At 35.4% G+C, this 54,917-nt stretch overlaps 5 protein-coding genes across 5 annotated transcripts in view; 3 read left to right on the top strand and 2 right to left on the bottom strand.

The window, feature by feature from the left end:
* Positions 1-1,543: 1,543 nt before the first annotated feature.
* On the top strand, positions 1,544-19,353 carry LOC139504236 (uncharacterized; the record flags this gene model as incomplete). The annotated part of the gene is made up of 4 exons (XM_071294303.1): positions 1,544-1,634; positions 2,723-5,451; positions 5,692-14,582; positions 15,087-19,353. Coding segments are annotated over exons 1-4 (15,978 nt in total), but the record flags the coding sequence as incomplete, so codon positions are not given.
* A 1-nt stretch (position 19,354) lies between these two features.
* LOC139504235 (uncharacterized) lies at positions 19,355-21,194 on the bottom strand. The gene is made up of 3 exons (XM_071294302.1): positions 20,072-21,194; positions 19,452-19,975; positions 19,355-19,363 (listed from the first exon to the last, which is right to left on the bottom strand). Exons 1-3 carry the CDS (start codon positions 21,192-21,194, stop codon positions 19,355-19,357), a joined length of 1,656 nt encoding a protein of 551 aa, XP_071150403.1.
* A 217-nt stretch (positions 21,195-21,411) lies between these two features.
* LOC139504234 (mucin-2-like) lies at positions 21,412-23,199 on the top strand. The gene has a single exon (XM_071294301.1). It carries the CDS (start codon positions 21,412-21,414, stop codon positions 23,197-23,199), a length of 1,788 nt encoding a protein of 595 aa, XP_071150402.1.
* Positions 23,200-45,440: 22,241 nt separating this feature from the next.
* LOC139504233 (uncharacterized) lies at positions 45,441-46,109 on the bottom strand. The gene has a single exon (XM_071294300.1). It carries the CDS (start codon positions 46,107-46,109, stop codon positions 45,441-45,443), a length of 669 nt encoding a protein of 222 aa, XP_071150401.1.
* A 2,421-nt stretch (positions 46,110-48,530) lies between these two features.
* Positions 48,531-54,917, top strand: part of LOC139504232 (uncharacterized) — a 39,941-nt gene continuing 33,554 nt past the window's right edge. The window contains exons 1-3 of the mRNA XM_071294298.1: positions 48,531-48,578; positions 48,912-48,989; positions 49,775-49,836. Of these exons, the coding sequence (XP_071150399.1) occupies positions 48,531-48,578; positions 48,912-48,989; positions 49,775-49,836 (188 nt within the window). The remainder of the gene's footprint in view (positions 48,579-48,911; positions 48,990-49,774; positions 49,837-54,917) is intronic.

The following is a 54,917-nucleotide window of genomic DNA, read 5'->3' as shown; positions in this document are numbered from 1 at the left end:
GAATAAAATAGGCGGAGAATGTATACAAATGGATATAATTAGATAATAGTGTTAAGGAAATGAATATTCAAACATAAATAGGTACGTCATATCCTAGAAAAATATCTAACGAAACGAACTATATATATTGACAAGTTTTGCATGGATTATAAACAATATTTTTTTGAGAAATAAGTGCGACGTGAACCTGGGTCGCAATTCCGAACGTTTTGAAATAGGAAAAATCCGTAGCTCTATGGTCCGCAAATAGTCAAAAAATAACATAAGGACCTAAGAGCTACGGTTCCGCAGCTAGTCTAAACCATACTTAACCAAAGGTCTGAACAATACTCGACCAGTCTGAACCATACTAGACCAAATAATCTCTACTTTTGTAACTGTTCAAATAAATTTCTTTTTAACTGACATATATAATAACAGCCAACAAAATTTATAAATTGTTTAACCTTATATTAGAAATATATCTATTATTATATTTAGGATAAAAAAAAATAAGATATTATACATAATTTTTATCAAAAAGGGATAAAACTAAATAAATAAATAAAATTGATTTTCGGAGTAGTGGTGAAATATAAAGTATAGCATGTATAACCACTGCTTTGGGCAAACTCATTAATAAGAACACACCTGGGCAGAGGTTTTAAATTCTAAATAACATTTCTTCAAAATAGCAACATCCTGTTTAATTTAAAAAACAAGGCCTTTTGAATATACAAGATAAGTAATGCACGAATTTAAGAAAATAGGGCTTTCTGTTGACCTACAGGTAAAACACACATGTACTGAAGCAATTAGACCATATTAAAGTGCTCAATGAATGCCATGTCTTTAATTTGACAAAAATACTTAAATCAATTGAAATAACTTTTTACTGTTACTTTGGAACACATTTCCTTTTTAAAAAGGTTATCAAGGATCGCTATAGAAATTCTATTATCATGATTATATTAAATTCTTGGTTAAATAAAACAAAACAATTAAGGTCTCATTTCTTTAAATTTATTTAGTTGTTTTATATACTATTTTATATAAATATTAATAAAAAAAAACATTCACTGCATTATTAACTAAAGTCAACTGACAACATAAATCTATACTAGGCTTAAGTTAATGATGAAAATAGTCCAGTTAGCATAAAATACTTCAGAAATATTCCTAATATTTTGAATAATATTGAAAATAATAGTCACAATTCATTTTTTAGATTATTTGATCTGCTTGTTTTATTTGTATTTTAAAGTTGATGTACATTATTATGTAAGTGTTGATTAATTATGTGTTGAAGTTATATTATGATTGATTATTGTGAAATTTTAATTTCAATACTATATTGAATACATTTTTAATATCAAGTTGTTGTTCAAATTTCATTTTTATTAAAAATATTTCCTTAATTGATAAAATTCAGTTGATAGATACTAAGAATAAGTCTAGGTTGGTTAAGACTTGGTCGAGTATATTTCAGACTAGGTCGAGTATGGTTCAGACTAGGTCGAGTACGGTTCAGACTAGGTCGAGTAAGGTTCAGACTAGGTCGAGCATGGTTCCGACTCGTATGAAATGGTTAAGAACTGGTCAAGTACAAATTCAGACTGTTAAGTATGGTTCAGACTACAGTCGAGTATCATCAAGTAAATTTCAGACCAATTTAGACTGGTCGAGTAAAAATTAGTACAGTCTAGTACATATATAGGCCATTTCAGACTTTTACTGGTTTGTAGTGTTATACCGTTGGTTTTCCCGTTTGAATGGTTTTACACTAGTAATTTTTGGGCCCTTTATAGCTTGCTCTGCGGTGAGAGCCAAGGCTCTGTGTTGAAGGCCGTACCTTGGCCTATAATGGTTTACTTTTATAAATTGTTACTTGGATGGAGAGTTGTCTCATTGACACTCAAATCACATCTTCCTATATCTATTGACACATCTATGTCATATCTGCTATCATTCACTAAAATGTCATCATTTGAGCTTGATGGACCAGCAAAAGGTTGTAATTTAGGTTGAATTGGTCGGTCCGAAATCTCTCCTTGATCATGATTCGTTACTATCAGGGTTCCCTCTGCCTCTAAATCAACCCCTACCACCACCCCCACGTGTTCTAGAAGATTTTGGTGGCCTTACTGTGTTGTTTCCGAGAAATCTATGTATTAATCAGAAATAGAAGGAATTGAATTGTATTGATATGGAACACGATGTTGACGTTATTACTGATAACGTAGTAAGATCGCGATATGAACGTAGTATACTCGTGGTAAGAACGTACTATAATCGCAGTAAAAGCGTGGTTGCAATCGGATAACTCTTGGTCTGGTCGTAGTGAGAACGTGATCAGCGTAGAAAGATCTTGATAAGCGTAGTGAGGTCGCAGAATTAGAGCGATGAGGACGTGGTATAATCGTAGCGGGATCGTTGCGGAAGCTTAATGAGGACGTAGTAGCATCGTGAAAGCAACGAGGACTTACATTTTCATGCCGCTCATACCGCGACCTCACCACGATCTGAATTTATTTTAGATCGCGGTGAGCGTAGTACGATCGTGGTCTAGTGGGACTGGGGCTTAAGGGAAACTATGATGAGAATGCACAAACTTGCAATACTCAAAACCATATATTGAAACATTAAATTATAATCCATATAAAGATTGAAATAACACAATGTATAGACTTCAACATCATATTTCGATATCAATGTATGTGTAAGTATATGTGTCTATTTTCAGTTAACACAAATGACAATGTAAAGGAAAGTGCAAGACATAGTTCGACGGTATTTATATCAAACCCTAAAGCAGACAACATAAACAATATAAATATGACTAATTTCACGGAATCTAATCTTCAAAATGAAACTAACTATATGACCAAACATAGAACACTGAAAAACACCGGACCTTTAACTAGGGAAGCACGACCTCCATCTAAGCAAAACAAAGCGATTATTATGAGCGACCGTAACGTGAATGATCCAATGGATATTAAAACAAACACAAAGAATATTGATACAACTACTACGCCTTCTTCCACCTATACAACTGTATCAACTACAGCGCTTTCAATTATAACTAGCACTACGAATCATTTACACACGAGTAAGCCAATAAACAGCACAACTGATTCAACTATTTCACTTATCAATAAACCTGCTACATCTGAAGTCAATAACTCACCTACAAGTATTAAACAAACTGTTCCAAAAACTACTCAAAATCAAACTATTTATACAACTTCACCAACTACAAAGCCTAAAACAATAACTACAACTGTATCGTCTACTGCACCTACAGCAAAATCAACGACACAATCTACAACAATGACTAATACAGTATCAACAACAGCACCTTCATCAAAAACAGAGACACCGTCTAAGACAATAACAAAAACAGTACCAACTACTGAACCTACAGAAAAACCAACGATACCATCCACGACAATTTCTTATACAGTACCAACTACTGGACCTACAGTAAAACAAACGACACACTCTACAACAATCAGTAATGCAGTACCAACTATTGGACCTGCAGCCAAACAAACAACACAATCTACAACAATTACTAATGCAGAACCAACAGCAGCACCTTCAGCAAAAACAGATACGCCATCTACGACAATTACTAATACATTACCAACTACTGCACCTACAGCCAAACAAAAGACAACATCAACAACTATCACTAATACAGTACTAACTACTGCTCCTTCAGCAAAACCAAAGACACCATCTACGACAATAAGTAATACAGTACCAACTAATGCACATACAGCAAACCCAACAATACCATCTACGACAATTACTAATACAGTACCAACTACTGAACCTACAGTAAAACCAATAATACTATCTACGACAATTTCTAATACAATACCAAATTCTGGACTTACAGCCAAACCAACACAGACAATTGAAAATACAGTACCAACTACTGCACCTACAGCAAAACCAACGACACCATCTAGGACAATTACTAATACAGTACAATCTACTGTACCTACAGCTAAACCAACGATACCATCTACGTCAATTACTAATACAGTACCAACTACTGGACCTACAGGAAAACCAACAACACCATCTACAACAATCAGTAATACAGTACCAACTACTGGACCTTCAGCAAAACAAACGACACCATCTACGACAATAAGTAATAGAGTACCAACTACTGCACCTACAGCAAAACCAACGACACCATCTACGACAATTACAAATACAGTACCAACTACTGAGCCTACAGCAAAACCAACGACGATGACTACAAAACTACCAACCACTGAATCTACAACTATACCATCGACACCACCTACGACGATGACTACAACACTACCAACCACTGAATTCACAACTATACCATCGACACCACCTACGACGATGACTACAACACTACCGACCACTCAATCTACAACTATACCATCGACACCACCTACGACGGTGACTACAACGCTACCAACTGTTAAATCTACAACTATACCATCGACACCATTTATGACAATGACTACAAAGCTACCAACCACTGAATCTACAACTATACCATCGACACCACCTACGACGATGACTACAACACTACCAACCACTGAATTCACAACTATATTATCGACACCACCTACGACGATGACTACAACACTACCGACCACTCAATCTACAACTATACCATCGACACCACCTACGACGATGACTACAACACTACCAACAACTGAATCTACAACTATACCATCGGCACCACCTACGACGATGACTACAATGCTACCAACTACTGAATCTACAACTACACCATCGACACCACCTACGACGGTGACTACAACGCTACCAACTTTTAAATCTACAACTATACCATCGACACCGCTTATGACAATGACTACAAAGCTACCAACCACTGAATCTACAACTATACCATCGACACCACCTACGACGATGATTACAACACTACCAACCACTGAATTTACAACTATACCATCGGCACCACCTACGACGATGACTACAACGCTACCAACTACTGAATCTGCATATACACCATCAACACCACCTACGACGGTGACTACAACGCTACCAACTATTAAATCTACAACTATACCATCGACACCACTTACGACAATGACTAAAAAACTACCAACCACTGAATCTACAACTATACCATCGACACCACCTACGACGATGACTGCAACACTACCAACCACTGAATTTACAACTATACCATCGACACCACCTACGACGATGACTACAACACTACCGACCACTGAGTCTACAACTATACCCTCGACATCACCTACCACGATGACTACAACGCTACCAACCATTGAATCTACAGCAATACCATCGACACCACCTACGACGATGACAACAACACTACCAACCACTGAATTTACAACTATACCATCGAGACCGTCTACAACGATGACTACAACGCTACCAACCACTGAATCTACAACTATACCATCGACACCACCTACGACGGTGACTACAACGCTACCAACTACTAAATCTACAACTATACCATCGACACCACCTACGACGATGACTACAACACTACCAACCACTGAATTTACAACTATACCATCGACACTACTCACTACGAGGGTTACAGCAATACCAACCACTGAATCTACAACCATACCATCGACACCAACTACGACAATGACTACAAAACTACCAACCACTAAATCTACAACTATACCATCGACACCACCTACGAAGATGACTACAACGCTACCAACCACTGAATCTACAACTATACCATCGACACCACCTACGACGATGACTAAAACACTACCAACTACTGAATCTACAACTATACCATCGACACTACTCACTACGAGGGTTACAGCGCTACCAACCACTGAATCTACAACTATACCATCGACACCACCTACGACGATGACTACAACACTACCAACCACTGAATCTACAACTATACCATCGACACTACTAATTACGAGGGTTAAAGCGCTACCAACCACTGAATCTACAACTATACCATCGACACTACTAATTACGAGGCTTAAAGCGCTACCAACCACTGAATCTACAACTATACCATCGACACCAACTACGACGATGACTACAAAACTACCAACCACTAAATTTACAACTATACCATCGACACCACCTTCGACGACGACTACAACGCTACCAACTACTGAATCTACAACTACACCATCGACACCACATACGACGGTGACTACAACGCTACCAACTATTAAATCTACAACTATACCATCGACACCACTTACGACAATGACTACAAAACTACCAAGCACTGAATCTACAAGTATACCATCGACACCACTTACGACGATGACTGCAACACTACCAACAACTGAATTTACAACTATACCATCGACACCACCTACGACGATGACTACAACGCTATCAACTACTGAATCTACAACTACACCATCGACACCACCTACGACGGTGACTACAACGCTACCAACTATTAAATCTACAACTATACCATCAACACCACCTACGACTATGACTACAAAACTACCAACCACTGAATCTACAACTATACAATCGACACCACCTACGACGGTGACTACAACGCTACCAACTTTTAAATCTACAACTATACCATCAACACCACCTACGACTATGACTACAAAACTACCAACCACTGAATCTACAACTATACAATCGACACCACCTACGACGATGACAACAACGCTACCAACTACTAAATCTACAACTATACCATTGACACCATCTACGACGATGACTACAACACTACCAACCACTGAATCTACAACTATACCATCGACACCAACTACGACGATGACTACAACACTACCAACCACTGAATTTATAACTATACCATCGACACCACCTACGACGATGATTACAACACTACCAACCACTGAATCTACCACTATACCATCGACATCACCTACGACAATAACTACAACGCTACCAACCACTGAATCTACAACTATACCATCGACACCACCTTCGACGTTGACTACAACGCTACCAACTACTGAATCTACAACTATACCATTGACACCATCTACCACGATGACTACAACGCTACCAACCACTGAATTTACAACTATACCATCGACAACACCTACGACGATGACTACAACGCTACCAACTACTAAACCTACAACTATACCATCAACACCACCTACGACAATGACTAAAACACTACCAACCACTGAATATACATCTATACCATCGACACCACTCACTAAGATGATTACAATGCTACCAACCACTGCATCTACAACTATACCATCGACACCACCTGCAACGATGACTACAACGCTACCAACCACTGAATCTACAACTACACCATCGACACCACCGACGACGATTATCACAACGCTACCAACCACTGAATCTACAACTATACCATCGACACCACCTACGACGTTGACTACAACGCTACCAACTATTAAATCTACAACTATACCATCGACACCACCTACGACGTTGACTACAACATTACCAACCACTGAATCTACAACTATACCATCGACACCACCTATGACGATGACTACAACACTACCAACCACTGAATTTACAACTATACCATCGACACCACCTACAACAATGACTTCAACACTACCAACCACTGAATATACAACTATACCGTCGACACCACCTACGACGTTGACTACAACGCTACCAACCACTGAATCTACAACTATACCAACGACACCACTCACTACGATGGTTACAACGCTACCAACCACTGAATCTACAACAACACCATCGACACCACCTACGACGGTGACTACAACGCTACCAACTATTAAATCTACAACTAAACCATTAACACCACCTAGGACAATGACTACAAAACTACCAACCACTGAATCTACAACTATACCATCGACACCACCGACGACGATGACTACAACGCTACCAACCACTGAAACTACTACTATACCATCGACACCACCTACTACGATGACTACAACACTACCAACCACCGAATTTACAACTATACCATCGACACCACCTACGACGATGACTACAACGCTACTAACCACTGAATCTACAACTATACCATCGACACCACCTACGACGATGACTACAACGCTACCAACTACTAAACCTACAACTATACCATCGACACCACCTACGACGATGACTAAAACACTACCAACCACTGAACTTACATCTATACCATCGACACCACTCACTAAGATGATTACAATGCTACCAACCACTGCATCTACAACTATACCATCGACACCACCTGCAACGATGACTACAACGCTACCAACCACTGAATCTACAACTATACCATCGACACCACCGACGACGATTATCACAACGCTACCAACCACTGAATCTACAATTATACCATCGACACCACCTACGACGATGACTACAACGCTACCAACTACTGAATTTACAACTACACCATCGACACCACCTACGACGGTGACTACAACACTACCAACCACTGAATTTACAACTATACCATCGACACCACCTACAACAATGACTACAACACTACCAACCACTGAATCTACAACTATACCATCGACACCACCTACGACGATGACTACAACACTACCAACCACTGAATTTACAACTATACCATCGACACCACCTACAACAATGACTACAACACTACCAACCACTGAATCTACCACTATACCAACGACACCACTCACTACGATGGTTACAACGCTGCCAACCACTGAATCTACAACTACACCATCGACACCACCTACGACGGTGACTACAACGCTATCAACTATTAAATCTACAACTAAACCATCAACACCACCTACGACAATGACTACAAAACTACCAACCACTGAATCTACAACTATACCATCGACACCACCTACGACGTTGACTACAACACAACCAACCACTGAATCTACCACTATACCATCGACTTCACCTACGACGATGACTACAAAGCTACCAACCACTGAATCTACAACTATACCATCGACACCTCCGACGACGATGACTACAACGCTACCAAGTACTGAATCTACAACTATACCATCGACACTACTCACTACGAGGGTTAAGGCGCTACCAACCACTGAATTTACAACTATACCATCGACACTACCTACGACGATGACTACAACGCTACCAACCACTGAATATACAACTATACCATCGACACCACCTACGACGATGACTACAACGCTACCAACTACTAAACCTACAACTATACCATCGACACCACCTACGACGATAACTAAAACACTACCAACCACTGAAGCTACATTTATACCATCGACACCACTCACTACGATGATTACAACGCTACCAACCACTGAATCTACAACTATACCATCGACAGCACCTGCAACGATGACTACAACGTTACCAACCACTGAATCTACAACTATACCATCGACACCACCTACGACGATGACTACAACACAACCAACCACTGAATCTACCACTATACCATCGACTTCACCTACGACGATGACTACAACGCTACCAACCACTGAATCTACAACTATACCATCGACACCACCGACGACGATGACTACAACGCTACCAACCACTGAAACTACTACTATCCCATCGACACCACCTACGAAGATGACTACAACGCTACCAACCACTGAATATACAACTATACCATCGACACCACCTACGATGATGACTACAACACAACCAACCACTGAATATACCACTATACCATCGACATCACCTACGACGATGACTACAACGCTACCAACCACTGAATCTACATCTATACCATCGTCACCACCGACGACGATGACTACAACGCTACCAACCACTGAAACTACTACTATACCATCGACACCACCTACGACGATGACTACAACACTACAAACCACTGAATCGACAACTATACCATCGACACCACCTACGACGATGACTACAACACTACCAACCTCTGATTCTACAACTTCACCATCGACACCACCTACGACGATGACTACAACGCTACCAACCACTGAAACTACTACTATACCATCGACTTCACCTACGACGATGATTACAACACAACCAACCACTGAATATACCACTATACCATCGACACCACCTACGACGATGACTACAACACTACCAACCACTGAATCTACCACTATACCATCGACTTCACCTACGACGATGATTACAACACAACCAACCACTGAATATACCAATATACCATCGACACCACCTACGACGATGACTACAACACTACCAACCACTGAATTTACAACTATACCATCGACACCACCTACAATAATGACTACAACACTACCAACCACTGAATCTACCACTATACCAACGACACCACTCACTACGATGGTTACAACGCTGCCAACCACTGAATCTACAACTACACCATCGACACCACCTACGACGGTGACTACAACGCTATCAACTATTAAATCTACAACTAAACCATCAACACCACCAACGACAATGACTACAAAACTACCAACCACTGAATCTACAACTATACCATCGACACCACCTACGAAGTTGACTACAACACAACCAACCACTGAATCTACCTCTATATCATCGACTTCACCTACGACGATGACTACAAAGCTACCAACCACTGAATCTACAACTATACCATCGACACCTCCGACGACGATGACTACAACGCTACCAACTACTGAATCTACAACTATACCATCGACACTACTCACTACGAGGGTTAAGGCGCTACCAACCACTGAATTTACAACTATACCATCGACACCACCTACGACGATGACTACAACGCTACCAACCACTGAATATACAACTATACCATCGACACCACCTACGACAATGACTACAACGCTACCAACTACTAAACCTACAACGATACCATCGACACCACCTACGACGATGACTAAAACACTACCAACCACTGAAGCTACATTTATACCATCGACACCACTCAATACGATGATTACAACGCTACCAACCACTGAATCTACAACTATACCATCGACATCACCTGCAACGATGACTACAACGTTACCAACCACTGAATCTACCACTATACCATCGACACCACCTACGACGATGACTACAACACAACCAACCACTGGATCTACCACTATACCATCGACTTCACCTACGACGATGACTACAACGCTACCAACCACTGAATCTACAACTATACCATCGACACCACCGACGACGATGACTACAACGCAACCAACCACTGAAACTACTACTATCCCATCGACACCACCTACGAAGATGACTACAACGCTACCAACCACTGAATATACAACTATACCATCGACACCACCGACGATGATGACTACAACGCTACCAACCACTGAAACTACTACTATACCATCGACACCACCTACGACGATGACTACAACACTACAAACCACTGAATCTACAACTATACCATCGACACCACCTACGACGATGACTACAACACTACCAACCTCTGAATCTACAGCTACACCATCGACACCACCTACGACGATGACTACAACGCTACCAACCACTGAAACTACTACTATACCATCGACACCACCTACGACGATGACTAAAAAACTACCAACCACTGAATTTGCAACTATACCATCGACACCACCTACAACGATGACAACAACGCTACCAACTACTAAACCTACAACTATACCATCGATACCACCTACGACGATGACTAAAACACTACCAACCACTGAATCTACATCTATACCATCGACACCACTCACTACGATGATTACAACGCTACCAACCACTGAATCTACAACTATACCATCGACACCACCTGCAACGATGACTACAACGCTACCAACCACTGAATCTACAACTATTCCATCGACACCACCGACGAAGATTATCACAACGCTTCCAACCACTGAATCTACAACTATACAATCGACACCACCTACGACGATGACTACAAAGCTACCAACTACTGAATTTACAATTACACCATCAACACCACCTACGACGGTGACTACAACGCTACCAACTATTAAATCTACAACTATACCATCGACACCAACTACGACGTTGACTACAACATTACCAACCACTGAATTTACAACTATTCCATCGACACCACCTACGACGATGACTACAAAGCTACCAACTACTGAATTTACAATTACACCATCAACACCACCTACGACGGAGACTACAACGCTACCAACTATTAAGTCTACAACTATACCATCGACACCACCTACGACGATGACTACAACACTACCAACCACTGAATTTACAACTATTCCATCGACACCACCTACAACAATGACTACAACACTACCAACCACTGAATATACAACTATACCGTCGACACCACCTACGACGTTGACTACAACGCTACCAACCACTGAATCTACAACTATACCAACGACACCACTCACTACGATGGTTACAACGCTACCAACCACTGAATATACAACTACACCATCGACACCACCTACGACGGTGACTACAACGCTACCAACTATTAAATCCACAACTAAACCATCAACACCACCTACGACAATGACTACAAAACTACCAACCACTGAATCTACAACTATACCATCGACACCACCTACGACGATGACTACAACACAACCAACCACGGAATCTACCACTATACCATCGACTTCACCTACGACGATGACTACAAAGCTACCAACCACTGAATCTACAACTATACCATCGACACTACCGACGACGATGACTACAACGCTACCAACCACTGAAACTACTACTATACCATCGATACCACCTACGACAATGACTACAAAACTACCAACCACTGAATCTACAACTATACCATCTACACCACCTGCAACGATGACTACAACGCAACCAACCACTGAATCTACAACTATACCATCGACACCACCGACGACGATGATCACAACGCTACCAACCACTGAATCTACAACTATACCATCGACACCACCTACGACGATGACTACAACGCTACCAACTACTGAATTTACAACTACACCATCGACACCACCTACGACGTTGACTACAACGCTACCAACTATTAAATCTACAACTATACCATCGACACCACCTACGACGTTGACTACAACATTACCAACCACTGAATCTACAACTATACCATCGACACCACCTACGACAATGACTACAACGCTACCAACTACTGAATCTACAACTACACCATCGACACCAACTACGACGTTGACTACAACGCTACCAACTATTAAATCTACAACTATACCATCGACAACACCTACGACGTTGACTACAACATTACAAACCACTGAATCAACAACCTTACCATCGACACCACCTACGACGATGACTACAACGTTACCAACTACTGAATCTACAACTACACCATCGACACCACCTACGACGGTGACTACAACGCTACCAACCACTGAATCTACATCTATACCATCGACACCACTCACTACGATTATTACAACGCTACCAACTTCTGAATCTACAACTATACCATCGACACCACCTGCAACGATGATTACAACGCTACCAACCACTGAATCTCCACCTATACCATCGACACCACTGACGACGATGATCACAACGCTACCAACCACTGAATCTACAACTATACCATCGACACCACGTACGACGATGACTACAACGCTACCAACTATAGAATTTACAACTACACCATCGACACCACCTACGACGGTGACTACAACTCTATCAACTATTAAATCTACAACTATACCATCGACACCACCTACGACAATGACTACAACACTACCAACCACTGAATCTACAACTATACCATCTACACCACATACGACGATGACTACAACACTACCAACACCTGAATCTACAACTTTACCATCCACATCACCTACGACGATGACTACAACGCTACCAACCACTGAAACTACTACTATACCATCGACACCACCTACGACGATGACTACAACGCTACCAACCACTGAATCTACAACTATACCATCTACACCACCTACGACGAAGATTACAACGCTACCAACTACTAAACCTACAACTATACCATCGACACCAACTACGACGATGACTACAACACTACCAACCACTGAATCTACAACTATTCCATCCACATCACCTACGACGATGACTACAACGCTACCAACCACTGAAACTACTACTATACCATCGACACCACCTACGACGATGAATACAACGCTACCAACCACTGAATCTACAACTATACCATTGACACCACCTACGACGATGACTACAACGCTACAAACCACTGAAACTACTACTATACCATTGACACCACCTACGACGATGACTTCAACACTCTCAACCACAGAATCTACAACTATACCATCGACACCACTCACTACGATGGTTACAACGCTACCAACCACTGAATCTACAACTATACCATCGACACCACCTACGACGGCGACTACAACGCTACCAATTTTTAAATCTACAACTATACCATCGACACCACCTACGACAATGACTACAACGCTACCAACCACTGAAACTACTAATATACCATCGACACCACCTACGACGATGACTACAACGCTACCAACCACTGAAACTGCTACTATACCATCGACACCACCTACGACGATGACTTCAACACTCCCAACCACTGAATCTACACCTATACCATCGACACCACTCACTACGATGGTTACAACGCTACCAACCACTGAATCTACAACTATACCATCGACACCACCTGCAACGATGACTACAACGCTACCAACCACTGAATCTACGACTATACCATCGACACCACCGCCGACGATGACTACAACGCTACCAACCACTGAATCCACAACTATACCATCGACACCACCTACGACGATGACTACAACGCTACCAACTACTGAATTTACAACTACACCATCGACACCACCTACGACGGTGACTACAACGCTACCAACTATTAAATCTGCAACTATACCATCGACACCACCTACGACGATGACTACAACACTACCAACCACTGAATCTACCACTATACCATCGACACCACTCACTACGATGGTTACAACGCTACCAACCACTGAATCTACAACTATACCATCGACACCACCTACGACGATGACAACAACGCTACCAAATACAGAATCTACAACTACACCATCGACACCACCTACGACGGTGACTACAACGCTACCAACTAATAAATGTACAACTATACCATCGACACCACCTACGACAATGAATACAAAACTACCAACCACTGAATCTACAAGTATACCATCGACATCGCCTGAAACGATGACTACAACGCTACCAACCACTGAATCTACAACTATACCATCGACACCACCGACGACGATGATCACAACGCTACCAACCACTGAATCTACAAATATACCATCGACACCACCTACGACGATGACTACAACGCTACCAACTACTGAATCTACAACTACGCCATCGACACCACCTACGACGGTGACTACAACGCTACCAACTATTAAATCTACAACTATACCATCGACACCACCTACGACGTTGACTACAACATTACCAACCACTGAATCTACAACTATAAAATCGACACCACCTACGACGATGACTACAACGCTACCAACTACTGAATTTACAACTACACCATCGACACCACCTACGACGGTGACTACAACGCTACCAACTATTAAATCTACAACTATACCATCGACACCACCTACGACAATGACTACAAAACTACCAACCATTGAATCTACAACTATACCATTCACATCACCTACGACGATGACTACAACGCTACCAACCATTGAATCTATAACTATACCATCCACATCACCTACGACGATGACTACAACGCTACCAACCACTGAAACTACAACTATACCATCGACACCACCTACGACGATGACTAAAATGCTACCAACCACTAAACCTACAACTATACCATCAACACCACCTGCAACGATGACTACAACGTTACCAACCACTGAATCTACAACTATACCATCGACACCACCTACGACAATGACTACAAAACTACCAACCATTGAATCTACAACTATACCATTCACATCACCTACGACGATGATTACAACGCTACCAACCACTGAATCTACAACTATACCATCGACACCACCGACGACGATGATCACAACGCTACCAACCACTGAATCTACAAATATACCATCGACACCACCTACGACGATGACTACAACGCTACCAACTACTGAATCTACAACTACGCCATCGACACCACCTACGACGGTGACTACAACGCTACCAACTATTAAATCTACAACTATACCATCGACACCACCTACGACGTTGACTACAACATTACCAACCACTGAATCTACAACTATAAAATCGACACCACCTACGACGATGACTACAACGCTACCAACTACTGAATTTACAACTACACCATCGACACCACCTACGACGGTGACTACAACGCTACCAACCGCTGAATCTACAACTATACCATCGACACCACCTACGACAATGACTACAACACTACCAACCATTGAATCTACAACTATACCATCCACATCACCTACGACGATGACTACAACGCTACCAACCATTGAATCTATAACTATACCATCCACATCACCTACGACGATGACTACAACGCTACCAACCACTGAAACTACAACTATACCATCGACACCACCTACGACGATGACTAAAATGCTACCAACCACTAAACCTACAACTATACCATCGACACCACCTACGACGATGACTACAACACTACCAACCACTGAATCTACAACTATACCATCAACACCACCTGCAACGATGACTACAACGCTACCAACCACTGAATCTACAACTATACCATCGACACCACCGACGACGATGACTACAACGCTACCAATCACTGAATCTACAACTATACCATCGACACCACCTACGACGATGACTGCAACGCTACCAAGTACTGAATTTACAACTACACCATCGACACCACCTACGACGGTGACTACAACGCTACCAACTATTAAATCTACAACTATACCATCGACACCACCTACGACGATGACTACAACACTACCAACCACTGAATCTACCACTATACCATCGACACCACTCACTACGATGGTTACAACGCTACCAACCACTGAATCTACAACTATACCATCGACACCACCTACGACGATGACAACAACGCTACCAAATACAGAATCTACAACTACACCATCGACATCACCTACGACGGTGACTACAACGCTACCAACTATTAAATCTACAACTATACCATCGACACCACCTACGACAATGAATACAAAACTACCAACCACTGAATCTACAAGTATACCATCGACATCACCTGAAACGATGACTACAACGCTACCAACCACTGAATCTACAACTATACCATCGACACCACCGACGACGATGATCACAACGCTACCAACCACTGAATCTACAAATATACCATCGACACCACCTACGACGATGACTACAACGCTACCAACTACTGAATCTACAACTACGCCATCGACACCACCTACGACGGTGACTACAACGCTACCAACTATTAAATCTACAACTATACCATCGACACCACCTACGACGTTGACAACAACATTACCAACCACTGAATCTACAACTATACAATCGACACCACCTACGACGATGACTACAACGCTACCAACTACTGAATTTACAACTACACCATCGACACCACCTATGACGGTGACTACAACGCTACAAACCACTGAATCTACAACTATACCATCGACACCACCTACGACAATGACTACAAAACTACCAACCATTGAATCTACAACTATGCCATTCACATCACCTGAAACGATGACTACAACGCTACCAACCACTGAATCTACAACTATACCATCGACACCACCGACGACGATGATCACAACGCTACCAACCACTGAATCTACAAATATACCATCGACACCACCTACGACGATGACTACAACGCTACCAACTACTGAATCTACAACTACGCCATCGACACCACCTACGACGGTGACTACAACGCTACCAACTATTAAATCTACAACTATACCATCGACACCACCTACGACGTTGACTACAACATTACCAACCACTGAATCTACAACTATACAATCGACACCACCTACGACGATGACTACAACGCTACCAACTACTGAATTTACAACTACACCATCGACACCACCTACGACGGTGACTACAACGCTACCAACTATTAAATCTACAACTATACCATCGACACCACCTACGACAATGACTACAACACTACCAACCATTGAATCTACAACTATACCATCCACATCACCTACGACGATGACTACAACGCTACCAACCATTGAATCTATAACTATACCATCCACATCACCTACGACGATGACTACAACGCTACCAACCACTGAAACTACAACTATACCATCGACACCACCTACGACGATGACTAAAATGCTACCAACCACTAAACCTACAACTATACCATCGACACCACCTACGACGATGACTACAACACTACCAACCACTGAATCTACAACTATACCATCAACACCACCTGCAACGATGACTACAACGCTACCAACCACTGAATCTACAACTATACCATCGACACCACCGACGACGATGACTACAACGCTACCAATCACTGAATCTACAACTATACCATCGACACCACCTACGACGATGACTGCAACGCTACCAAGTACTGAATTTACAACTACACCATCGACACCACCTACGACGGTGACTACAACGCTACCAACTATTAAATCTACAACTATACCATCGACACCACCTACGACGATGACTACAACACTACCAACCACTGAATCTACCACTATACCATCGACACCACTCACTACGATGGTTACAACGCTACCAACCACTGAATCTACAACTATACCATCGACACCACCTACGACGATGACAACAACGCTACCAAATACAGAATCTACAACTACACCATCGACATCACCTACGACGGTGACTACAACGCTACCAACTATTAAATCTACAACTATACCATCGACACCACCTACGACAATGAATACAAAACTACCAACCACTGAATCTACAAGTATACCATCGACATCACCTGAAACGATGACTACAACGCTACCAACCACTGAATCTACAACTATACCATCGACACCACCGACGACGATGATCACAACGCTACCAACCACTGAATCTACAAATATACCATCGACACCACCTACGACGATGACTACAACGCTACCAACTACTGAATCTACAACTACGCCATCGACACCACCTACGACGGTGACTACAACGCTACCAACTATTAAATCTACAACTATACCATCGACACCACCTACGACGTTGACAACAACATTACCAACCACTGAATCTACAACTATACAATCGACACCACCTACGACGATGACTACAACGCTACCAACTACTGAATTTACAACTACACCATCGACACCACCTATGACGGTGACTACAACGCTACAAACCACTGAATCTACAACTATACCATCGACACCACCTACGACAATGACTACAAAACTACCAACCATTGAATCTACAACTATGCCATTCACATCACCTGAAACGATGACTACAACGCTACCAACCACTGAATCTACAACTATACCATCGACACCACCGACGACGATGATCACAACGCTACCAACCACTGAATCTACAAATATACCATCGACACCACCTACGACGATGACTACAACGCTACCAACTACTGAATCTACAACTACGCCATCGACACCACCTACGACGGTGACTACAACGCTACCAACTATTAAATCTACAACTATACCATCGACACCACCTACGACGTTGACTACAACATTACCAACCACTGAATCTACAACTATACAATCGACACCACCTACGACGATGACTACAACGCTACCAACTACTGAATTTACAACTACACCATCGACACCACCTACGACGGTGACTACAACGCTACCAACTATTAAATCTACAACTATACCATCGACACCACCTACGTCAATGACTACAAAACTACCAACCATTGAATCTACAACTATACCATTCACATCACCTACGACGATGACTACAACGCTACCAACCACTGAATCTACAACTATACCATCGACACCACCTACGACAATGACTACAACACTACCAACCATTGAATCTACAACTATACCATCCACATCACCTACGACGATGACTACAACGCTACCAACCATTGAATCTACAACTATACCATCCACATCACCTACGACGATGACTACAACGCTACCAACCACTGAAACTACAACTATACCATCGACACCACCTACGACGATGACTACAATGCTACCAACCACTAAACCTACAATTATACCATCGACACCACCTACGACGATGACTACAACACTACCAACCACTGAATCTACAACTATACCATCAACACCACCTGCAACGATGACTACAACGCTACCAACCACTGAATCTACAACTATACCATCGACACCACCGACGACGATGACTACAACGCTACCAATCACTGAATCTACAACTATACCATCGACACCACCTACGACGATGACTGCAACGCTACCAAGTACTGAATTTACAACTACACCATCGACACCACCTACGACGGTGACTACAACGCTACCAACTATTAAATCTACAACTATACCATCGACACCACCTACGACGATGACTACAACACTACCAACCACTGAATCTACCACTATACCATCGACACCACTCACTACGATGGTTACAACGCTACCAACCACTGAATCTACAACTATACCATCGACACCACCGACGACGATGATCACAACGCTACCAACCACTGAATCTACAAATATACCATCGACACCACCTACGACGATGACTACAACGCTACCAACTACTGAATCTACAACTACGCCATCGACACCACCTACGACGGTGACTACAACGCTACCAACTATTAAATCTACAACTATACCATCGACACCACCTACGACGTTGACTACAACATTACCAACCACTGAATCTACAACTATACAATCGACACCACCTACGACGATGACTACAACGCTACCAACTACTGAATTTACAACTACACCATCGACACCACCTACGACGGTGACTACAACGCTACCAACCACTGAATCTACAACTATACCATCAACACCACCTGCAACGATGACTACAACGTTACCAACCACTGAATCTACAACTATACCATCGACACCACCTACGACAATGACTACAAAACTACCAACCATTGAATCTACAACTATACCATTCACATCACCTACGACGATGATTACAACGCTACCAACCACTGAATCTACAACTATACCATCGACACCACCTACGACAATGACTACAGCACTACCAACCATTGAATCTACAACTATACCATCCACATCACCTACGACGATGACTACAACGCTACCAACCATTGAATCTACAACTATACCATCCACATCACCTACGACGATGACTACAACGCTACCAACCATTGAATCTACAACTATACCATCCACATCACCTACGACGATGACTACAACGCTACCAACCACTGAAACTACAACTATACCATCGACACCACCTACGACGATGACTACAACACTACCAACCACTGAATCTACAACTATACCATCGACACCACCTGCAACGATGACTACAACGCTACCAACGACTGAATCTACAACTATACCATCGACACCACCTACGACAATGACTACAAAACTACCAACCATTGAATCTACAACTATACCATTCACATCACCTACGACGATGATTACAACGCTACCAACCACTGAATCTACAACTATACCATCGACACCACCTACGACAATGACTACAGCACTACCAACCATTGAATCTACAACTATGCCATCCACATCACCTACGACGATGACTACAACGCTACCAACCATTGAATCTACAACTATACCATCCACATCACCTACGACGATATCTACAACGCTACCAACCACTGAAACTACAACTATACCATCGACACCACCTACGACGATGACTACAACACTACCAACCACTGAATCTACAACTATACCATCAACACCACCTGCAACGATGACTACAACGCTACCAACCACTGAATCTACAACTATACCATCGACACTACCGACGACGATGACTACAACGCTACAAATCACTGAATCTACAACTATACCATCGACACCACCTACGACGATGACTGCAACGCTACCAACTACTGAATTTACAACTACACCATCGACACCACCTACGACGGTGACTACAACGCTACCAACTATTAAATCTACAACTATACCATCGACACCACCTACGACGATGACTACAACACTACCAACCACTGAATCTACAACTATACCATCGACACCACTCACTACGATGGTTACAACACTACCAACCACTGAATCTACAACTATACTATCGACACCACCTACGACGATGACTACAACGCTACCAACTACTGAATCTACGACTACATCATCGACACCACCTACGACGGTGACTACAACGCTACCAACTATTAAATCTACAACTATGCCATCAACACCACCTACGACAATGACTACAAAACTACCAACCACTGAATCTACAAGTATACCATCGACACCACCGACGACGATGACTACAACAGTACCAACAACCGAATTTACAACTATACCATCGACACCACCTACAACGATGACTACAACACTACCAGCCACTGAATCTACAACTATACCATCGACACCACCTACGACGATGACTACAACACTACCAACCACTGAATTTACAACTACACCATCGATTCAAATCACTACGATGACTACAACGCTACAAACCACTGAATCTACAACTATACCATCGACACCACCTACGACGTTGACTACAACGCTACCAACTATTGAATCTACAACCATACCATCGACACCACCTACGACGGTGACTACAACGCTACCAACTATTAAATCTACAACTATACCATCAACACCACCTACGACAATGACTACAACGCTACCAACTACTGAATCTACAACCATACCATCGACACCACCTACGACGGTGACTACAACGCTACCAACTATTAAATCTACAACTATACCATCAACACCACCTACGACGTTGACTACAACGCTACCAACTACTGAATCTACAACGCTTCCAACTACTGAATCTACAACCATACCGTCGACACCACCTACGACAAATACTACAACGCTACCAACCACTGAATCTACAACTATACCATCGATAGCACCTACGATCACTATTACAACAATGTCAACTACTGCATTTACAAACAAATCATCGGCAAACCCTACCGCATTTATTTCGACTTTACCAACTACTATAAATAGAGCAACGAGTGTAACAAAAAGCGTTACTGGAGCAGTAGCAATAAATAAAGGTTTGAAACTAATGAAATTAAATGTATGTTTATTGGAAAATTATAAGAAAAAAAATGTATAATCGCAAACTAAAATTGTTTGCCTCGTATGACTAAATGCATTAGATGGCTCTCTTCCATTTGTGTATTGCTTTAAAGATAATAAGCTAAATGAATGTGAACTTTTTTTGATCTTGTAAGTCAGCAAAGTTACATTGGACAAATGTAAAATAATATTTCGATAATAAAATTGTATCTACAGCTAACATGCCAATTGGCTTTATCCGTAGTACAATGTAAAATGAACATCAGTTAGTTTTGGGCCATATTTTGAGATAATTTTTCTCGTTACATATGTCAAAAGTATAATCTCTTAGCCATAATATATATAGTTTTTTTGGGGAAGACAAATACATAAGAAATACCAAAAAAATGAATAAATGAGGGGAACTGCAGTGTCTTTAGTTGGATAAAATTCTCTTTAAGGTTTTCAGCGTTTGTCTTTTTACTCGACAAGACACAACCGTATCTACGTGGTTTGTGTTTTACATTCTGTGTTAATCAAGGAACAAAAGATAAAAAAGGAGAAGATTCGGTATTAAAAGTTCGTTTTTAGCCCCACATATTAGGTCTAGACAGGAAGATTTTTGCCGTGATTTCTTATAAGTTGTAACAGTAGTCGTGCAGTTTAATAAACATTCTGGATTTCAACCACAGTTACATATATGTAAGTCTACGAATTAAAGAGCACCACATTCGACTAACAAAATGTTTAGGCAGAAAAATGTCTTTATATTACATGTAGCACATATTATGTTGAAAGTTTTTTTTTCGTGTGGAACCAGAGCCCTATTGAAATGTGCTTGCTTCATAAATCCATATTTCATTCCAATCATTGTTAACACTACAATGTATGATATATTGTGATAATAGCTTACAAATCCTCAAAATGCTAATGTTATTAAAAAAATATATTTATTTATTCTCCTTTTTTTTTTCTTGTTTTTTTTTTTTTTTTTTTTTTTTTTTAGATTTCTTGGAAACTACATGTACCCCATACATGATTTTATTCGTACAATCTCTTCTAATATATCATTCTCAATGTATATTTATCATGTTTATAATTAATTTTATTGATGTATCGATATTTCTGATCAGAAGTTCAGGTATATGTGCAGTTAGCATTCTTCTTGAGTGGTAACAATTTCGAAAAAGGAGTCGAGGACAACAGCAGTAAAGAATTTAGAGAATTGAATAACACAATACATCCAAGTGTAAGTTTCAAACAATAAATAAAAAAAGACAACAACTCTTACAGTGGTACATGTATACACCTTTAAAAAATATGCTCTCTTCGTGTAAAGTGCCCTAAAAGTGCAGTATACAGTTGTGACCGCAAAAGACCGATTACACCCTGATAAAAAATTAAATGAAGAATGGTTTGCAACTAATGAAATTAAATGTATGTTAATTTGAAAAGTATAAGAAAAAAATGGATAATCACAAAATAAAATCGTTTGTCTCTTATGACTAAATGCATTATTTGTCTTTCATCTATTTGTGTATTCCTTTAAAGATACTAAGCTAAATGAGTTTCAAACGCACACTTACAATTACGTGTAAATAAAGGTCAATCTTTTTTTTTCATCAAAGTTACTAGTTTTTATTTTTGTTTTTTTTCAAATTTTCGTTTTAACTTGTGCTATAACACCAAAAAATGTTGTTGTTCTGCGCTTCAATTTTTTCATAACTCCTCCACTTACCTTTGGAACATCTTATCAGTTGTTTCAACTTAAAAAAAAAAAAGAAAATGAGTTATGATTGGCAATGTGACAACTCTCTACCTGAGACCAAATGACACATAAATTAACATCTACAGATCACCGTCGGCCTTCAATAAAGAGAAAAGCACAAACCGCATAGTCAGTTATAAAAGGCCTGAAATGACAATGTATAACAATTCCAACATTGTCAGCTATGATCTGTAAAGCTGTTTTACTGAAATCCACGCTTCTAGAAGTAATATCTTAAATATTGTTTGGAAGACGTTGACAATTGCACTATTCGATATACATTTGTACTATATAGTAGTCGAAACGTTTTCTGTTTTTTTGCCATTACATGTGTTATGCTTCCAATATGAACATAATAAAAAGATTATAATGCCAAGTACTTTCAAATCAGTAGTCGTTACTAGCTTTATTATAACTAATATTATGTTTTCTATAGCTTTTTGTGTTTTTGTTGTTGTAGCTTTATGGAGCATATCAAAGTCTAACAGGATTTGTCACAATAAAGATCATACAATTTAAGTATGTTGTTTTATAGAACAAGAAACAATAAATACAGTAATGAATACTAAAATAAGTCAGACATGTACAATGCATCATCTTTTGGAATATGATCAGTAGTAAAAAAAGCATGAATAATAATGCCTGAAAAGTGTCTATAAGATACGATTATTAACCCTACCAAGAATACAGATACATTAATATATACACTGTTCTGATAAAATGTTCTGAAATTTCTGAACTCTTAAAAAACTGTCATTTTAGTTATAATCATATGTAATGTTCTCTAAGGGATTATTTATTAATTATTTGGTATACTCCCGGTCTGAATGAACGAACGAACGACCGAACGAACGAACAAGCGAACGAATAAATGAATGCAATAATGAATGAATAAAAAGACGAACGAATAAACGAACAAGCGAACGAACGAATGAATGAATGACTAAATGAAAAAATGAATAAATGAATAAATGAATAAATGAATAAATGAATAAATGAATAAATGAATAAATGAATAAATGAATGAACGAACGAACGAACGAACGAACGAACGAACGAACGAACGAACGAAGGAAGGAAGGAAGGAAGGAAGGAATGGATGAATGATGCTTAACCATCAATCGATAGATGACCAAATAATCATGATTGTGCTCAAACAATTTTATATAATCTTGATTTTAACACCAACCACTCCGAACATTTTTTTTCCCGCAGAGTGAGAAAACCTTTTGACAAGCAAAGAAGACGACGTCAGATTGACAACAGGTATGTAGGAGAAACAAATTGCCTCCGTATGTGTTCTATTAATTAACATTAACAAAATAGAAATATAGATTCCTACACTGCAACAAGTGTATTACGATATTTCTCCACTCGAGACAGTTAAATTTTATTATTCAAAGAGCGAGGCTTGCCGGCTTTTTAAATAATTAAAATTTAACTGTCGAGAGTGGAGAAATATCGTTATACACGAGTTATGGTGTTGGAATCTGTTTCTCTGATGCTTTTTATTCTTCTTTTTTCAAAGATTTTCAGAAACTTGACGTTTTCTTTATATGCGACGTCATCAGGCATGGTCACCTTTTTTCATGACGTCATAATAGGAAAATTCAGAAGAAAACAAAACATTTAGACGTCATAATTAAATTTCGACTTATCATTTGCCGAGAACAAATTTTCCACTAGTGAGGAGAAATATATTCTCACATCGGTCAGGAAATGTGAAAATAGCACAAAAATTAGAGAAAATATATTTTACGTAAGACGTTACGCACGGTATTCGGTCTATGTTTTATTTGATCATTTCTTGATGCAACAGTAGGACAAAAACAAATCATTTCCGCGTATTATTAAATAGTAACTTGTCTTGATTCATCATTTGAATCAAAATTAGATTAAACCGGATTTTAATAAATTTAATGTTATGTTTTATTACATAATTAAGCAATGATTCCGCGTTCATACTGCCATATTTGCTGTGTAAGACGTAAAACAATAACTGACCATCCAAATATAAACGAAGGAAAAAAACACAAACTACTGAATGGGTTCCTATGAAATTTGTACATGTGGGATATACAATGTAATATGATCATGTTCAAGGTGTGAAAAGGTCACGATAAATATCATGTCAGTTAGCAATCTGGTGGCCATTTTCGAAATTCCATAAAGCTGTAAGATTTGAAATTTCGAGTATACGAAAATGAAAGCAAACAATTCGATCGTACAATATTTTCACATAAATTACAGAAAGGATTCGTCACCTCTACATGAAAATGTAATTTTATTGAATTTTACGAGCACGTTTTTATTTCTAACACATCTTCTCTCGTTTTATTTTTTTTCTCAGTATTTTCCATGACTCCCATAAATGTTACCATAGAGCCATTGTTCAAGATTTTTCAGTACCATGATAATTTAGGCTATTTTAAATTTGTGACTGACAGACAAATGAACTATGAAAACAAATGTTACTTCTGAAATGTAATTTGTTTGAAGATTTGTTTAAGCCTTCAATGTTAAGGAAACGCTAAATTTTTTATCACTTTCCGTCAAGTTGTCCGTGTCTACCCAAAATGTTACCACGTCCAAATTTAACGTTTTTTGCACGGAACGTATGAAATGTAACGTAATTTATATTTAATTCTATTTTCCATTAAGTAAAAGTTTAGCATTTTTGAGTCATTAGCTATATAGCATTTAACATGTTCTGTGCAATAATTTATTTTTTGGAGATATTTTTTTAATATTTTCTCTTAAAAGGTAATAAATCACCAAGAAAATCTGACTTAAATCATATTGTTGTAAACTATGTGTTAATCTTAAAGGCGTAGAATTTTTGATAAATAATAATGTTTCTACTTTTAAACCTAGAAACATGTATGTGTCTACTAGAATGAATGTTTGTTGTATACACTAACAGTCATTTCTACGCATTATAATATTTTTGAAAAACACATATATGGGATGTTGATAGTACGGATAAAAAATTATTCGCTATTTATAGTTCGAAAACTACAGTCAAAGGTTGATAGCATTTATACTTTTAAGGTACTAAACAGCTTTGATACTGGCTGTTTCAATAGTACGATGTACATGCCTAGACTAAGATGCTTGTGATGACGGAATCCTCAGCATCATAGAGGATATATGCATTTTGCAACAGCTGAATTGTTGCGAGAGTTTCTTTATTTCTCTTCGACTTATGTTTTATAGCCCTAAGTATTTTGCCCGCTTTTTATTTATAAAACATACATAAAAAGTGCATTTGAACGGTAATGCTATTCTAATTCATCAGTTTGTTAAATATTCACATTTATTCACCATTTTCTACATTTGAAAATGTCTGTACCAAGTCAGGAATATGACTGTTCTTGTCCATTCGTTTTTGATGCGTTTTGTTATTTGATTTTGCCATTGCCATTGGTTATTATGGACTTTCCGAATTGATTTTTCTATAAGTTGAAAGACTAGAAAGTAGCTGCATTCTTATGAGTTTCTTCCTTATCGTAAAAACAATATATTAAAACAGACACAATTAGTATTTTTTTATGTTAGTAAATCTATATGATTTTTCCTAACCAAATGCAGTCATTTTTTTTTTTAAACAGCGAATTAGAGGTCGTTTCAGAGTTGGTGTCCAAACCATACAAAAATGATACTGACAGAAATGACGACGATGTAACTGACGAGATATTACATATTACTGTCACCTTTTTAAACAACGGATCGGGGGAAATTGGAAACTACAGTTTTACCAAAATAAACGAGTCGTTACAATGTCTTAACAATTCAGGTAAGCTTGGGTTTTTTTTGGAGGGGAGGCAGTTTGCCAGATCATAATACAAGTGACCACACGTGTTACTCTAGGGCTATTATCCTTTACTTACAATTATATGCAGTTTACAGTTAGCATGGTTAAGTTTGCACAAATTTGTATTTTTCCTCGATTTACACTTTAAAATCATATAAACGGGGATATGATAGGTGAATGCTAAAGGGAAAGCACCAGCAACGGATTGAAAAAATCCTAGCAAGAAGAGATAAAACAAGAATTAAGAAGCATTGTGTTATAATGCCAATGCAAAGCTATCCTGAGGTACACGTATGTCCAAAGCTTAATTCTTAACACTTAAAGTTGTAAGTTCATGCACCTTTCATCACCAACAACCAAAATGTGTCCATTTTTGTTTACACTATATACATGTACATGTACGAATATCAGACAGTGACCGAATATTACGGTTTAACTTCATGTTTCTGTTTTAGTAAGGTCAGCGTTAGAAGAGTTTGTACATAAGCCTGGTGGTGAAGGAACCACGCGAGAGAATGAATGGTATGCAGCTTGTAAGAGCTACATTTGCCAACATAATGGAACTTGTGTGATAAACGAAAAGCATAATGCGACATGCAAGTAAGTAACTGATAAACTATTATTTTTTTTCCCATAAATACAAATGTGTACACTATTTATATACCATAAACATGCCTAGTTTGTGTTCATTAGAGACTTTTTCAAGCAAATCGCGTCTACCATTTGCAAGTTGTATTTTTACCAAAAAAAAAATATTGAAATGATTTTTTTTTTTTATTATATTTTCTTGTAAATTTTTTTTTTATCTCAATCGACTGTTTTTTTATCAGTTTTATTTTACGAATAAGGGACTTAATATACAAATGCAAACATGAAGACAGTGATTGCATTTTATATGTCTGAAAACTTGAAAGTAATATAATATAATATTTTCATATATAATACTATTGTAGGTGTTCCGAAGACGAAGTATACACATATTCTGGTGCACATTGCGAGCATAAAGCTAAAAAACTTATTTCTGAAATCAATTATACAATTGCTATAGTAATTGGTGGGTTGTCCGCCGTATTGTTAATTACCGTCGTCATATGCTGTGTGTGTATATCAAAGAGACGGGATAACAAGACTCGATATGACAACGAAAACATGTAAGTATTATGCAAGTTTTGTTTTTGTAACAGCCGATTGCATTGAGTGTGTAGGGAAAGGTAGTATCCTTGGTAAGCTTGCTTGTTAGCTGAACCATGAAGTCATTATTATGATTATTAGGTAAAGTATACTACCCTCTTGTCGAAGTAATCTAGTTTTACAGACAGATACATTTGTAGATTTGTTATCTGTCGGACTAGTCTACTCTTAAAGGAAGGTAGTTTACCTAACATTTACAACATTTTTTTATTTATTATTTTGTTTTCAGATATTTTGTTTTTATTTTAGAATCATGCTACCTCATACTTAATGTTCTAAATCATTTATTGCGCGTTTGTTTCTCTCAACTAGTGATTTTGTTATTGTTTTTCTTTATACACATTATGAACTCATATAGTTGCGTTCCAATAGCATCAACCATGTTCATAAAATTACGGACACATACGGAATTGAATTAGAAAGAACCGTTGTTACGGTAGGACTTAAAAACGGTGCACACGGCAATCACACACCTTTCAGCTACATGCATGCATGTGGTAATTATGGCAAACGAGAAGAATATAGCTTACTCAGATTTTATCAGAAAACACATCAAACAAAAAGAGAATCTGAAGAACAAACCAAGAATAAACTTTAATCACATGGGTCCGTGTAACACTTATCAATTCAAAGTTTTAAAAAGTTTTGAAATTTTAGATTTTTGGAATTTTGATCAAAGTTTTAAAATATCAAAATTTCAAATTGTGTAAAAGTTTTGAAATTTTGAAATTTTAACAAAATTATTAAAATATTAAAATTTTAAATATCGTTTTTAAATTTGATAGTTTAGGATTTTGATCAAACTTCTAAAATATTAAACCTTACGTGCAATTTTGATTATTTAACTTTTTGAAAGTTTGATTTTTTAAATATTTGATTAAAATATCAAAAATAGTAAAGGGGCGAAAAGAGGGGTACCTGTAAAAAGCGAAACGAAATAAAAGCGGAACGAAACGAAACAATATGAATTGAAAACATACTGATACTTAAAAGTTAATGTATATGAAATAAAACCACAGACAGAGAGTTGTAAGCGGTAAAAAAAATGGATGACAAAATAAATATTTCTCAAAAGAAGAGAATTCATTTCAAAACAAGACGTACTACGGATCTGATATTGGCCATTTTACTTGCTGCTTTTTCTAGCACCCATTGATATAAGAAGAAACAGGAGTAACAGTAAAAACTGAACAACTCGCAGTAGGTCAAATAGTATGTTTAGGTTGAGCATGTATATATATTTTCTACTGAACTCTTTAAAAGCAATAAAAAGGCTCAATACACGGTGTATTATCTCTTTTGATTTCTATTTTTTCTGTTTTGCACTACGACTTCTTACTTTCTGCAATCATGTTGGCTAAAGAATACATCATTCCATGTACATTATGAACGATCACCTTTAATGTTTTAATCTGTTCTTTTTAAGTTGTTGGCCCTTAATATTCAGCTTTGAGCGTTCCCTAAGAAGGTCAATTCAGGAAAAGCGCTTCGGTCGTAACTTTAAACGTTGTTTTCATTTTTATCGGTTGTATGACGATCATAATTAACCTATATTGCCTTGTATCAATGATTTTAGTTAACATTTTTTTGTTGGTACGGTAGGAATACTGAATGCATGGTGTCCCAATCAAGGTTGTGCTAGTCTACAATGTGGGAGGTTTTTCATATATTTATATCTTATTTACGTTGAAACTAAGAGTACTAAGACCAAATATTAGTAGATTGGAGCCGAGATACTGTTACAAGGTATCTACATAGATGGATACCGGGATATACATTTTGCTGGTTTTTGCGCCAGACGCGCGCTTTGTCTACAAAATACCTATCAGTGACGCTCGATTCCAATTAAGTTAAAAAGGCAAATAAAGTCAAATAAAACTAAAAAAGGCCAAATAAATTAAACGTTTATATCAAACTTATAGCTCTGGTTTTGTAAAAATTGAAACCATTCATATCATATATAAACGTATACCATAAACATTATTTTCAGCATTCATATGTATGTACATGTAATAGTTGCCGCTGTACTACATATATGCGCCCATCTATCTATTTGTAGGTGTCGGCATTTTAACAAAATTCTTTTCAAATTAAAGTTTATATCAGCGATATTATACTTAACAAAATTGTTAGCGCTTCGACAAATCAATAACACCCTACTTTTAGTTAAATGGTTGCTCCCTTCTAGACAACGTTTGGACCGGTTATCATATACGTACATGTAGCTCCATTATGGGTCCTAGATCAACCGCTGTTAGTAAATAGTAAATAAAAGGAAAGGGATTTTTTTTGTATATATAAAAGGACATTATTGTTCCGTATTTGCATTTTGTTATTTGAACATTTTTAAGTTGTCGTACGACAATCGACTTTTAGCAAACTAAAAGAACACAGGTACATTGTACATCCAGCCAGAATGGGGCGTGTAAAGAGAAGCCACAGTGTCAGTTGCATGATGGATTTTTCAATATTTGGCCATACACCATTGCTCTCGAAATACCAGTACAATGTAAAACGCTGAATTTTAAGTAAATAATTCAACTACGGAACGCTGAAAACTGAAATTTGAAAGTCAAGAAAAATAAGAACCGAAAAAAAAATTGAAGAGGTGTTTGGCCAAAGTGAAGTTAAAACATATAAAAATCCATCTATAAGGGCTACTTTGTCCGAGGGAGTTAAATCCTAAGTTTCTTCGTAATTTGTACGTAAAAACCTATTTTAAATTATCGATTTTTTGTTGCCAGTGACGCATATTTCATGTATGTTCCGAAAAAAATTAGCAATAAATACAACAGGGAGAAAGTGTGCACATTGAAGACATAACCTTTCAATCAGTTTCATGAATTGAGGTCTAAAACTGGCGTATGGCAGTAACTATTAGCTTTATATATAGTAGTCCTTTGCTAATTTATTATCATTGACATTTTGATTAGTTTCGTTTGTCTCCTATTCTGACATAGGACTTGTATTTCTTTTAAAGTGTGTTTTACTGTTCGTATTACTGTGTGTTTTTCATTCTTTATTTGGTAGAGGTAAAGAGGAGGGTTTTGATCTCACGAAACAAGTTTAACCCCGTCGAATTTGTGCGCATGTCCCAATCAGGAGCCTCTTTCCTTTTAAGTCTTGTATGCTTTTAATTTTAGTTCATTGTTATATTTCGAAGTTTAGTATGACGTCTATAATCACATAACCAGTACACTTTCTTGTCTAGGGGCCAGCTGAATCGTGCCTAGTGCAACGTTCATTGCGACGCTATACATTAAGTATTCCTTCCGTGTTATTTCTTGGAACTGAAATAAATCATAAAAGGCAATTTATTATCGTCATGCAATCGATAAAAAAGAAAACAAAACGTTTAAAATTGCATGCGACCGATGCGCCTTTTTGATCATCCGTCATCAGGAACGTCAAAAAGGCGAATTATACTATTTGGTTTACTGCGAGTTGGTCAGTTTTCACTGTTACTTCTAAATGTTGGGCACTGGGAACACCAAATAGCTCTGAATTATTTATCTCAAACGCTAACCTTATATGAGAGATTTAAATCAACTTATTTAATTCAGGGTTAAATAGGATTAACAAAATTTGTTTGATAGATGCACAACCTTAAAATTTCAGGATACTGTTATCCCATGTGATGTCTAATATGTTTTATATATTATTATATATAAAAAGGGTTCTTCTTTCCATAATTTATTTTGTAATTGAAACTGATCTGACATATTTCGTGCTATTTATTTATAACTAAGAATGATTGTTATCAGAGCCGTGTTCACATCAGTGTTTACAGGTACCCCTCTTTTTGCCCCTTTACTATTTTTGATATTTTAATCAAAAATTTAAAAAATCTAACTTTCAAAAGTGAAATAATCAAAATAACACGTTAGGCTTGATCAAATTCCAACACTATCAAATTTATAAACGATATTTAGAATTTTAATATTTTAATAATTTGATTAAAATTTCAAAATTTCAAAACTTTTACACAATTTAAAATTTTGATATTTTAAAACTTTGATCAAAATTCCAAAAATCTAAAGTTTCAAAACTTTTTAAAACTTTGAATTGATAAGTGTTACACGGACCCACATGCACTATTTCAATAGAGAAAGGAAATGGTGAAAGTGTCAAAGAAACAACCACCCGACCAAAGAGTAAAAACAAAGCCGAAGGCCATCGACGTGTCTTCAACACAGCCCGCACCGGAAGCTGACTTCAGCCGGCCCATAAACAAAAATATTTTCTAGTTTTGTAAGCATGGACGTCATACTAACTAACATACTCCTAACAGATACATTAACAAAAATAAAACAAATCCATAAAGGCAAGATGCTCCTGACTTTGGACAGGCGAAACAAAAAGCTGCGGGGTTAAGCATGTTCAGTCAGATCTCAACTTTAAGATACCAATATGTGTGTTTATTGTTGTACTCGGATCTCCTTAACTTGCTATTCTATTGTATTTTAGACTTGAACATGGTACGTTGAGTTATAACCATCCAATGGGACTTTTGGGCCGTCAGAGAGTACCATCAAACTTATACTTAGCACAAACCAGTAGAGATGATGACAATTATTTTATTGATTATAGAAGTAGACATACATACATGGAAGGCAATATGAATAGCAATGATGTAAGTATTACTGGATGAGGGACAGGAAGGACATTTTTCATGACGTACCGTATGGGTCTTTATTTCAATCTGCGGGAGTTCGGGATTTACACATATTGTATATTGTCGGAAACATGCCCTTTAATTTGATTCAGTAAATATTCTTAACTTTTATTATATCTGTACAGAGAAATAAAGGTTTAATTTTTCGGGATCCTGGAATGACTGCCCAAATTTTAAGGAAATTTGGGCTGAACACCATCCTTTTTTTTTGCAAAACCTCAACACATGTTATGTGGAGCAGTAGTTGGTAACCTTCGGAGAATATGAGATCAACCCTTACATCCCAGCTCCTTTGTTCTTACAGGAGTGATCTGAGCCGGATCATCCCTACCAGATCATTGTTATGCATGCTTTCCTTTGTTCTGTAACATTTTGGCGGGAATGTCAAATCCACTATAAAACTTATAATTGAATATACAATTATACGGAATCTATAATCTATCAAAATTGAAAAAATCCAGTGTATATGCATGGATTCGAACTTAAGACCTTTAGCATATCAAGCCACGACACAACCACTACACCAGGACGACTGGATACAAACTGTCCTTAATTTAACATACTTAAAGTAAGCAAGATATTTTTATAAGTTGGGCGAGTTGGCAGACCTTTATTCAATGGGGTTTAAACCCTTTTCGTTAATAAGTGACTTGTCAGTGATTGTTCAGTTTGATTTTACACTTTTTTAAAAGTGGGGCGAGTCGGTAAACAAGAGTGGGGCGATTTTTTTCATAAAGTGGCGATATAGATTGGGCCGATTGGTCAGTGGGGCGAGTTGACATTGTTTGATATCTACTCATCGTGTTCAGGGTCAAAAAAGGGTATTACATCCTATAGTTATGTATAAAGTGTATTACAATGGTTGTGTGGCGTTCTAAACTAGATTTTATGAATTGTAAATGGTTTTTCGGCTAATTTAAAACAGTTGGGATGTAAAATAGTTATCCCACACGGACTTGGTGTGTCAGTGTAAGATCACCCTCTGGCCTCCGGCCATCGGGTTGAAATTACACTGACACACCGCGTCATCGTGGGATAACTATTAATGAATTCGATGGGTTGGTGTGGCTCAGTCCTTACGTATCTATGCAGTGTGTTGTTTAGTTTTTCGTTGTTGTGTTTCCCCGGCGTTGTCAGTTTATTTTTCTTTTATATAAAATTTCAATTATGGATGATTCGCAGTAACACATTTACATTAATTGAGTGTCAGATAAGTTTTTTTTTAATTTCTTAACTAGATAACTATAAAAAGTCAATAGTCCTTTGTGATAAAAGTTATTCTACGCAGTTAAAAAATGCTGCAGATAACCCAATGTCAATAAATCATAATTGTGTTTGTAAAGAAAGTGGCAAACTATCTGTAGCATTAAGCAATGTGTATTCTAATTTAATCAAAATAATTTTAAGATATATCACGGGATCGTTATTTTTTTAGTTTTCAAAGTTATCTCATTTTTCATGTGTCGTATTATATCTATTTTATAGTGAACGTCAAATGTATTTAATTCCTTTTTTTAATTAATTGGTTCACTTTATATTCAGTTATCTAATGAGACTACATCTGATCTACCAGACGACATTGACTACGTCCCAGAATTCTGCAATAATGCTATACTTGAAAAAGAGGTAAATTTAAACCAAAATCACATTATTTTGAAATAACATCACATTTTTAAAATAAATACGGATTGGAAAACCTTGTTGGTAGTGGTCGCATTAATGTTCGTTATTTCGAGAATGTATTGTACAAAAGTCATGTCATGTGACAGACTTTTATTGTTTCGGTTATTCGTATTCCGATTTTTTATAGACTTGGAATGATCTAGAGCTTTAAATATTGAATAGACACTTGTGTATTAATGAATACTGTATGTAGACCTCTAATTGTATTGTGCGGTTTTTTCCCGTTTGATTACTGTTTCACTGGAAAATACCTAAAAAACTAATTTTCTTAAAATTGTATGAATTATAGTCAAATATATACAAAGATATTCATAGAAAATGAAATGAACTGAGACGAAAATTGATGCATGCTCTAACTATCATTTGAAATAATCATTGGTTGATTGTCTTTTGATAAACTCTCAGTGCAAATTATCATTAAGCACGATATTATAAAATTGAGGAGAAGTGGTATAAATATGTATGAGACACCAATCCATCAGAGTTAAAATGGAGTGGTAGTAGGCACAGATAAGCCTTCATAGGGTCTTTAATCATTTAAATTCGTTACATAGTGTGCTACTGACCTATTACGGTATATATGGGGTCAGTAAATTCCATATGGGATGAGAGCGAAACTCGAATCCCCATATGGAAGTAACTGACCCCATATATACCATATTAGGTCACTATCACACTATGTAACGAATTTATCTTACCGACTATCTTAACATGTGAAATTTAGACTAGTGACCTATCGAAATGAGCAAGACTTCGATACTGTTAGCATTAAGAAACTAGCTACTTCCACTGATCCTACAAAAGCAGATGCCAACAATAACAACTTGTTAGGTTTAAATGTGTTTAATGAATTTATTTCCATTTTAATCATCAATTTCTTCGTCTGTTGAAACCTTTAAGATTTTTCTCAGTACCGTTTTGTTTTTATAAAGGGAAGTAACACCACTACTAAGCGTGTATGAAATAAGCCCCGCCTCCCTTTTACCTAATATTGAATATAAAGGGATGTAACACCACTACTAACAGTGTATGAAATAAGCACCGTCTCCCTTCTAACCTAATATTATATATATATCTAGGTCTCCACGTAAAACAAAAGATACAAAGCACCGAAATAAGTATCTTTAAAAAGACAGGATAAATGGGATAGAGCGATGCCTATTTTGACTGTCACTGGAAAAGAGGTTATTAGACAGAAATTACACATTGAAACAGGCCACGCACATACCCATCAGGCAATTTATGCAAAGGTTCTTTAAAATGCACACATCGTTACACTCTCCCTCATAGACATGGAATTAAGATTATCGATAAAACAGGATGTGGCTGTGTATATTTCTCACCCCGCCATGTTTAAAGAAAGCATCAACTTACATGTAACAAGGATTGGTTCTTTTTTTTATAAACGGGAGACGTCTATATATTGCTTTACCCCTTTTAGTTCCTCTATTCTCACTTTAAAAGGAACCATATTTTACAATATCAATATGCGTTCGATCCCTATCTGCTATATTGGCCCTTCAAATATGAATTTTGTAAACGCGGAAATGTTGTAACATTTTGATGAAAACGTAAAGGTTAAAACGTGAAAATAGTTTTTAATTTCCATTTGATTCATACGTTATGCATTTGAAACTTCACCTCATTGAAACCTTTTTGTATAATTTGTGATAAAAACAAAAAATTTCTGAAGAAAATACAGTGGCGCCATCCCTTGCACACGAACATCTTTTCTTTGATATTCTTTATGTTTTATATCCTTGTCCTTTCAAAAAATATATGAGCGAGGACCAGCGCCATACATAAAAACATGAAAAAAACATCGAAAAGGTGACAAATTTTGAGAAATATGGACTTTCATGAAATGTATTCATGTTTTAAGCTATTATATTTATGAAACATGACGCAGATATATATTAATTTGGTTTTTCTTTTTATTATACTTTAAGCATTATATACATATGTATTCACATTATAAATCCTTAAATAAATTTAAAAAAACACACGCTTACAGGGCTGTGTTTAGGTTACTGGCTCATTTCCACACAATGCTCACAGATGCACACTGTTTCAAATTATATCTGTATATGTCAACTTCGAAACACAATTGTCGATGCTTATTTTTTTTTAAATGCTATTCATATTATTGCTAAGACAGAAATCTTCTTAAATCTATTTTATTGTTATTTCAGTTTAATATAAAAAGACCACAAATAAGGAGTGAAAGTATGCCCGTTTTTATCAATTTCGGAAGGTATGTTTTACAAGAATAATTGTTTCAAAACAGAACACATTTACACTGCTTCAATCAAAATAGAGTTAAAATGTTCTTTTTCCAACATTTCAGAAGGTGAGGGATGGTTTATTTTTTACAAATAAGGAGATGTAGTATGATTATCAATTGAGACGACTATCTATCAGAGTTCTAATGAATTGGGTGTAAGTAACTATGATATAATGTGTCCTTCATCAATGAGAAAAAAAGTACCCTTTAGTCGGCTATAAAAGGCCCCTACACGAACGAAAACATGAACATTTTGTACAGATGCCAAGCACACTATTCTCATGTACGTTTTCGTTACAAAGCTCTTCAACTGCTTAGGTTCTGAAACATCCTCGGCTTTGAACGTTTCTGATGAAGATTGATTTATTGAAAAGCGCTTCGGACGCATCAAATAATTAAAGTGTTCATGTTTATTCAAATAAAAAAAATCCCCAAAAATCGAAATGAGAATTATTTTTTCCAATCTAAGCACTTTTTAAATCAGACGCTAATTTAAGAAATACGAGTAATTGTTCTTTGCAATGCTTTATGCTCATTTTTGCATTATTTTTGTCAATAATTTTACGCCGAACGTTTAAGAGGTAACCAAGTATATTAAGAAATGCTCTTTAGATTCAAGAAGATGTGTTACGTAAATTTTAACATTGATACGCAATATTTGTATATATATAAGCATACATATTCAAAAAGGGAGTCACAAAAATAGAAAGCAGAATTGCACATCAGTTGCAAATGTCAAACAGCATGCTAAAGATATGAAGACGGATACATTTTAATAGATGTTTAGTGGGCTAACTATATAAAGGGCGATAACCTCGCACAAATGTATGTTTAAATATGAACCGTTTAAATGTAAACAACAATCGAATACAGTTTGACATTAACTTTTTAGATATTAACCGAGTGAAAGTAAGGCGTCCGTTTGATAAATCGAATTCTATAAAATCACAGCGGAGTTCTATATAATTCAACGACAACTGTATATTAAACGGTTCACTAAATCATTGCAAATATAAATTATGTTTAAAGCAATCGGGTATGAATCTAGCCTGTTATGAAGCAAAGGATACATTGTTACAAAAAAGATTTACCAATACATTCTCAGAAGCTGCTTTGGTCAAATATTGTTCTTATTATTCCTTTTCATCAATCAAAATCAACAATGCACCATTGATAGTTATAATAAAAATAACAGTTATTTCAAATAGTATTTGTTCAATGTTATTTCAGGCCAACGGCATACAGACCGGACTATATTTGATATGCAAACCAACGAACAGAAATCAGTATGCCAAATACTTTACTCAATTTAAAAAAAAGACATAACAAATTATGTATGTTTAATGTAAATAGTTATTATTCTTAAGACTTTACACTTTTGCGAGAGAAAAAATTGAGGCGAGATAAGATACTAAAGTATTTCCTCACATCAAACTTTCTGATACTTTGCGATATTTTTTTTACCATACTTCATCAAACATATAGAATCATTGGACAACGAGATATTTTTATATATAAGTTGCGAAGTTGCCAAATTTGGAAACACAAGAAATCTATGTTAAAGAATTTCAAATTGAAAAAAACAAATAAGATTTTTATTACATAATTTTGAAAAAAAAGTTTAACCGAACTCGTGTTCTTGCACACAAGTTGTTTCCTTTTTTTTTTAAATAAAAGAGTTATCTATCCTTATTTGACTAAGTTGAAAAAAAAAATAATTTCGAAACATTTTTATTTGTGAAAAACTGTCACAACAAGGGAATAACTTGCTGATTTTCATTTTTGTAACAAATCAAACACATTCATTGCCGTCTCAACATTTATGGATTGAAGTAACAAAACAAGTCAATTGTGTACTGTTGTTTTGCAATCAATATTGGCGATATACACTTATTCTACCTTAAATTATTACCCATTAATCATACACAAACTCATCTTTATGGTATTATACTATTCCTTCATTTTATTGCACAAAGACTAAATTTGACCACACAAGATAACAACGTCAAAGATGAAACCACACAGATAAAATTTATTTAAATCTGGATAAATGTCATATTTCTATATTAGAGGACAAGCATGTAAGGTGCAATAGACAAATACCGCCTTTAAAACTCTATCAAAATCTAAATTCACTCTGAATTAACTGCAATACTGATATCCAAAAATGAAAATACACATACAGTCTAAATTCTTAATCTTATACGTGCAAAAAAGTTAATTCAATCCGTAAAATTAGAACAAAATACGTGAAAAAAGTTACATCTGGATTCCTTTTGTCAAAATATACCTACCAGTGTAATAATTAATCTCGAATAAGGTGATACATTGTTTACATATCTCTTTCAAATAGACAACTCTGAAGATAAAAAAGAAATAAAGCAAATACAATATGCTCAGACAATATGTAGTTACCTCACATACACTTACAAACGTTTCTATACTTTCATTGACAGATAATACCTTCAAATCTGTATTTGTACATATATTTTAACTGTCAATAGTGTGTAACTGATAAGTATAAAGACATTATTTGATTTATTTTGTCTGATATCCGTATTTATTGAGCGATAACAGATGACAGAAAATAATGTTAGCATTCCTTCGTATCTTGGTGTGAGTTACGGGAATTGATTTGGAATAAAACAAATTAAATTAATTCTAATTGTAAATAAAAGAAACTTTGCACATTCATTGGTTGTTGATAATTTTGTGCGTATATTTTATATAGATAATTCATATCTGATTGTGTTATAATGCGTGTATTTATTTTATTTTTTTTACTTAATATATTCAATTATGTTTCATTCTATGTTTTTTTATATTGTTTCTCTGTGTTGTGTATATTAATGTAATTCAAGTAAACTAATATATCAGTAAGTGCAAATTTTTTCAATCAAATACAATATGTAGTTACCCCACATACATTTTCAAACGTTTCTTTACTTTCATTTATAGATAATACCTTCAAATCTGTATTTGTACAGATCTTTAAACTGTCAACAACATGTACCTGATAAGTATAAAGACATTATTTGATTTATTTTGTCTGATATCTGTATTCAATGAGCGATAACAGGTGACAGAAAATAATAATAGCATTCCTTGGTATCTTCGTGTGGGTTAAGATTTGTAAATAAAATAAAATTTGCAGATTCGTGTTTTTTTTAATTATTTTGTGCTTATATATTATATAGATAATTGATATTTATTTTTGTTATCATGCGTGTTATTATTTATTTTTTTACTTATTCAATTATGTATGTTTCATTCTATGCATGTTTATATTGTTTATCTGTGTTATGTATATTAATGTTATTCAAGTAAACTAGTATACCATTAAGTGCAAATTGCTCCACTCATTTAAAAAATATAAATAACAATAAATGTATTATTCCACTTATATTCATTCAATATTATACACTATCTAGTATGTATATCAAGATAACGATGACTGCATTTGAATACATTATATAATCTGAGTAATCCCATTAAGATAAGTATGATACGCGTTCTTATAATATTCTTAAACTATATATTGTTATACTTGAGATTATATGTATAAATAAAAATATTATATTGTGCAAAAATATGATGATGTTTATTTTTTATTCAAATTTTGTTTTATCTGTTATAAAATATAAATCAAGCATTTTCTCAAATGAGTTTATCTATAATGTAATTGGAAGACGAATTTTTAAAACGCAAACTTTTATTGCGTTTACAACAACCAAAAAAAAGAAAATAATGTCCATGTGTCCATAGATAGAAATAACGTTTCGTCCCGAGGGTATCACCATTCGAGTAGTCAACACTTTAGATTGGCTCCCCTCCGGTAAACATTCAGTATATATGACTTCGGAATATATAAGAATTGTTAAGAATAGGCAAGGAAAACCTTAAGCGTTTTCACAACCTTTCGGAGTTTTTGGGTACTCAATGCTTTTCACCTTAATACTTGTTTGGCTTTCAAACTATTTTGATCTGATCGTCACTAATGAGGCCTAGGTTTATGTCGAATTAAAATCCTGGTACCTTTGATAACTTATTATAACGGAAAAATCAGTATTGGTATCTATCAGCAAAAACAATTTACTACACAATTTGTGTTCTCTCTAAGTGGTAAAGAAACAGAATAGAAATAGAAAAAACAGTCATAAAAACGAAAATAACACGTTATAAATTCCATGAGTTCGAAGCGCATTTGGAGATTTGCCTTCGTCTGGAACGATTACAATATTTGAAGTCAAGAATATACAAATGTATAATTGCCTTAACCGTTGAAAGGCTATATTACCAAAAAGGACCGAACAAATTCGACAACATTCCAATGTATTCCAATTTTGTCTTTCGACTAAAATGTTCACTCTAATTTATAGGTTTCCTTAAATAAAAGGGAAGGGATTTGACCGTTTTAATAACATGTGTATCGATCAATATACGGTGTTCTTTATCTACATTATTAAACATTTCTGACAATAGGTATGCTTATCAGGTGTTTCAACTTGAATACACTGTGATATACTTCCGAAAGGAAGTCCGCTGTCTATTCCACAAGGTAGGTGGAACTGAAGTGGTGGTATGAAATCAAAAGCAGATAACATTATTTACAAAATTCTGATTTAAATCATTTCGTGGTTTAAAGAAAATTTGCGGCATCAATAAGGTAGTACAAGGACACTTACGTTTACATTATTTGACTTGATATGTTATTGTAACTTAAATGGTTTACATATGCAGGAAAAGCTGGCATTTATAAAATATGATTTAATATTAAAAAAAAACAACACCTACACATCTATTTCAGATTGATTTAAACTTTATTTGAAAGTTGTATTGCAATTTGATCTTTACATGAGACTAATACTAAAATATATGCATCCTTGAATTTTCTTTCAACGTTGAAAATGATTTTGGAATTACTTGATTAAAATGCATGTGTATGGGTACGTGTGTTATGCTGACCCAAGCCGTCACTTGTAGGAATTCCAAAATTATTGGTTTCAATTTTTCCTTACCAAAAGGGTCTTGCGAACCATGAAACATATTCTTCTTCTTTGCCATTTATTAATTATGGTATATTCATGGTAGTTGAAACCGAAAACAGGTACTACAAAGTGTAAGACATAAATTAATGAATATGTTAAGCTATTTGACTTTTACCCTATATTATACTTATGATTGACTGGCTGATATTTCAACGGTATTTCTGCGTACGTGAAATATATATATAGCGTTACACACCTGATATTAGATGCAAATACAATTATATTTGTTTCCGAATATGTGTTTCAACTCGAATGCAAACTACATGCCCGCTGTATTGAGATTCCATTTGTATTTAAAAAATATAATATACATGTATGGACCAACCAATACTTTTAAATTTTACTTGAAAACCTATTTGTGATAGCTGGATGTCATATTTCTTAAAATTAGAATAAACACACTTAAAAATTAAAAGAATATATAAAATCAGTTTTCACAATTCACAAACAACAATATGAAATACATAATCATTATATTCTAAATTGAAATCAAATAAGTAAATATATATGCATACTAATGGATTCATTGATATTTGTAAGATACCAATTTTCGTGGATTTCGGGGGAACAGGGGAACCATGAATTTAAATGATAAACGAAATTCAGTTTTGTTAATGAAAAGTATGAATATTTTGCCAAAACCACCAGTTTTAATATCCACGAATATGTAAATGTTTCTCAATCCACGAAAATTAGTGCCAACGAAAATAAATGATTCTACAGTATATGTATCACAATGTTTACGTCAATCAATGATTTATGAAAATTCTTTAAATGTAATATATAACCACTCGTTAATCGGGATAGCTTTATTTTTTGCAAACTAAGTCGAATGATTGCAGAATTTATTTTAGAATGATAACCTTTGGTAATTCCTCGACAATGCTACAATGATAACACATACCAAATTAAAATTTATCAGATGTTTATTATGCATGTAATAAAAGTAAACGTATTGAAACGTATACATATAGATGCCAGGAAAGTGTCAAGAATTTCAAATTGTGTGAGCCTCTCCTCAGTTACATATCTTTTCCCACTAACTTTCCTTATTTCAATATCATCTTCACCTTCATCTAAATCAACAGTTTCTTGCATACTCAGCTGACGGATGTTTCTATCTTTATTTCCTCTTTTATATGTTTCATATAAAGTCACCTGGTGGAAAGCTTCAGTCATACTGGTAATCCTCTTTGTCAGTAATTCTATAGCAATGCTCTGGTCGGGTAATCCTCTCAACATGTACTCTACACTCAATGTACTGTGAGTGGCTACGTCAATAGTAGGAAATGACCGTCTGACTAGCATTTCTACTCTGGAAGCATATTCATGGATGTTTTCTTTGCCCTGTTTTCTTAATGTGTGCAATTCTTGTCTATACGTCTCTGGATAACCATGGTCACCAAATCGATTCGACATAGATGCACATAGCCCAAAGAAAGATCTTTTGGTCTCTGGTGAGAGGTAGGAAGCATAAACCATTGCCTCATCTTTAAGTGCTGTTACTAACTCAATGGCTTTAGTATTGTTATCCCATCTGTTGATCTCTGCAATAAGTTCAAATTGCATGAAATAGGCATTCCAGGGATCTCTGCCGTTGTAAAATGGCACTATGTTTCTTCTCCCATTGTCTATCTTGGAGTTTTCATAATTATGGTGCTGTTGCTGTGGTCTGCCATACTGTTGCCTAGGTAACCAGTTTGGTACTGAGGAATTGTTTGGATACTGCTGGTAGTCAGGATGTTGCTGGATTTCAGGCATGATTGTACTCGTACAAGAATAGTTTGGACGATGCTGGATCTCAGGTATTGTCGTACTTGCATAGGCATATGATGGTTATTGCTGGGTTTCTGACAATGATGTATCCATGTATGTATGTGTAGAACGTTGCTGGGTGTCTGGCAATGTTGTGGTATTATATGAGTAGGTTGGACGTGGCTGGGTCTCTGGCAATGTTATACTATTGCAGGAGTTTGTGGAACGTTGCTGGGTCTCTGGCAATCTTATATTATTACAGGAGTTTGTTGAACGTTGCTGGGTTTCATAACTATTTTGACTGATGATAACAGGGTCAGATTTCATCTGAGAGAAATATTGAGCATTGTTTTTCATCTGAAGGTTTTCATTTCTTAATGCCTCTATTTCTTGTCTCATCTTTATTATTTCATCACTCTCACATGATTTTTCTTTTGTTATAGTCGCTATAGCACTATCACTCTTACTTTGAGTTGGGAAAAGAAATGGGTTTGTGCTTACTTCTCGTTGAATATTATTCACAGTACTACTAAATGGCATGGGGCTTGTATTTATCTCCCCCTGGTTTAAACTAATAGCCTGGTTTGAGGCTAAATAATTATGAGAAGTGACATCACCAAATGAGCAGGTATCGATATTTGTAGATGCAACAGACCAAGTGGGAATGATTGGACTAGCTAATGTGGTAATTCCCCTACTAAGTGAATTGGACCCCTGTGGTATACGAGATCTGTCTCTTAAATTATACATTTTACTTTTAATTGCTAAATGGAATCAAGAGTTTCGATTTACTAATCAACTTGGATTAAACTTTATCCTTGTTAATCTTGTACTTTTTCAGAATTATTCAACTGAGATTACTTTTTATCCTTGTTGAAATCCGAAAAAAAAATTCCTATGCCTTACTTTAAAAACACCTCTTAAATTATTATTCTATCCTTACTTTGTGAAATAGACTATATAAATAACAAATTTGAAATAGACTATAAATTTTTCGACTTAGACCTTATCCAAATATTATTATATCTACAACTTAAATTTATATTTATTCTTGTTGTACAAAAGAAACTTTTGAAATTGACTTTAATTTACAACTTTTGAAATAGACTATAGTTTTTACAACTGGACCCTTTTGAAAAATTACAGTCTAAATACTTAACTTGGATTCAGATTTATCCTTGTTAAAAGTAGACTCCTAAAGTTAAACTCAACTTGGATTAAAATTTATCCTGGTTGAATATGTCACTTACTTTTATTATAATGAAACTTTCAACTTAGATTAAAATTTATCTTTGTTGAATTGTACCCTTAACTATTTTCAACTTGAATTTATATTTATCCTTGTTGATATATATTCTAACTAACTACATTATCACTTTTCAACTTGGATTAGAATTTATCCTTGTTGAATTTTAAATTATAACCTTTTCAACTTGGATTAGATTTTATCCTTGTTGGTATAGATTCTGACTAACTAATATATTTTTCCTTTTCAACTTGGATTAGATTTTATCCTTGTTGAATTTAGATTACTTAAATATATACTATAATCTAATTTATATTCACCAACTGTACTATCTATTTCTTTCAGCTTTCGTTGAAGTCGGTTTTTTTTTATGTTAAGTTTTTTTTTTATGTGTAACCAAATATCATAAAATATGTACATTAACAATGTATGTACTTAACAATTGCGTGCCTAATTAGAAATGTTCACGTAGATTCTTAAAATTTTCTTAAAAAAGAAAACTAAATTCGCTGCCACCAGTGTAAAGATTGTTGCCAATCTTTAATTTAAAACAATATCTTTGGTTTCTGGATATTAAATAATGACTAAACAACTTTTAAAAGTATCAGAGATTATTATTATCAATAATAATAAATACAGGTAAATGAAATACAATATGTTAAAACGTTTGAATGTGTTTTTCGTGTATGCGTTATTACCTCTTGTATTCTTTCAAGCTTGGTTCAAATTCGTTTCGTTATAAGAAAAATCCGGTTTTTATAATACTTAGCACGCCTTATCCTTGCGTGTAAGAATATAGTCCGTTGCCGGTCAAGGTTAAATGTTGTAAATAACTGTCAGTACGTACATACATATGAATTATAAAGAAAGCAAGCATAATTTCGTACGTCTCGACACCGATTCAACGATATAAAGCATGTAAATACAAGTAACTAAAGAAATGTAGGATTCATAACAAGCTATCTTAAAACAAAGATGTTATTCGAACGCCACATGTTGGCGGATTTTCGTAACGTTAAATCGGCAACTGTCAAATTTGCCGGGAACGACGTTACGTTTACAAAAAGGTACTGCCGCGATATTTAACGTTCACAACACATAACATCACAGCAGCATGCTGGTTATCTTTAGCATATATGTAACTATGCTATATTTTATTTTAAATCTAAATAAAAGAGAGGCGAAATATACCAAAAGGACATTAAATCTCATTAGTTGAAAACAAACTGGCAACACCATAGCCAGGTGCTTACCTACGTTTACGTCAAAACGCCCGGGCGTTCACTTGAATTTTGAAAAAAAATAAAATTATAATAATCTTAAGAAAATAAAAAGAACTTTACACTTTGTACACAAAAATTTCTTTGTCAAAAATTCATCTAATTAATGAAACTTAAGCAGAATTCAAGAATTTGTTACAAATTTTATCTGAAGCAAAGTTTTGAAAGTACATTTGTTTATTCATTTTTCAGTATTATACTGAAACTCTTTGGCTTTTTTAAATTATAAATGCATAAAACTTCACAGACTGTCATGAAACTTGAATCACAACTAATATTCCAAATCGAGAAAAAGTCTCTAAAGAAAATGTTTGATTTTTTAAAATCCTGTAATGGACTGATAAATGGATTCACTTTTCCAAGGAATATACCATTTAGATTTTTAAGTACTGTGCTACTGATGCGTTCTAATGACAGTAATGGTATCAATTCTCGATAACTCTTTAGATTCCGGGGGCTTAGCTCCGTAGCTCTAACCCACTACAGCACTTGTTTGACATGGACCCGTTTTGAGATCCTTGGATTCCTCGCAAAAAATCGGGCGTACACTTCAAAATGACCTAGCTACGCCACTGATAGCTAAAAGAAGAAAAAAGACAATACAACAATACAACAATACCACTACACAAAACTGGATATAAAATAATGACTGAGCACCACGAGCATAACCAAACACTAAAGTACTCCAGAAGGGTAAGCAGACATTGCTTCACATGTGACACCCGTCATGTTGCTCATGTAAGTCGAAACTCGATAGTTCATATTTGGGGTTGACTATTGGAACATATTCGTCGTCATCTGTAATACATGTAGTTACACTAGGTCTGTAACCTATAAAAAAAAGAAGGATTTGTTGATCTTAGTTACACATAGTTGGCGTATTGTCTTTTGTCTACATCCTCAATTAAGAGATGAGTCTTATAGATAGCATTTTCTTAAGATTTTTTTTTATTGTGAAATTATATAAGAAATATTTATATGTATATACTCTTTGCATATATATTGATTCAAGTATTAATATTTCAGACCTATGCTGACACTTCCATACCGGATAACTCAGATTACAGACCAGATTTGTTCAGCAACACAATAGTAGACGGAGAGGTGAACAAATTAATCAAAACCAATGCATTTCGGAATCTTATCTCACGAAATAATTCCATTACGAAATTATGGTTGTAACACTTTTAATATTTTAAAAGAAACCAGTGTCTACTACACTTTTGTACTGTTATTCAAATAAACGAGTTGGACACCAAGGGAGCATATATATTTTTTGATTGACAAATATATACATTCGATTACGTTTGAATACAAGTATATTTAAATGATTTATTCGGTTTTAAAATTACTATTTATCTCAGGTTCATGTCAATTGCACAGCAGCTCAGATTTTGAATGTAAACAATTACATTTCATAATTTTAACATATGAATATCAAATATTAGACATTGCTAAATAATTTATATGTAATATTCAGGGCTTGAAATCATGTGCGTGGTTTCCGTCTGCAATAAAATATTATCACACTTTAATGATTGGAATAGTTATACAAGGACAGCATTGAACACAATTCTCTCACTGATATTTTTAAGTACTTGTTGTTTGATTTCCAACAATTTTATTTTTGAATATATTAAGTATACGTCAATATGACCATTACATAATTGCATTACTAGTAAATGCATGATGTTGTTGTTCAACTACAAAAAAGAAAGACTTAAAATATAGTTATATTGTTTTTATGGCATTGAATTCAAGTATCTGCATAAAAGGCAAGGTATATCGCCATGCATGCAATTGCGTTTCTGGTAATTTTTATTTTCTGTTTTATATAACTGTGTATATTGTTCATATTTCATTATTTCAATTGGTGTTGTTCATTTCAGTTTGCAATTAAAAGACCGAAAATAAGAAGTGAAGGTGATGCATTCTTTCAGGATTTTAAAAGGTATAGATGAAATTTTACCAAGTAGTCAGCACTTCGGTGTTGGTATGAAGATTAATTATATGGTCGTGCTCATATTTTTACAGTTTGCAAAAGTATGAATTAATCAAAATACTAAGGATTCTTTAATCTCCGGCAAATATTACCTAAGCCGTATTCGGCACAACGTTTTGGAATTTTGGGTCATCAATGCTCTTCAACGTTTTACTTGTTTGGCTTTTAAACAATTTTGATCTGAGCGTGAATGATGAGTACCTGGTACATGTACCTTTGATTACTATTTACTTAAACAAATGTTATCCGAAAAAAATATTCAATGAAGATGAATAGGTGTCTGTAACGCACAACCTTTAAGGCCAGTGTAATGTTTTTGTGTGAATTTACAATGACTCTGTCTCCAATTTGAATACGTAACATACTCATTTCGAATACTTGCATAATTATGAAAATTTTAAGTTCAAAGGATATCCATTTTATTAATCCACACTCAGGACCAAAAGTGTTAAAACATTTAAAATTGCTTCGAACCTTTCCATCAAAAATTATTTGAAGTCCTGAATTTTTACAAACAGAAATAGTAAATTAAGGACTTCCATTAATTTTATATTCCTTTATAAAAGTTAACGCTTTTGTTGAACAGCAAAAATGTGGCGGGTTAACCTGAATGTTAATTGTTCATTTCGTTGTTTATTATTTATGCTCAAATAATTGCATAAGATATTTATTTTGCAGGTCTTCAGTATACAGACCAGACAACGTATGATACATGTATATGCAACACATGAAATCGGTATATGAGATTAATTTGATCATCTAGTAAATTTAGTTTGAAATTATAAAAAAGATAAACATAATCATTAAATTAAAACGAGAAAGGCTGCTGTTCTAAACTAAATGAGATCGACTAGTTTCGTTTTTCCATTAATCAGAACAAAGTACAAATGAAGTAGACGAACTTCAAAATGCTTACTCTATCAACGTTACAGGCATATATTCGCTTAAAAATTTTATTACAATACACAGTTTACAATATTATTCAAATATATTGTACCATTCTTTGTAATTTTCACATTTTTAGCAGTCATACGAATAACGTATTTGTTTGATTGGTCTTTGCATGAAGAATTGACATTTTGAATAAATACATCACAGACCTTTTAATGTTTCTGAAATATCTAAATGATAATCATTTGTTTCTTAAAGGTTTGAAACATGCAAAAGGTAAACTCGTATTTGACATTCATCCTATTATGATAATTAATGATCATTTAATTTTAAAGGTAAATTGTCTGAAGTTGTTTTGTTTATCATCTCAAATACATTATTTTGTCATTTAATCGTGACGTCATGAATGTTAATGGTTTACTCTGATTTAAGGTGGTACCTAACATCTCCAATAAAATTATTTTTTCTCGTTTAATTTTCATAAAATTTTGACAACGTATTTACTTTGACCCTTTAACAAAAATATAAAAATTTCAAAAAAATTTGAACCAACCATTTTATCAGAAAAATTACACTGGTTATATAACAATTTGACAAACACTAATTTTGATCATTGATAAGCTTACTATTTCCTCAACAACACAACGTATTTAAAACTTTTAGCTGATTTTACAGAGTTATCTCCCTGTAGTGTTAGTTACCACCTTAACATGGAATTTAGAATTAAATTATATGAAATTACTGTAATATTTTGCCTCTCTACGCGTGTTATTCAGTGTGAACCACATTTTTTTTTATGTCTTTTCTTTATAGACAGAAAAAATATTACAGTCATTCCTTAATTAGCAATAATTATTTAACTATACATTATTATCATTTTCAGTGTACATTGTCATCATCAGAGTTATTCAATTTATTATTTTCATCGATGTTTCTTATTAATGATTTTATAATTCGTGATGACATTAATAATCTGAAACATTCGTTATCATGAAAGTGGAGGGTTTTCTTTCGGACCTCAATTATAACATTGAATGAATAGATTACAAAGTTTTCGCAATACCATTGTAAGTGATCAATCAACATGATTAATCCTGATACTACTTTGTTTATTTCTTTTTTATGAGAAAAAAAAAACCCTATCGAAATTGTGTATTTAAAAGAGTGGTGAAACTAAAATCTAAATATATGACTCGTCCAAAGTTTATCATTTAAGAGTCGAAAGGACTATGAGATATTTCAGAAGTTGCACCCCAAGATGGGGAATACGTGACAACATTGGTCAAATTGTTATTGTTTTTAAGTCTTTTGGTCAAATCCAATATGTTGGTGTACTTTTTTTTAATATCACCAAGCATGCGTTATATGTTCAATGGTTGAACAGAAATGAGAACATTTCTTACACGTCTATTTCTTTAACAGATAACCAAAAAAAAAATTGCTGGTTGGTCAGTTTCATAGCTATATTTGTATTTGTTTATTTTCGTGTATGTCTCATTCATGTCAGTGTAGTAATTTAATTTTTTATTATCATGTTTTTTATTGTTTGTTGCTTGTTCGATTTTATATGTTTACATAAGCTATGTATATTTAAAAAAAAAGTATTTATTATCATTAACTATTAGTCTACTTATATAAACAGAATACATATATAATGCTCAAATAAAAAATTTCAATGTTTTATTCCTTTTTATTTTTTATCAGTTATGAAAATATATATAAATGACAAGTTAAAAAATGGATCAATTCTGTTTGAGAATTTTTACTTTTGAAAGGTTGGGTCACATCGATAGCATAAAACAGCAAAAGATATTACCTTAAGGGTTTATAGCGCATTTTACCACTGTAATCATGTGAATTTAGGCAAACGATAATCAACATGTGAATAAACGTGAATGCTTTCAAACACTGTCAGGTTAATATTTTAAAATCCGTTCTGTTGTTTTATGTTTTGTTTCGTTTTTTGTTTCTTTATCAAATGACAATACAATTTGACGATTTAAAATTTCATAACGCGTCTATTGATCAAATTTAAATGTTCGATTTTTCTATTTCCCTTCTTTTATAAATATGTCTCTTGAAGTAGGATTAATCCGTAGATACCATGATGATTTATGAAATGAACCAGACCAAAGCTTTGATAGGACATTTTGTATCAGCTTTATTAAAATATGTCCGACGAAAAGATGTGATAATCCCTTCTGTTAGACATTTGACTGACTTATAAATGTTATCACAGATATCGTAAGGTTAAGTAAATATCGAAAAGGTATATATAAACATTTCAATAGTAAAACTGAAAAATTCCTCGTCTTTTTGTTTCTATTTGAAAGTGCATAGAATTAATTTCAATAATACAGATAATTATAAGGCATTTAACATCGTATTACTTGACTGTTTTAATTTTAGTTTAAATTTTTACTGTACAATTTATGTTACTAGAAAACGATTTAATATTAGTTTATTCAAACATATTTATGAAGTAATACAATCTATTTTAATATCTTTTCTTTTCCTTTTTTGTGTGTTTTGTTGTTGACGTATTTTTATTTAATTAACGAATACTTTTCAGATACACGACGAATCAAGCAAACAAAATCATTACATATTTCTTATCACCAAATATTGAATTTGTTCATTTATGATATCATTGAATACGAAGACAATCTTTATTATATTCGTGATCAATGTTATCTCTCACCTTAAATATTTATCTTTAATTTATTAATTACATTACACGGTGAACCTAACATAACATATTTCTTACCGAACAAATGAATACCTTTGACATTACATTGCATTCGACAGACAATTGAAACTTTAATCTTTTTAAATAAAGTATAAACCACATATGTTCTACCGTTACCTCATCTTTGCATTAAATACAATTCAATAATATAAATATTCGTACAATAATTGATTCAAAGTATTGTTGGTGTTTGTAATTTACTAATTTTCTCCTTATGATTTTTATGTTTTTCATTTTGCACTTAATTTCTGTTATTTAACGATTTGACAGTTTTTGAATAAATTTGAAATGATACGTTGAACATTTATTAAATTAAAATTACAACTATTTATCTGTTTGGTATATTTATCGATTCGTAACATTTTCTTTAACATAAATGATTAGGGTAATCTTAATCCCCAACATTTAGATAATGTAAAACGTCAGATAATAATAGATTTATTGCGAAATAAAATGATAACCAACTTGCTTACGGTTTGATGTAAAGATTTACAACTGTCAATAGTTGTAACAATTACGCTAGGAATTCACAACATATCTGTTATGTATTTTACATAATACGGACCTTAATATAAATAATGATTTATTCCTGTCTTTAAACCTATCACCCATTAACGGACAATACAATTTTCACAAAAATTAATATGCATATCTTTTTAACGAAATATCATTAAAACGCATTTAATTACAAGATGGTTTTTATATTAAGTAGTTAGTATTTACGCGTAAGCACTGATATAAATAAACATATCTACAGAATAACACCTGGGTGCTTGAACTTTTATTAACACATATGTATATCTTAATAAATATTTAAGTATAAACTGCGGCATTTCCCTTCTATTCGTGACTATGCCAGCACTTCCACTTACGGATAATTTTCATATATTCGCCATTACTGAGCACTGCTCGATATATTTATTTCGTGAATTCAAGAAGCTTTACTCAAATTTACATTCATTGAGATAGTATGATTATGTTAGTAAGTTACTTTAAGATAAAGATAATCTTTATTGTTAATTTATATTTGTTTCAATATCATTGATATGGCCTTCCAAACACTTTGCATTGATAAAATATAAATCCCTTTAATGGGCGTGAATGTGTATTATTTCTTTATCGAAATGCTAAACAATATCATTGATTTTTTGAAATACTTAGGCTTTTCTACCTCAGGAATAGAATACCTTAGCTGTATTTGACAAAACTTTTAGAAATTGGTGGTCCTCAATGCTCTGCAACTTTGTTCTTTATTTTGCCTTTTAAACAATTTTTTGATTCGAGCGTCACTGATGAATCTTTTGTAGACGAAACGCGCATCTGGCGTAAGTGTAAAATTTCAGTACTGGTATTTCATGTATTTATGATGAGTTTACTATCTTATGATAAT

The sequence above is a fragment of the Mytilus edulis genome, chromosome 14 (assembly GCF_963676685.1).
Source record: "Mytilus edulis chromosome 14, xbMytEdul2.2, whole genome shotgun sequence".
Classification (NCBI taxonomy): domain Eukaryota; kingdom Metazoa; phylum Mollusca; class Bivalvia; order Mytilida; family Mytilidae; genus Mytilus; species Mytilus edulis.
This window is presented reverse-complemented; position numbering and strand designations above follow the sequence as displayed.

Coding starts and splice junctions, on each gene's coding strand:
- LOC139504234 (XM_071294301.1), top strand. CDS start 21,412: ATGACTACAACGCTACCAACGACTGAATCTACAACTATACCATCGACA.
- LOC139504233 (XM_071294300.1), bottom strand. CDS start 46,109: ATGTATAATTTAAGAGACAGATCTCGTATACCACAGGGGTCCAATTCA.
- LOC139504235 (XM_071294302.1), bottom strand. CDS start 21,194: ATGGTTGGTAGCGTTGTAGTCATCGTCGTAGGTGATGTGGATGGTATA. Junction 19,976..20,071: donor CGTCGTAGGTGGTGTCGATG/GTATAGTTGTAG, acceptor GTAGCGTTGTAG/TCATCGTCGTAGGTGATGTG.